This window comes from Triticum aestivum, chromosome 6A (assembly GCF_018294505.1).
Source record: "Triticum aestivum cultivar Chinese Spring chromosome 6A, IWGSC CS RefSeq v2.1, whole genome shotgun sequence".
Taxonomy (NCBI): domain Eukaryota; kingdom Viridiplantae; phylum Streptophyta; class Magnoliopsida; order Poales; family Poaceae; genus Triticum; species Triticum aestivum.
In genome coordinates, this window is record NC_057809.1 from 165,530,027 (window position 1) to 165,602,115 (window position 72,089).

Genomic DNA, 72,089 nt, shown 5'->3' on the forward strand with positions numbered 1-72,089 from the left:
TTTTCCTCTCGCCCTCTCTTTTCCCGTTCCCTTTCTCCTTTTTGTATTTGACTTTTTGCTTGTTTCTTCTTTGCTTGTGTGTTGGATTGCTTACTTGTCACAATGGCTCAAGATAATACTAAATTGTGTGACTTTACCAATACCAACAACAATGATTTTCTTAGCACTCCGATTGCTCATCTTACCGATGCTGAATCTTGTGAAATTAATGCTGCTTTGTTGAATCTTGTCATGAAAGATCAATTCGCCAACCTTCCTAGTGAAGATGTCGCTACCCATCTAAATAGCTTTGTTTATTCGTGTGATATGCAAAAGAAGAAAGATGTGGACAATGATATTGTTAAATTGAAGCTATTTCCTTTTTCCCTTAGAGATCGTACTAAAACTTGGTTTTCGTCTTTGCCTAAAAATAGTGTTGATTCATGGAATAAGTGCAAAGATGCTTTTATCTCTAAGTATTTTCCTCCCGCTAAAATCATCTCTCTTAGAAACGATATTATGAATTTTAAGCAACTTGATCATGAACATGTTGCACAAGCTTGGGAGAGGATGAAATTAATGATACGTAATTGTCGTACACATGGTTTGAATCTTTGGATGATTATACAAATTTTTTATGTCAGATTGAATTTTGCTTCTAGAAATCTTTTAGATTCGGCCACGGGAGGCAATTTTATGTAAATCACTTTAGGATAAGCTACTAAACTCCTAGATAATATTATGGTTAATTATTCTCAATGGCACACCGAATGATCTACTAATAAAAAGTGCATGCGATAGAAGAAATTAATGTTTTGAGTGGAAAGATGGATGAACTTATGAAATTGTTTGCTAATAAGAGTGCTCCTACTGATCATAATGATATGCCTTTGTCTACTTTGATTGGGAATAATAATGAATCTATGGATGTGAATTTTGTTGGTAGGAATAATTTTAGTAACAACACGTATAGAGGTAATTTTAATTCTAGGCCGTTTCCTAGTAGTCCCTCTAATAATTATGGTAATTCCTACAACAATTCTTATGAAAATTATAATAAGATACCCTCTGATTTTGAATCTAATATTAACGAATTTATTAGTTCTCAAAAGAATTTCAATGCTTTGATTGAAGAAAAATTGCTTAAGATTGATGAATTGATTAGGAACGTTGATAGAATTTCTCTTGATGTTGATTCTTTGAAACTTAGATCTATTCAACCTAAGCATGGTATCAGTGAGTCTCTCAAAGCCATGAGAATTTCCATTGACGAGTGCAAATAAAGAACCGCTAGGATGCGTGCTAAGAAAGATTGCTTTGTGAAGGCGTGTTCTTCTAGTTTTCATGATAATAAAGATGAAGATCTAAAAGTTATTGATGTGACCCCTATTAAATCTTTGTTTTGCAATATGAATCTTGATAATGATGGGACTTAATATGAGCCACCTTTACCTAGAAGGTGTCCCAAAAATTCGGAGTTTTTAGATCTTGATGCAAAAATTGTTAAAAGTGGGATTGAAGAGGTTAAAACTTTAAGTAGCAATGAACCCACTATTTTGGATTTTAAGGGATTTAATTATGATAATTTCTCTTTGATAGATTGTATTTCCTTGTTGCAATCCGTGCTAAATTCTCCTCATGCTTATAGTCAAAATAAAGCTTTCACTAAAGATGTCGTTGATGCTTTGATGCAATCTTATGAAGAAAAACTTGAGTTGGAAGTTTCTATCCCTAGAAAGCTTTATGATGAGTGGGAACCTACAATAAAAATTAAAATTAAAGATCATGAGTGTTATGATTTGTGTGATTTGGGTGCTAGTGTTTTCACGATTCCAAAAACTTTGTGTGATTTGCTAGGTTTCCGTGATTTTGATGATTGTTCTTTAAACTTGCACCTTGCAGATTCCACTATTAAGAAACCTATGGGAAGAATTAATGATGTTCTTATTGTTTCAAATAGGAACTATGTGCCCATAGATTTCATTGTTCTTGATATAGATTGCAATCCTTCATGTCCTATTATTCTTGGTAGACCTTTCCTTAGAACGATTGGTGCAATTATTGATATGAAGGAAGGGAATATTAAATTCCAATTTCCATTAAAGAAAGGCATGGAACACTTTCCTAGAAAGAAAATTAAATTACCATATGAATCTATTATCAGAGCCACTTATGGATTGCCTACCAAAGATGGCAATACCTAGATCTATCCTTACTTTTATGCCTAGCTAGGGGCGTTAAACGATAGCGCTTGTTGGGAGGCAATCCAATTTTATTTTTATTCCTTGCTTTTTTCTCCTGTTTAGTAATAAATAATTTATCTAGCCTCTGTTTTGGTTGTGTTTTTTGAGTTTAATTAGTGTTTGTGCCAAGTAGAACCATTGAGAAGACTTGGGGAAAGTCTTTTCGATCTTGCTGTAAAAAACAGAAACTTTAGCGCTCACGCAAATTGCTGCCATTTTTATTTTGAAAATGCTATTTAGTTAATTCTTTTTGAAGAATATTAATAGATAAATTACTCACGTCCAGAAATTTATTTTAGAATTTTTGGGGTTCCAGAGTTTGCGTTAGCTACAGATTACTACAGATTGTTTTGTTTTTGACAGATTCTGTTTTTCTTGCATTGTTTGCTTATTTTGATTAATATATGGCTAGTAAAAGAGTTTATAAACAATAGAGAAGTTGGAATACAGTAGGTTTAACACCAATATAAATAAATAATGAGTTCATTACAGTACCTTGAAGTGGTGTTTTTTTTCGCTAACGGAGCTCACGAGATTTTCTATTTTCAGTTTTGTGTTGTGAAGTTTTAAAGTTTTGGGTAAAGATTTGATGGATTATGGAACAAAGAGTGGCAAGAGACTAAGATTTGGGATGCCCATGGCACCCCAAGGTAAAATTCAAGGACACCAAAAATCTTAAGCTTGGGGATGCCCCGGAAGGCATCCCCTCTTTCGTCTTCGTCTATCGGTAACTTTACTTGGAGCTATATTTTTATTCACCACATGATATGTGTTTTGCTTGGAGCGTCTTGTATGATTTGAGTCTTTGATTTTTAGTTTACCACAATCATCTTTGTTGTACACACCTTTTGAGAGAGACTCACATGATTTGAAATTTATTAGAATACTCTATGGGCTTCACTTATATCTTTTGAGCTATATAGGTTTTGCTCTAGTGCTTTACTTATATGTTTTAGAGCATGGCGGTGGTTTTGTTTTATAGAAACTATTGGTCTCTCATGCTTCACTTATATTATTTTGAGAGTCCTTTAGAACAGCATGAAAATTTGCTATAATATAAAATCCTTCATAGAAGCGCATTGAATAGTATGAGAAGTTTGATACTTGATAATTGTTTTGAGATATGGAGATGGTGATATTAGAGTCATGCTAGTTGAGTAGTTGTGAATTTGAGAAATACTTGTGTTGAAGTTTGTGATTCCCGTAGAATGCACGTATGGTGAACCGTTATGTGATGAAGTCGGAGCATGATTTATTTATTGATTGTCTTCCTTATGAGTGGCGGTCGGGGACGAGCGATGGTCTTTTCCTACCAATCTATCCCCCTAGGAGCATGCGCGTAATACTTTGTTTCGATAACTAATAGATTCTTGCAATAAGTATGTGTTATGATTAATGTTGAGTCCATGGATTATACGCACTCTCACCCTTTCAACATTGCTAGCCTCTCTAGTATCGCGCAACTTTCGCCGGTACCATAAACCCACCATATACCTTCCTCAAAATAGCCACCATACCTACCTATTATGGCATTTCCATAGCCATTCCGAGATATATTGCCATGCAACTTTCCACCATTTCGTTATTATGACACACTTCATCATTGTCATATTGCTTGCATGATAATGTAGTTGACATCGTATTTGTGGCAAAGCCACCATTCATAATTCTTCATACATGTCACTCATACATCATTGCACATTCCGGTACACCGCTGGAGGCATTCACATAGAGTCATATTATTGTTCTAAGTATCAAGTTGTAATTCTTGAGTTGTAAGTAAATAAAGTGTGATGATCACCATTATTAGAGCATTGTCCCAGTGAGGAAAGGATGATGGAGACTATGATTCCCCCACAAGTCGGGATGAGACTCCGGACGAAAAAAAGAGAAAGGCCATAAAAAAAGAAGAAGGCCCCAAAAAATGAGAGAAAAAGAGAGAAGGGACAATGCTATTATCCTTTTTCCACACTTGTGCTTCAAAGTAGCACCATGATCTTCATGATAGAGAGTCTCCTATGTTATCACTTTCATATACTAGTGGGAATTTTTCATTGTAGAACTTGGCTTGTATATTCCAATGATGGGCTTCCTGAAAATGCCCTAGGTCTTCATGAGCAAGCAAGTTGGATGCACACCCACTTAGTTTCTTTTGTTGAGCTTTCATATACTTATAGCTCTAGTGCATCCGTTGCATGGCAATCCCTACTCACTCACATTGATATCTATTGATGGGCATCTCCATAGCCCGTTGATACGCCTAGTTGATGTGAGACTATCTTCTCTTTTTTGTCTTCTCCACAACCACCATTCTATTCCACATATAGTTCTATATCCATGGCTCACGCTCATATATTGCGTGAAGATTGAAAAAGTTTGAGAACATCAAAAGTATGAAACAATTGCTTGGCTTGTCATCGGGGTTGTGCATGATTTAAATATTTTGTGTGGTGAAGATAGAGCATAGCCAGACTATATGATTTTGTAGGGATAACTTTTTTTGGCCATGTTATTTTGAGAAGACATGATTGCTTAGTTAGTATGCTTGAAGTATTATTTTTTTATGTCAATATTAAACTTTTATCTTGAATCTTTCGGATCTGAACATTCAAGCCACAATAAAGAAAAAATTACATTGAGAAACATGTTAGAAAGCATTCCACATCAAAAATTCTTCTTTTATCATTACCTACTCGAGGACGAGCAGGATTAAGCTTGGGGATGCTTGATATGTCTCCAACGTATCTATAATTTTTGATTGCTCCATGCTATTATATTATCTATTTTGGATGTTAATGGGCTTTATTTTACACTTTTATATCATTTTAGGGACTAACCTACTAACCGGAGGCCCAGCCCAAATTGCTGTTTTTTGTCTATTTTAGGGTTTCAAAGAAAAGGAATATCAAACGGAGTCCAAACGGAATGAAACCTTCGGGAACGTGATTTTCTCAACAAACGTGATCCAGGAGACTTGGAGTGTGCATCAAGAAATGATCGAGGAGGGCACGAGGCAGGGGGGCGTGCCTACCCCCCTGGGCACGCCCTCCACCCTCGTGGGCCCCTCGTTGCTCCACTGACGTACTTCTTCCTCCTATATAAGTCCACGTACCCCCCAAACATTCAGGAGCACCACGAAAACCTAATTCCACCGCCGCAACCTTCTGTACCCGAGAGATCCCATCTCGGGGCCTTTTCTAGAGCTCCGCCGGAGGGGATATTGATCACGGAGGGCCTCTACATCAACTCCATGGCCTCTCCGGTGATGTGTGAGTAGTTTATTTCAGACCTACGGGTCCATAGTTATTAGCTAGATGGCTTCTTCTCTCTCTTTGGATCTCAATACAAAGTTCTCCTCGATCTTCTTGGAGATCAATTCGATGTAATCTTCTTTTGCGGTGTGTATGTCGAGATCTAATGAATTGTGGGTTTATGATCCAGTTTATCTATGAACAATATTTGATTCTCCTCTGAATTCTTTTATGTATGATTGGTTTATCTTTGCAAGTCTCTTCGAATTATCAGTTTGGTTTGGCCTACTAGATTGATTTTTCTTGCAATGGAAGAAGTGCTTAGCTTTGGGTTCAACTTCCGGTGTCCTTTCCCAGTGACAGCAGGGGCAGCAAGGCACGTATTGTATTGTTGCCATCGAGGACAAAAATATCGGGTTTATATCATATTGCATGAGTTTATCCCTCTACATCATGTCATCTTACTTAAAGCATTACTCTGTTCTTATGAACTTAATACTGTAGATGCATGCTGGATAGCGGTCGATGTGTGGAGTAATAGTAGTAGATGCAGAATCGTTTCGGTCTACTTGTCGCGCACGTGATGCCTATATACATGATCATACCTAGATATTCTCATAACTATGCTCAATTCTATCAATTGCTCGACAGTAATTCGTTTACCCACCGTAATACTTATGCTCTTGAGAGAAGCCACTAGTGAAACTTATGGCCCCCGGGTCTATCTTCCATCATATTAATCTTCCAATACTTAGTTATTTCTTTTGCCCTTTATTTTACTTTGCATCTTTATCATAAAAATACCAAAAAAATCATCTTATCATATCTATCAGATCTCACTCTCGTAAAGTGACCGTGAATGGATTGACAACCCATTTATCGCCTTGGTTACGAGGTTCTTATTTGTTTGTGTAGGTGCGTAGGACTTGAGCGTGATCTCCTACTGGATTGATACATTGGTTCTCAAAAACTGAGGAAAATACTTATGCTACTTTGCTGCATCACCCTTTCCTCTTCAAGGGAAAATCAACACAGTGCTCAAAAGGCAGCAATATGATCCATCTTCCACAAAGTCATTAGGCATGAATGGTTCATGGGTAGGATCTGCAGTCTCAAAATATGACACTAACGGAACGTCCTAGTGAGAGACTTTCCGAAGCAAAAAAAACCAAAAAATTACAGAGCTAAAGCATGAACATTACACTACAAAAAAATAGGTAAATCTGGGCATAATTACACTGTAAATCTGGGCATACTAGACAGTGATTCTAGTGCATAATGCACTGTAAATCTAGGCATATAGACTGTAAAATACATGAGTAGTTGGGCTAAATTACTTTGTAACTGCTAGGACAAATTACACAGTGATTCCATGGCATAAATACACTGAAGAAACTTGCATATCTCAGCACACTGTAATCAGGATTTACACTGGAATTAGAGGGAAAATTACACAACACTGATACGACAAATTACACTGTAATTGGATGATAAATTACACAGTAATTCTAGGAGGAAAGTTTACATTGTAATTCTGGCAGTATTTGGAAGTACTACACTGTAAATTACACAGTACTACTAGGACAGATTACACGGTAATTACAAACATGGGAGAATTTTGAGAATTACACTGTAAATATGGGAGTATAACACTGTAAATTACACAGTCATACTACTAGAACATATTACACAGTAATTACAAAAAATATGGAAGAATTACATTATAAAATGGGAGTATTACACTGTGAAAGCAGGGACAGTAAAGTTCTGGAAACATATTACAGTAGTTACACTGAAATTGGTAAGATCCACAGTAATTTTGAGCTACAATACAGAGAGATCCACTTACATGACTAACTAACCACATGCTGAAATCACTAGGATTGCAGAGTAAAATTAACCTGAAATTACACTGGGATTTACAGTGTAAGTACACTGATACTATAGTGTAATTACGTAGTTAGTATACTGATATTACAGTGCAAGTAATAAAGTAAATGCACTGATATTAGACTGTAAATACACTGATATTACCGAGTAATTACATAGTTACAAGGTAAGTATATTGATAATACATACAAAATACACTAAAAATACAAAGAAAGGAAAGTGAAATTCGATTGGAAATTTCAGTGGAAAACGGGAGGGGGGGGGGGTCCTGAAACACACACATTCAGACACACCTCAACTGCGGGGGGGGGGGGGGGGGGTCATGACCAGCCACCTACAACTATCATCTAACAGCAAGGGGACATACACCACTGCAACTACCAGGAAAATCAACCGCTGCAACTACCAGTACGTGTACCTCCACCACAACACAAAATAAAACAAAACTAAAGCCTAACACACCTACAACCAGGGGAGAAAAACAACCACAAAGCTCCTAGAACCCGCAACTACAAGCCCCTACACAACTATAGACCTAGAACCCGCAACTACAAGCTCCTACACAACTCAGGCGAGCAAAATGGAGTGGGGAAATTGGGCGGACTAGAACAACATGCAACACCTACCACAGATCCACGAACAACAGCAAACAGACGATCCACGAACCACGACCACGAAACTCACCTAGATTTGGAACTACAGGACGGGGAACGCGAGAGACAAGGGGGACCAACCTCGGCAGCTGAGTAACGAAGAGAAAAGGGAGGAGAGATCAAAATCCAACAGTGGAATAGCTCGGGATCACCATGAATCGTCTCCTCTCCGCCGCCGCTCGAGCTATTCCTCGCCTCCTCTCCGCCGCCGCTCGAGTTTTCTCCTCAGCCTTATCGAAACAGAATGACCAAACGAAAGGGGAACGACATCCACTCCGAATTCAAACATGACAAAAACCAATAGGACGGGTGCGGTTACGGGTTGAGACAAAGAAAAACCGAACCCGTTAAAAGAAAACAAACCGGAGCAAACAGGGCACCAACACGAAGAAAAATAGAAAACCAGCGCGAATCTCCGCGCGAGAACGGACGGACACAAATTTGAATGTTGACGAATTGAAAAACACTTGACTGTTAAATAGCAAACCCGTATATTTAACATTGCACTTCAAATCACACATTATTTCTCTTACATACCATTACTCCAGGTACAAATACAAGTAGTACTTACTACATGTAACGTGTGTAAATTAACAACACAACTCCACAAGGCAGAAACGCATATTTCTTGCAGGCACAAACATCAAAACAACACACGAGTAGGAAATTTACCACGATGCAGGCGACAGAATGACGAGTTGAGGACAGATGATCAGCACGCCCTTTTCGAAAAAAAAGATGATCAGCACGCACATTTTCGAATCAAAAGGCCAGCTCTTTTCTGGCCAACTCTTCAATCTTCTCAAGCGCGCTCGCCTCCATCTTGGTGGAGAAGCTGCATGGCGGGCTGACCAGCGGCACCGCGCCCCGTGCGTGCGCGTCTCCGTTCTGCGGCCCACTGAGCTGCGCGTCGACGGCCTTACGGGCGACGATGACAGAGTTGATCACCTCACCTTCGGGGTGGTGCACGGCCAGCACCTCGAACCCGCCCCGCCTAATGTCCTCCGGGTCAACGATGGGATACAGGAAGCCGCGCGCGCCGTGCGCGCTCCGCACGACCAGGGACGCCCCCTCCACCATGTGCGCGCCCAGGTGGGCTATCACCTTGGCTTTCTCCTCGGCCGCCATGCCGACGAGCGCGGCGAGGAAGACCACGTCGTACGCCCCGAGCTCCTGCGTGAGGTCGGCGACGTCCGCCGTGTGGAACTTCATGCGCGCGCCCACGCCGTCCTCGCTCGCGCCGAACAGCTTCCTGGCGCGCTCGTTCGCCGCGCCGCACAGGTCGTAGTTGTCGAACTGCGCGTCGGGCAGGTGGTGCGCGGCGAGGACGAACGAGCTGAACGGCAGCGGGCCGGAGCCGACGAAGGCGACGCGCGCCGGCGCGATGCCCGGCACGTGGCGCGCCAGGAGCTCGTACTCCAGCCTACTGAGGTTGACGTAGTTGCTGTAGTAGGGGAAGCGGGCGAGGTGGTCGAGCGGGTTGTCGAAGGTGGCGAGCAGGTCGGCGTAGTGCGCCTCCAGCTTCCCCTCGGCGGCGGAGCAGAGGCGGATGAGCGCCTCCCGCATCCTCTGGTGCTCCGGGCTGAGCTTCTCCACGTCGACGGGGCTCGGCGGGACGCAGGCCGTGACGAGGGCGGTGAAGAGCCTGTCGACCTCAGGGGACGGGCTCAGCGACGGCAGCTCGGCGATGGCGGCCTGGAGACCGGCGATCTTCTCGATCAGAGCAGCGACCTCCTTGTTCTGGGCATCCATGTTACAATTGCTTCTTGGTGACCGGAAGAACTCTGGAAGCAGGAGAAGATGTGTGGCTCTGAACGCTTGAGCTGCTCGATGCGTTTTGAAATGGATACATGGGCGTATATATAGCAGTGGCGAGACTTGTTGTGTTGTGCGCGATTTCACGCCGGCCTGCTGTTTAGGAAAAAGACGCTTTTGATTGTGCACGCTTCACGCATCCATGGCCAGGCGGGTTTCATGCCTCTCGTCACACTTTTACGCTTTGAAAGTACTCCCTCCGTTCGGAATTACTTGTCTCGAAAATGGATGTATCTAGAACTAAAATACATCTAAATACATCCATTTCTGCGACAAGAAATTCCGAACGGAGGGAGTACGTAGTATATAATCTTAGGTGCTCATGTCGCTACGCTGAAGTTGACAGCATTTTATAGTGTTCATAAAGATTGCGTTCGTCCAGTTTGGGTCCCTCGTGGGGTCTCCAAACATGATTGCGGACGGCAAGATTTAAAATACCGATATTATATAAATTTCTGAACTCACTCGAATACCCGAAAAATTGGAAAAGTTGAAAATTCTTTGGGAATGCGGTATAACAAAATTCACTTAATTTGAAGAGATTTTGACTGAGACTGAATTTGGATTGAAATTAGTTTGAATATAGGCCAAAATTTTGAGGTCGTAACTATTTTGATACCCGCTAAACTTTCAGAAATTTTGTTGATTTTTTTTTGTTGGATGGCTCCATTGAGAATACACTACTGCCCATGCTAGAAAACCTTCATAGGAGATAGCTCACCAGTGGTGTGCTCGAGTGGCACACATCACTGGTAATATGTGAAGATACCCGTGGTGTGTGTCAGGTAGGACACGTCACTAATACCCACGAAGAGTTGGAGTGGTAGGTAGCTTCGGAGTTGTCTCTGATTAGTAAGTAGCTTCGGAGTTGTCTCGGACTGACGCGTCACTGATACCCACGAAGAGTTGGAATAGTATGTAGCTTCGAAGTTGTCTCGGATTTTATTCTCCATAGCGGTGGAGCCTAGGACTTCGATCGAGGTCGCTCTTTCGGACTTAGGGCACCTTGCGTTTCGCCGACCTTTTGGTCCCCCTGATCTCGTTGCTTGGAAGAGATGCTGGAATGCATCGCCCTCCACACTCCCGACGTCGACAATACTACGGATCGCATGTCTTGGCGCCTGGAACCCTCCGGCCGGTTTTCCACCAGATCCCTATACCAGGCCATTGCCACGTCGACGGCTCCTGATGCCCTCACCCATGTGTGGGCCATTAGGCTGCCGCTCAAGATCAGAATTTTCTTATGGCAATGGATTAGGGGTCGGGTACCTTCAGGGGTGGAGGTCTCAAGCACAATGGCCCTGGGGACGGGATCTGCCCCCTATGCGGCACGGTGGAAGACTCAAAACACATCTTTTTCACGTGTGTATCGGCTCAATTCCTCTGGAGTTGCTTTCACGAAGCTGTAGGTGGTCAATGGTGCCATACCAACGTCCCCGACCTCTTCGTAGAGATCCAGTCCGTCCCTTCGTTGGCCCGCCACATTAGGTGGTTGACCATTGGGGTGCTCGCTGGACTCTCTGGACTGTCTCCAATAAACTTGTGATTCAGCGTGTTCCTCTCCGACGTGCCACTGACGCAGTTTTCAAAATGTGTGGTTTCCTGCAACACTGGAGGCCGCTTAGCCGCCCCTCCGGCCGAGATGCCATCAACACCATTGAGGGAGTCCTGAATTAGGGGGTCTCCGGACAGCCGGACTATATCCTTTGGTCGGACTGTTGGACTATGAAGATACAAGATTGAATACTTCGTCCCGTGTCCGGATGGGACTCTACTTGGCGTGGAAGGCAAGCTAGGCAGTACGAATATGGATATCTCCTCCTTTGTAACTGACCTTGTGTAACCCTAACCCTCTCCGGTGTCTATATAAACCGGAGGGTTTTAGTCCGTAGGACAATAACATACAATCATACAATAGGCTAGCTTCTAGGGTTTAGCCTCTCCGATCTCATGGTAGATCAACTCTTGTAATACCCATATCATCAAGAATAAATCAAGCAGGACGTAGGGTTTTACCTCCATCAAGAGGGCCCAAACCTGGGTAAAACATCGTGTCCCCTGCCTCCTGTTACCATCCGCCTTAGACGCACAGTTCAGGACCCCTACCCGAGATCCGCCGGTTTTGACACCCGACATTGGTGCTTTCATTGAGAGTTCCTCTGTGTCGTCGCCGTTAGGCTTGATGGCTCCTTCTATCATCGATAGCGATGCAGTTCAAGGTGATACTTTTCTCCCCGGACATATCTTTGTGTTCGGCAGCTTCACACTGCGGGCCAACTCGCTTGGCCATCTGGAGTAAATCGAAAGCTATGCCCCTGGCCATCAGGTCAGGTTTGGAAGCTTAAATTACACGGCCGATATCCGCGGAGACTTGATCTTCGACGGATTCGAGCCCCTGCCTTGTGCGCCATGCGGTCATGATGAGTACGATTTAGCTCTACCATCGGACCGTATTCAGGAGATCGCACCGGCAGCCGCTCCGAGCCTCAATTCGGAGCCAGTTGCGCCATCCATGGACGGGTGGATAGACCCCGTCACGGAGGCCGTATCCTCAGCGGCGATCGAGCCGAATATCGACCTTACCCTTCACGAGAGCCGTGTTGCCAAACTACCAGATCCTGCCCCGGCCACGGACTCCGAACCGCCTGCGCCCGTGCCTATCAAATCCGACTGGGCGCCAATCATGGAGTTCACCTCCGCGGATATCTTTCAGCACTCGCCCTTCGGCGACATACTGAATTCATTAAAGTCTCTCTCCTTGTCAGGAGAGTCCTGGCCGAACTATGTCCGGCAGGATTGGGATGCGGATGACGAAGAAATTCGCCGCCCACCCACCACCCACTTAGTAGCCACTGTCGATGACTTAACCGACATGCTCGACTTCGACTCCGAAGACATCGACGGTATGGACGACGATGCAGGAGACGAACAGGAACCACTGCCCACAGGGCACTGGACGCCCACTTCATCACATGACGTATACATGGTGGACACACCAAAAGAAAACGACGACGAGGAACGGAAGGACACAACGAAGGGTTGTCCCCTCGAGAAGCAGTCAAAGCGGCGGCGTAAGCGCCGCTCCAAATCCCGCCTCGGTAGAAACAACGATCATATAGACCCATCGTTAGAGCAGGGTGAACCATTGCCAGACCACGCCAACACGGAGAGTCAAACCGAACAACCCGACTCTGTCAAAGATAATAGTCCGGACGACATCACACCGGACAGACACCCGGAGCAACAGAATGCCCATCAAAGGCTTGTTGCCACCGCGAGGAGTCTAAAAAAGCAGAAGCAAAGGCTCAAGGCTACGCAAGACACACTCAGAATCAGATGGAGTAAAGTACTCAACACAACAACGAAGTATGGTGGTAATCGCCCCACCAAGAGCTACCCGAAGCGGAAGTTGCTACCTGAATTCGATGAGAAGGCCTTAGATCAACGGCCATCTGGCCGGATAAACGACCTCACGGCCAACATAGAGCGGCAAACAACGCCGCACATAAGCCAATACGCGATCCACGCGAGGGCTCGCATCAAAAGGATGGCGCAACCAGATCCATCTATGGACCACGCAAGCGCGCTCCAGCATACGATGCAACACAACAAACATCTGAACAACGCGGTACACCCAGATACAGGGGTGCCACACACCCCCTATGTTTCACCGACGAGGTGCTGGACCATGAATTTCTAGAGGGATTCAAACCCGTAAACATAGAGGCATACGACGGAACAACAGACCCTGGGGTCTGGATTGAGGACTATATCCTCCATATCCATATGGCTCGAGGAGATGATCTCCACGCCATTAAGTATTTACCCCTCAAACTCAAAGGGACAGCTCGGCACTGGCTTAAAAGCCTCCCCGAAAGCTCCATTAGAAGCTGGGAAGAGCTCGAAGACGCTTTTCGGGCAAATTTTCAAGGGACTTATGTCCAACCTCCGGATGCGGACGATTTAAGTCATATAACTCAACAGCCTGGAGAGTCAGCCCGAAAGCTTTGGAACAGGTTTCTTACTAAAAAGAACCAAATAGTCGACTGCCCGGACGCCGAAGCCTTGGCGGCTTTTAAACACAGCGTCCGAGACGAATGGCTTGCCAGACACCTCGGCCAAGAAAAGCTGAGAACAATGGCAGCATTAACAAGCCTCATGACCCGCTTTTGCGCGGGCGAGGACAGCTGGCTAGCCCGATGCAGCACCAGCGACCCAAGTACATCCGAACTTAGAGATGGAAACGGGAAATCACGATGCAGTAAAAATAATAAGCGTCGGAATAAAGAAGACAGCCCGAAGAGCACGGCGGTAAACGCCGGATTCAGAAGCTCTCGGCCAGGTCAGCAAAAGCTGCTCTCTAAAGGCGCCAGAGATGAACTGTCCAGCCTAAACAAAATTCTGGACCAAATATGTCAGATCCATAGCACCCCCGATAAACCTGCAAATCATACCCACAGAGAATGTTGGGTCTTCAACCAGTCCGGCAAGCTCAACGCCGTACACAAGGGGGAGGATACACCAAGCGAAGACGAGGACGAGCCTCTCAAGCAAGACACTGGGGAACAAAAGAAATTTCCACCAGAAGTCAAAACAGTAAACGTGTTACACGTGATCAAGGGGAGAAACAAAGCGACACTCCCAGAGAAATATGCCCAAGGGCCTATCACCGCGGAGTCCTGCCACTGGTCGTCTCAACCGATCACTTTCGACCATCGGGATTACTCATCAAGTATCCGGCGTGCAGGATGGGCTGCCTTGGTATTAGACCCAATAATTGATGGATACCTCTTCACACGAGTCATGATGGATGGTGGCAGCAGTCTAAACCTGATATATCATGACACAGTCCGCAAAATGGGGATAGACCCAACAAAAATTTGCCACAGCAATACTACCTTTCAAGGAGTAATGCCAGGCCCAGGGGCTCATTGCACGGGCTCCCTGCTACTAGAGGTTATATTCGGCTTCCCCGATAACTTCCGTAGTGAAAATTTAACCTTCCACATTGCTCCGTTCCAAAGTGGCTATCAAGCACTACTTGGACGCGAAGCTTTCGCTCGCTTTAATGCAATACTACGCTTCCCTCATGCTTAAGATGTCCGGTCCACGTAGCATCATTATAGTAAATGGAAATATTGAGCGATCCCTGCGCGTCGAAGAGAGTGCGGCTGCCTTGGCAGCCGCACACTAACACCGCCTCACCAACTAAAGCATTCGATAGGTCGTCAAGACTACGGACATGGTTAGACGAGTCCGACGCAGCTATATGTAATTCATACAGGTTTGACGGCCACACCCCTATACAAATACAAGGGGCTCAACGCGCGCAGACAAGTGGCAATTTTTACTCATCTTGAATTGTACATGGTTTCCTTAAACCTAGCTTTTTGCACGACAACTTTTCACCTAAGTTCCTCTCTTTTACAGATGAGCATCATGCTACACCCGTCCAGGATACAGCACAACGGAGACACAGGCGCAGACGTCCAGCAGGGACCCGTTCCAAGGATTCTTTTTAGATTAAGACCCTATGTAAACCTTTCTTACTGTCTCTTGTTGATACACATCCCTCGGATTCTCAGTACTATTGAGAAGGATGCTGACGTCTTGGCATGTGGCCACATCAGAATAATGCACGTACCTGGACACCAGGGGCTTCTTACAAAGGGCACTGTTTAGCCCCGGTTTACACCATAAAGACCGAATACCTTAGGGAGTGTTCGGCGTCGCGAGTTTGGCCTTATATGCATCAGCTCTGAATCATGTCTTTGGTCAAATGTTGGGTTTGCCCGGCTCCTGTGTTTTGCTGCCTTACGTTCCGCTCTATCGGCTAAGGCGGCACCAGCAGAACTACTGCGATTGTGCCCTGGTTCATCCGGACAAGCACCTCAGTAGAGAAAGCCGAAAACTGATTGTCATGATATAGCGTGAGACTGGTCAACCACTCGATGACCTATCGGAATGTTAGAATTCCTCCGCCTTAACGAAGGGTCGTTTCCCGGCCAGGCATGTACGCACCCCGAATTCGGATGAGTGCGGAGCCACTAGGGGGCTATATAGTAGCCCCACTGTCAAACTCCTATGGCTAAGTGAAAGTGTTAAAGCATTGTAGTCTAGTTGCCTAGTTCGCTGCGCCATCACCTCCTTACTAGGACCAAGACGTTGGATTAAGTGTGAATACGCGTCTTCTGCGAACACCCCCGCATTATATGCATGGGGGATGAAGCCGACGACTGCAATCTTTCAGGTTATACACATGTATACATAAACGGCCGCACAGGAGGCATCATATTACTTTCGGGAAAAAGTATAAATAAAGCCTTGATAAATTTAATAAAAACATTGTTTTTACAATGGGAATACATGTCACTCAAACATAATATTCTTCGAGCATTGGGCTCTATCAAACGAGCACCCTCAAGAACTTCTTCAAAATAGTGCTCGGCAGCCACTCGATCTATGGCCGAATCCTGCGCCGCAACAGTGGTAGCATCCATCTCCGCCTAGTATGCTTTGACACGGGCAAGGGTCATCCGCGAGCCTTCTATGCACGCCGACCTCTTCATCGCATTGATGCGCGGCACCGCACCAAGGAACTGATGCACTAAGCTGAAATAGCTGTCCGGCTTCGGCTTTTCCGGCCACAGATGATCTACGACGGACCTCATGGCAAGTACGGACAATCTATTGAGTTCGGCCCATTCGGAAAGCTGATCAGTTAGTGGAAGCGGACGCTCTGGAACGTTAAACTGTGACCATAATAGCTTGTACACTTCACGATCTGTTTGATCTCGGAAGTATTCGGCCGCATCGACAGCACTCGCCATCAAATCCAGATATGCGTCTGCCGAACTCCACAGCCGATCCAGAGGGGCATACCGCGGATCTCCGAACTTCCTCCGCATCAAAAAGGGCTTCCCAGCCACAATATCACCAGCTTCATGCAGCTCTTCCTTCTTTGCCCTCATGGCAGAGCGGGTGTCTTTGGACGCCATCGTGGCCTTTTCGAGGTCCGTCGCCTTCGCTCGGTTCTCTTCTTCAAGGAACTGACAACGGTCGGTAGTGTCTTTTAACTTTACAGCCATCTTGGCCATTTTGTCTTTGCTCTCGCAATGTGCAGCCTTTTCGGCTCTTAACTCTTCGGCCGCCTTTAAAGTGGCCGCATTACTAATTCTTGCTTGTTCCTTAGCTCGAGCAAGTTCCGCCTGAAGGGTCTCCACGGTGGCAGCTCCATCTGCAGTCACAACATATTAAAGATACCGGCGTTACGCTGCTCTTCCTATGTGACATTCACCAGAAAAACATCACTTACCCTGTGCCTCGTCAAGCCGCTTGTTAACAAGCTCGATGTCGGCATCTGCCGCATCCAGTTGCCGCTTTAGTTCGGCAAACTCATTAGTCCGGCTAGCCACCGGAGCTTCAACCACCTGCACATGAAGGCGGTTTGGTTATTACTTGGGACTACGATCCTCTGTTTGCCGCCGTTCTCGACGCCAACTAGAGTCTTAGGGGCTACTATCTACACAGGGCACACCTAAAAATGTGCAGTACTATCAAAAAGTATATCATTTCACGTACCTCAAAGCCCATCAGTAGACTCATAAAGGCTTCATGCAACCCGCTTTCGGCGGACGAAATTCTTTTCATCACCATACCCATCAACATACGGTGTTCTTCTGAGATGGCCGCTCGCTCCAACAGCTCCCTCAGTACGTCCGACCGCATACCAGACGGTGTCGGACTCTTCTGTTTGCTCTCTTCAAGAGCCGGATACTGGGGACTTCGGGTGACTATAGGATTATTTTCTGGCCTCACTTGATCCGGCGAGGCCCTCCGTGACGACACTTCAAGGTAGCCCGCTTCTTGAGCGGGGGAGTCCGGGGGAGGCGTTTTGCTCTCCATCATCTCCGGAAGAAGATCCCCCGAAGACGAGCTCTGCTGAGAAAGGCTAAGATCCGAACTGCAAGATAAATGCTTCGGTTATTTTCCTCAGAGATAAGGTAGTATATTTTCACTATTAAAGTACTTTTTGATTACTTACAGCTTGTTAGAGGGCTGATCCCTGCGTGGACTTTGTGCGGCAAGAGCACCCTCCAAGGCAGGACCCTCTGGTGGAGATTTCTTCTCTCGTTTGGAAACCTTGGTTTCCGGATCTTCAGAGGCAGTCCACTTCCTTCCCCGAAGCGAGAGAAGGTCAGATTCTTCCCCTTGGTTATCCTCCTTCACGGAGGCGCTCATTCCCTCGATTGGAATTGGTAGCGATGGAGGCCCGCTTTCGCCCTCATTATTCCCCCCTTTATCTTCCTTTGAGGGCTCTGGGAAAGGTGCTAGCTCGAGCATCTTTTCCAGTACCGGATTGTCCAAACCCTCAGGAAGGGGGGCCGAACACCGAATCATCTTCGCCTTTGTTAGCCAGTCCTGGTCAAAGAGCGATTTCTCAGAATGACGTCATGATAAATGAAAGACGGTGTGTTTGGCTAGAGGATTACTTACTTGGTCGGCGGTGCGGTTGCTGCTCAGGCCCACGTCCTCGATAGTATCCGGACACTCTATTTGGGGTCCGAAGAATGATTTATACATCTCCTCGTACATCAGGCCGAGGAAATTCTGAATAGTGCGCGGTCCTTCTGGGTTGAACTCCCACATGCGTAGGGGCCGGCGTTTGCAAGGCTGGACTCGACGAACCAGCATGACTTGCACCACTGTAACCAGACTGAAATCTCCTTCGAAGAGATCTTGAATACGGCTTTGCAATATGGGCACGTCCTTGGCTGGACCCCAGCTCAGCCCTCTGTTGATCCATGACATCAGTTGTGGTGGAGGGCCCGAGCGGAAAGCAGGGGCAGCCACCCACTTGGCACTTCTGGGAGCTGTGATGTAAAACCACTCCCGTTGCCATAATCCGGACACCTCTGGAAAGGAACCCTTTGGCCATGGAGCTCCAGTGATCTTGCTTATTAATGCGCCTCCGCACGCCACATGCTGCCCCTCGACCATCTTCGGCTTCACGTCAAAGGTCTTAAGCCACAGGCCGAAGTAAGGGGTAATGCGGAGGAAGGCCTCACATACGACAATAAATGCCGATATGTGGAGAAAGGAGTCCGAGGCTAGATCATGGAAATCTAGCCTATAATAGAACATCAAACCCCTAACGAAGGGATCTAGAGCGAGGCCTAGACCTCGGAGGAAGTGGGAGATGAACACAACGTTCTCGTTGGGTTCGGGAGTAGGGACGACCTGCCCTCGGGCAGGCAGCCGATGCGAAACCTCGGCGGTCAGGTATCTGGCCTCCCTCAACTTCTTGATATCCTCTTCCGTAACAGAGGAGGGCATCCATCGGCCTTGAAGGCTAGACCCGGACATGATTGAAGGTCCGAAGCACCTGACCTGGGCTTTGGGTGTTAGAACTCGAGGCGGGGGAAGGATTCGATTGAGCACGGGAGGGAAAAAAGTAAAAGTCTTGTCCCTTTATAAAGAGGGTGAATATCAAGCGTCCTCCTAGTAGCCGTTTGGGACTTGCCTAAAATCTAGGAGTCCTAGGCACGGTTGGATTACCCGCGACCGTATTGATGAGAATCCCGTAATTAGGGGAACACGATCTCTGCTTTGACAAGACGTGTCAAGAAACCGCCTTGCATTATGTGTGGAGCTGGTTGAAGAAAAACGGTTCGAATAATCACTAAGCCATGGCCTGATGTCATGTTGCAAAAGCGTGTCAGCAGATTAAGATTTGTGGAAATATTATTCTCTCTACGGTGGTATGTGGAATTTATTTTGCGGGGTCGGACACTATCCTGGTATTCAAACTCTTCTGTGATGTGCTCGGAGGAGGAACCTGCCTTGCAATGCCGAAGACAACACTGCGTGCCGGACTCATCCTCATTGAAGCCTGGTTCAGGGGCTATTGAGGGAGTCCTGGATTAGGGGGTCTCCGGACAGCCGGACTATATCCTTTGGCCGGACTGTTGGACCATGAAGATACAAGATTGAAGACTTCGTCCCGTGTCTGGATGGGACTCTACTTGGCGTGGAAGGCAAGCTAGGCAGTACGGATATGGATATCTCCTCCTTTGTAACCGACCTTGTGTAACCCTAACCCTCTTCGGTGTCTATATAAACCGGAGGGTTTTAGTCTGTAGGACAATAACATACAATCATACCATAGGCTAGCTTCTAGGGTTTAGCCTCTCCGATCTCGTGGTAGATCAACTCTTTTAATACCCATATCATCAAGAATAAATCAAGCAGGACGTAGTGTTTTACCTCCATCAAGAGGGCCCGAACCTGGGTAAAACATCGTGTCTCCTGCCTCCTGTTACCATCCGCCTTAGACGCACAGTTCGGGACCCCTACCCGAGATCCCCCGGTTTTGACATCGACAACCATCATCGCCGACCTTCGCTCGATGGCTCTCCGCTTGGTGCCCCCGCTTCCTCCTTCACCTTGGAGCCAGATTAGCCTGCTGAGGCCGTGTCACTCATTGTTGGGTTTCGGTGTGTGTGTTTCTTAGGGCTTGTTGAGTTGTGCCCTCACCAGAACCCATTTGTGTTGTCTTGTGCTACTTCTGTGTGTGCGTGTGTGTGGTGAACTTGTGTCGGATTTTGTGCTCTGGTGGTTTGCTTATATATAAAGTGGGGCGAAAGCCTTTTTCGGTAAAAAGTTGTCTCGGATTTTGAGCTGGATACCCACTCACCAATGTTTGTGTGTGATCTTTTATTGGAGCATCTCTTGGTGTACTTGTATTTCTTTTGTGTATCATTATGTCTCTCATGCCTTCATTCCTTTTTGTCATCCTTATTTATTCTTTATTTTCAAGGAGACTGGTTTCTTCTTTTGGAAGGTTCTGAACAATCGGAGGCTAAATGTTAGGGTTTTCACAATTGTAGTAATACCTCTCATAATTGCTAGATCTTGAATCATCGTTTCTTGACCTTTAGTGGCTTTGATCTTTGCGCTTGAACTTGTTCTTGGAGTAGAACTTATTGAAGTTGCTGACCATGATGGTAAGTTCCTCACTAGTGACCTTTACTTTTTCACTCAAAGAGTTGGGAGTGTCAGTAGTGGCCTTGTAAGCACCACTACTAGATGATTGGCAATGGAGTTCATGTTTATGCTTAAGATTTGTCTTATGACCTACAATCCTTCTAATCACTCTAGTAGGCATGAGATCTTTGTAATTTGGCACCATTTGGATAAGATTGCATATGGTGTCATACTTGCCATCTAATGCTCTTATAAGATCTTCTTCATGACAAACTTGTTCGTCATCTCTTCACAACCCCAATCGACAATCTCATTTTATGATGAGTGCAAGCCTACAGTAAACGCCTTCACCATCCTTCATCTTGAACTTATGAAGCTGACCTTCAAGTATGTGAAGTTGCGCCTGTTCTGTGAACAGAGGAGAGGGGAGACTCCAAGTGGGCTCGACCGCACTATAGCTTAGCAGCTTAGCAGGCCTAAGTGCACAATAGGTCTTTGAAAGATCGTGGATGTCGCCTAGAGGGGGGTGAATAGGCGCTTTAAAATAATTACGGTTTAGGCTTGAACAAATGCGGAATAAACCTAGCGGTTATTTTGCCAAGCATAAAACCTAAAACAACTAGGCTCACCTATGTGCACCAACAACTTATGCTAAGCAAGAAGCAACTATGAGATAGCAAGATATATGACACAGAACAATATGGCTATCACAAAGTAAAGTGCATAAGTAACGGGCTCGGGTAAGAGATAACCGAGGCACGCGGAGATGATGATGTATCCCGAAGTTCACACCCTTGCGGATGCTAATCTCCGTTTGGAGCGGTGTGGAGGCACAATGCTCCCCAAGAAGCCACTAGGGCCACCGTAATCTCCTCATACTCTCGCACAATGCAAGATGCCGTGATTCCACTAAGGGACCCTTGAGGGCGGTCACCGAACCCGTACAAATGGCAACCCTTGGGGGCGGTCACCGAACCCTCACACTTTGGCAACCCTTGGGGGCGGTCACCGGTGCCCGTCAAATTGCTCGGGACGATCTCCACAACCTAATTGGAGACCCCGACGCTTGCCCGGAGCTTTGCACCACAATGATTGAGCTCCGAACACCAACAACCGTCTAGGGCGCCCAAGCACCCAAGAGGAACAAGCTCAAGGGTACCAAGCACCCAAGAGTAATAAGCTTCTCAACTTGTAACTTCCACGTATCACGTGGAGAACTCAAACCGATGCACCAAATGCAATGGCAAGGGCACACGAAGTGCCCAAGTCCTTCTCTCTCAAATCCCACCGAAGCAACTAATGCTAGGGAGGAAAATAAGAGAAAGAACAAGAAAGAGAACACCAAGAACTCCAAGATCTAGATCCAAGGGGTTCCCCTCACATAGAGGAGAAAGTGATTGGTGGAAATATGGATCTAGATCTCCTCTCTCTTTTCCCTCAAAAACTAGCAAGAATCCATGGAGGGATTGAGAGTTAGCAAGCTCGAAGAAGGTCAACAATGGGGGAAGAACACGAGCTCAAAGGATAATGTTCAATGGGGAAGAAGACCCCCTTTTATAGGTGGGGAAAATCCAACCGTTACCCACCAACCAGCCCGCGGCTAGCGGTACTACCGTGCCTGGCTAGCAGTACTACCGCAAGGCCGCGCGGTACTACTGCTTGCATCCAAGCGGTACTACCGCACGGCTGTGCGGTACTACCGTACCGACCCACGGTACTGCCGCAACCCCAACACAGAACCGATAAACAGACGCATAGGAGCTGGGGGCGGAACTTCCGCACGCGCGGTACTACCGCGCCCCCCATGCGGTACTACCGCGAGGCAAAAGTCCCAGCCAGGGGAAAAGGGAAACTTCCGTGCTTACTTCCGCAAAGAAACGGAAGTAGTAAAAACCCGACACAGTAGTACTGCCGAGGGGCGGTACTACTGCCTGACCGCATAGCGCGGTACTACCGCACAGCGAAAGCGGTACTACCGCGGTAGGTGCGGATGTAAAAAATTACATCCGCTCCTACTACCGCAAAGGGGCGGCACTAGCCTGGTGGGCAGTGGTAGTGCGGCTCCAGGGGAGCGGTACTACCGTGGACACCTGCGGTACTACCGCTTTCCTGGGAGCAGTACTACCGCAACCAACAACGGCGGCCACACAAGGGAGGCAAGAAAACGGAGGAAGCTCCAAGGAAGAAGGAGGGGAAAAGAAGGAGACGTGTATGTGATGAATCCACCCAAACCTTTCCAATGCAAACCCTGACAAAACCACACTCAAGAGAACAAGAACGGCCATAACTTCTGCATATGAGCTCCGAATTGAGCAAACTCAAGCTTGTTGGAAACAAGACGACGAGTAGCATCAAAACAGCGAGTGAAACCTTCAACCGAGAAGAACCGGCAAAACCTCCAACAACGAAAACATCATAGAGTATGCAAGAGAACTCCGTTTCCGATGAACTCAAGCTTGTCATCAAGATGACCAAAAGCTCTAAGACTCTCAAAGAGAACCAAACAATAACCAAGAAAGCTGATGCAAGGATGCAATGGTTTGAGCTCTCAGCGAATGATACGATCAAGCTACTCATCGAGAGCCCCCCTTGATAGTACGGCAATCGATCCTATAACCCAGTCTCCCAACTACCATCATGAGACCGGTAAAATAGAAAACCTATCCAAGGCAAACCTTTGCCTTGCACATGGTCCACTTGAGCTAGATGAAGACGATCTTGACTCCCTCAAGTTGGACCACCTTTCTGTTGGGGAACGTAGCAGAAATTCAAAATTTTCCTACGTGTCACCAAGATCTATCTATGGAGAGACCAGCAACAAGTAGAAAGAGAGTGCATCTACATACCTTTGTAGATCGCTAAGCGGAAGCGTTCAAGTGAACGGGGTTGATGAAGTCGTACTCGTCGTGATTCAAATCACCGATGATCAAGTGCCGAACGCACGACACCTCCGCGTTCAACACACGTACAGCCCGGTGACGTATCCCACGCCTTGATCCAGCAAGGAGAGAGGGAGAGGTTGAGGAAGACTCCATCCAGCAGCAGCACAACGGCGTGGTGGTGGTGGAGGAGCGTGGCAATCCTGCAGGGCTTCGCCAAGCACCACGGGAGAAGAGGAGTACTTGGGAGAGGGGGAGGGCTGCGCCAGAACTTCGTCTATAGCTCCCATGCGCCTCCCCACTATATATAGGGGTGGAGGGGCTGGTTTCTTGCCCTCCAAGTCCATTGGGGCGTTGGCCAAGGTGGGAGGAAAGAAATCTCATTATTTCCTTCCCCACCGATTGTTATCCCCCCTTTTTAGGGATCTTAATCTTATCCCTTCGGGATATGATCTTATTCCTTCTAAGGGGGGATCTTGGTGCGCCTTGACCAGGGGTGTGGGGCCTTGCCCCCACTACCCACGTCCATGTGGGTCCCCCCATGCAGGTGGGCCCCACTCCGGAACCTTCTAGAACCTTCCCGGTACAATACCGAAAAATCCCGAACATTTTCCGGTGGCCAAAATAGGACTTCCCATATATAAATCTTTACCTCCGGACCATTCCGGAACTCCTCGTGACGTCCGGGATCTCATCCGGGACTCCGAACAACATTCGGTAACCACATACAAACTTCCTTTATAACCCTAGCGTCATCGAACCTTAAGTGTGTAGACCCTACGGGTTCGGGAGACATGTAGACATGACCGAGACGTTCTCCGGTCAATAACCAACAGCGGGATCTGGATACCCATGATGGCTCCCACATGTTCCACGATGATCTCATCGGATGAACCACGATGTAAGGACTTAATCAATCCCGTATTCAATTCCCTTTGTCTATCGGTATGTTACTTGCCCGAGATTCGATCGTCGGTATCCAATACCTTGTTCAATCTCGTTACCGGCAAGTCACTTTACTCATTCTGTAACACATCATCCCGTGATCAACTCCTTGGTCACATTGCGCATATGATGATGTCCTACCGAGTGGGCCCAGAGATACCTCTCCGTTTACACGGAGTGACAAATCCCAGTCTCGATCCGCATAAAACAATAGATACTTTCGGAGATACCTGTAGTGCACCTTTATAGTCACCCAGTTACGTTGTGACGTTTGATACACCCAAAGCACTCCTACGGTATCCAGGAGTTACACGCTCTCATGGTCGAAGGAAGAGATACTTGACATTGGCAAAGCTCTAGCAAATGAACTACACGATCTTTTGTGCTAGTCTTAGGATTGGGTCTTGTCCATCACATCATTCTCCTAATGATGTGATCCCGTTATCAACGACATCCAATGTCCATAGCCAGGAAACCATGACTATCTGTTGATCACAACGAGCTAGTCAACTAGAGGCTCACTAGGGACATATTGTGGTCTATGTATTCACACGTGTATTACGATTTCCGGATAATACAGTTATAGCATGAATAAAAGACAATTATCATGAACAAGGAAATATAATAATAATACTTTTATTATTGCCTCTAGGGCATATTTCCAACACTTTCTTGATTGGGTTAACTTGATGAAGACTAGTTGATTGCTCCCCCATACTCCACTATGGGTGAGCCACTCTTCCGCACATCTTCACAAGTCCATTGTCACCACAAAGGACGGCAAGCTTCAAGCATTTGATCTCTTCGTGATGCTCCACTTGAACTTGCACACCGCAACCTAACCCCACAAAGAATCCTCACGAAGACCATGGGTTAGTACTCAAAGCGTAATTGACAATGCTTACCATACCATGGGATCACTTGATCCCTCTCGGTACATCTTCTACGCTTTGTGGGTTGATCAACTTGATTCACTCTTTAACTTAGTCTTGATCGACCTCTCACAAGACCAATCTTTAGGTAATTCCTTGAATAGCACCTTGGTCGACACAAACTCTCCTTGAAACCAACACATGTACTCCAAGAAAAGCCTATGGACAAAACCTTCAAATATAACTCAAGGCAACCATTAGTCCATAGAGATTGTCATCAATTACCAAAACCAAACATGGGGGCATCGCATGTTCTTTCAGTCTCCCATATTTTCCCTTTTATTTCCTGTAATATTTCCACCACTCTTTTGCATTTAGATTATGCAGCAAACGATTTTTGCTATAACTAAAACTTGGCACATAAATCAAGCACAAATTTTTGGGGTGGCACAAAATGTTTGGGGCCACATTGAAATCATTTAAATTATAATTGCATTTAAAAGGGCTAAATGGGTGCCTCTGGTCCACTGTTTAATATCCATGTGCATTTTAAACATTTCAAAAAAAGTTTGTTAATGTATGACGATTATGTAGTGAATAATTTCAACCTAAGGGACATTTTTAATTTACTGCTTTATAAAATTATAACTCGACTTGACATTCCAATTTGAATTTGAGTTTGGTTTGAAACAAAATGAGGATTAGTAAAATAATTATGATGACATAGCATCATTAGGCATGAGACTGTAGCATGACATCGGGGGTGTTACAACACCCTAAAACAACCGGAAAAACGAAGACATCCGAAGCCATGTGCTGTCATCTTGAGAAGACCCCTGCAACACAAATCTATAGCCATGCATACCCAAACATGTCAACATATTCAACCACGGCATAATCGCGGCCACACTGCCTCCTCCCTTTCTTCACTTCAGCCTTGAAAATACAAGGACACAATTGTGCATCCAACACGTGTGCACCAACCTTTGCCATTTGTGGCTTTTGAGTATCGCTATATGTGCCCCTTTGAGATGGAAGAGCAACTCAAACGGAGAGACCCAAAAGGACACGAATTTTGTCCGTTTGGGTCGTTCGTCCGCCTAGCAGACATGAGGCGTACACGCGATGAAACCAACGCACAAGATGCAAAAACGGACACTCGACGGCGAGTTGGGCTAGCAGGCGCGCGGCGAGCGGCGACGCACGCGGGCGGGGCGAGCGGCGGGGCGCGCGGCGGGCGGAGCTGGGCGAGCGGCCACGGCGGGCGGAGGCGGCCAGACGGGCCGCTCGATGCAGTGCAGCGGAGGGACGTGGTTGTTGGAGGCGGTAGACCTGACCTCGACGGCGCTGACCTCCGCGCCCCACCCTCCTCCGCCCCCGAGCAGCGCTGGGCCTCTTCGTTCTAGCCGGAATCGGCCGACGTAGCGGCGATAACAGAGGGGACCGAGAGAGAGTTGTACGAGAGAGACAGAGATGTGTGCGGTCGCTGTTAGGTAGGACCAGGGCGGACACGAGCGGGCGGTAGCGAGCGACGAGAGCGTCCGCTTCTGTCTGCTTCGTACCCATTTGTTCCCAGATTTGGGTTAAGTTTGGGTCGGGGACGGACAGCAGGCGGACACGGACGTCCATTTGGGTCACCCCGTTGGGCCAAATTTTATGTCCGGATGACCCAAATGGACAAAATGGGTCGCCCCATTGGAGTTGCTCGAAGAGAACTAGGATCCAATTTCGATGTCGCGGCCGGGCCAACCACGCAAGCAAAGCATGATATCCGTCCAGCAACACAGCAGCACGGAGAAAGAGTATGAACAACAACAGAAATCATACCAACAAGGAGGAAGAGGAATCTCCATCTCTGCAAAACCACCACCCACCTGAGGACCAGCCCGGCCAGTGCCGGTTGACCTGCAGACACCATAGCCCGACCCCAACAAGATTCAGGGATCCCCACCCAGCTGGCTCCTAGATGAAGGCAAGAGGCCCCGACCGAAGCTCGGGGAAACTTATTTAGACGCAACAACCTCAACACCATCTTCCTCAACCCTAACCCTACCGAGTACACACCTGATGCACAGATCTGAGGTTCCCCCCTCCCGTCGCTGTAGCGGCCAGCGGAGGGAGAGGAAATTAGCTACGGCGCCAGCTGAATGCAAAGGTACCCAATCACCTTGCTAACCCTAACTGCTCTTTCCGGAGGCTCTGTGTGGATTTGGAGTTATAATGTACTCCTAGGGAACAGAGAAGGCAACACGTTTTATTGTAAAAAAAAAGAGAAGACAACACTTCTGTCACTGTAAAAACATACTGCCTGATCGTAATGACGTGCAATCCAATTCGACCGACGCAGGACTCCAACCGACATAGCGGCCCGCCAGCCTGGCTCAGACAACCCAATCTGTGTTCGGGTCGGGTCGGGCCGGGTCGAAAACCCTAAACCCAGATCGATCGAGACCGTCTTCTCGCAACCCTGGAATCGAAGCCTGCCAAGCGGGGAAATGCTACACTTACGGACGGTTTTGACACGGAAGGGGTTACGGGCTGAAGTGTAAATCTATGGTTTGCTAGTGGTGGGGCCCTCAACGAAATTCAAGGGGATCGAGAATATACATGGCCATAGGAAGCTCAGTTCGGCCCGAAAAAGCCCGACCCGGCCCGGCCCGACGCTGCTCCCGGGCCGGGCTCGGGCCTAGATTTTAAGCCCGATGGCCGGGCCGGGCCGGGCCTAGGCCCGTCGTTTTTGCGTTTTTCTGAAGGTTGGGCCGGACCGGCCCGGAGCCCGACGGGCTTTTACATGTTCGGGCCGGGCTCGGGCCCAAAAAACAGGCCCGATGGCCAGGCCAAGCCGGGCCCGGGCCTGGGTTTTTTGCGTCATGCTTGGCTAGGCCCGGCGCGAAGCCCGGCCCGGCCCGAGGTATGGCCAAGTATAATCGAGAATAAGGAGTAGACACGGTAGCCTGTAGCCTCTCTCCCGTGGTCTATGCTATAGCTGGCTAAACAGGCCGGCCCGCGAGCACGCCGGCACGGCCCGCCATGGGCCAGGCACGGCACGGGCTAAACGGGCCGTGCCCGGCACGCGGCACGCCTTGGGCCGTGCCTGGGCCTGGAGCCTGGGCACGCGGGGCGGCACGGCACGGCCCGTTTAATTTTTTTATATATTTTTTAGATTTATATATATGTATATATACCTAAAATACAGCCCAATAGGCCTAAAAACCAGCCCAGCAGGCTGAAAATGTGCAGCCCAGCGTGCTAAACGGGCCATCGGGCCGACCCGTTTACTAATCAGGCCGTGCCTGGGCCAAGGAGCAGCGCCCGTGGGCCGGCACGGCACGGCCCGGCTATTAAACGTGCCATGGCGGGCCGTGCCGGGCCAGGCACGATTAGCACGGGCCGGGCCGTGCCGTGCCGGGCCGGCCCGTTTGGCCAGGTCTGGTCTATGCCCCGTAAATGTAGGATTATTGCTGCCAAGCCCCCCTCCCCTGCTTTGCCCTCCGCTCCCGCGAAATCGACCTCCCTCTCCCGCGAAATCGACCTCCTGGTCCCGCCAAATCCAATATGCCGCGACACCGCCGCTGCAGCCGGCTGCGCCGCGTCGTCGTCGGAGCTCTCCTGCTGTTAGCCGGAGGCCACAACGCCTACTCGGGCCGCCCGGTCTTCTCGCTGCCCCTCGGCCTCGGCGCCCGCCCCCGCCCTTCCCGTTCGCTGCCGACTTTTCGCCATCGCCGTCGCCGTCGCCGCGATCCTTCCGCCTCAGCGATGACAGCCTCGCGCGGCGCCTTCTGCCCCTCCGCCTCCGCGCCGGCCACGCGCAGCCGCCGCAGGACGCGGATGTGGATGCGGTCCTCCTTCCCGACCAGGAGGTCCTGATCCTGGACGACGCTGAGCCTACCGGCGACGCCATCTGCGCCTTCAAGGGTGGGGCGTCCTCCCCGGCGAGACCGCTCGGGAGGCTGCCGGCGTCCGGGCTTCACGCATACGTCTGCCGCCTTCCCGAGCCAGCGCAGAGCTTCCAGCAGCTCCAAGCGCCGCTCTTACTCCACTCCTCCACCTCCTCGGCCGCCGCAGCTGCTCCAGATTCCCCTTCTCCTTCCCCGGGCCGCGCATTGCTTAACTGGAGCAGCGACCCGATAGTGTTCGACTCGGCTCTTCTGGACGGAGGCGATGTGCTCGTCTTTGCAAAGGGAGTCAGCCGCCGCCAAGGTCTTCAGTGCCTGTATCGCTACAGCGACGACGCCGTTACCATGCTGGCATCTTCACCAGCAATCGCCTCAGTACAACAAGTTACTCGCTGCCCCTCGCCACCGACGCCTATCAAGTCAGGAGGAAGCACCAAGGTTCTTGTCACACTAGGGGTCACCGGCGAGGATCCCATGCCCTCCCTTGCAACCTTTCGCCGACAGCAAGCTGAATCTTCTTCAGTGACTCTTCAAAAGAGTTCAATTTGCGCCTGCACAATGGGACGCAACATCTCCAAGTTTCTCAGGAAGTGGGCACTGTACCATAGTGCGATTGGGGTGGACAAGTTCTTTATCTACGATAATGGCAGCGAGGACAACTTGGCAGGCCTAGTGGCGCAGCTCATATCCGCAGGTTCTTGCCAATGGATGGCTGTCATGGACGTCGATGAGTTCATCTTCTCAACAAACTGGATAGGATTAGAGAAGCCATCAAAATCTTTGCTAGAGCCCGTCATTTCTGTTGATGATAGCGTTGGCCAAATATACCTTCCGTGTTATGATTTTGCGGTCGTCGGCATCAGCAATAGGGGAAGACGGATCTGTTCTGGTGGGAGGTGACTGAAATTGATGCTCGGTGTGGATCCCGCCCCCGCAATGGTTTTCGCCCTCTGTCGAATCTGTCACACCCTCATCCTCTTCTTCTTCTTGCTGGGTCCAACTGAGCTTTGGATCTTGGGAAGGGATGGAGGAGAAGCTGCCGCCGGCAGGTATGTGAGATGAATCCTTGAAGAACAACGATTTGAATGGATTGCAAATGGGTTTGAGCATACCTTAGAAGGAGTTGGGTGAACGATTCCGTCGCGGGGTACATCCCTGTCGGCGGCCGCTCCATCGCCGGACGGCAGATCTTGCGGTTTTCTCGCCGAGGTCTCGGAGTTGCGGTCAGGAAGGAAATGGGAGGCGATTCAAATTTCGAATGGCTTCTCCTCCCACAAGGTGGGGTCGTGACAGCAGTACAGGTATGGGCCGCCGCTCGTCTCTGAATACGTATGCGAGGGTTGGACTCTGTATTCATCGCGTGCTGGTTTGGAAAAGGATGCGAGGTGGGGTCGGAGTGAAATGCCACCTGGGCTGCGGGTCCGGCTGGTGTGGATCCACACGCGCTCGCTAGCGGTTGGGATAGCCGCTGTGAACGGAACGCGAAAGTAAAAGACTTTTTCGTGATTTTGCCCCCTCGGGCCAAACAGCACATCCACCAGAGGGGGTCTGCCAGGGCTACACGTGCCGGTTGAAGAACCCGCAGCGGCACAAATCCTTGGTCCGTCTCAACGCTGTGGAACCATCCCTCATGAATGTGGTCCATCATTTTAAGCTCAAGCCTGATTTCAAAAGCATCTGGACCGCGTTCGCACGTATTAACCACTACAAATACCAAGCTTGGTCGGAGTTCAAAATCAAGTTCAAGAGGCGCGTGTCTGCTTATGTTGCTGATTGGAAAGATCCGATCAACCTCGACTCAAAGGACCGGGCTCCCGGCTTAGGAGTTGATGACACCGAACCAGATGGCTGGGCCCAAAAATACTGCGAGGTTAAAGACAATATCCTTCAGCTGTTAACTGCAAGATGGTTTGGTGTCGGATTTGGGAACCCTCATTAGCTCCAATCAGGCCAGGTAACACACTGGTAAGATCTATCGCCCCTCCCCCTCTTTTACATAGTAATTTCTGTTTATTTATAGTAGTAAGACACTAACAGAACGTAAATCAAAACCACCAAATTTTCCAGAATTAAAAATTATCTCTTAAATTGGATGGTGTACACCTTTTAAATAGGCTTTAGATTGATGGGGAAGCACCACAGTACGCATCTACTGCTCAATGATGAACATACTCCCTCTAGTCTAGTTCTGAAGAAGTCCCCAAAGTGCAACCTTTACTGCTTATTTTTTTTAACTATAAAACTCTTCGAAATTATACTTTTTAAAAATACTTTATGAGAGATAACCTTTATTTTTATTATACATTACTGTGGAACTCTTCAAACCAATAGTTTTTTTAAGATACTTCAAGATTACCTACACATGGTTTTCACATATCCAATCCAAAAATATTATGAAATATAGTCAGTCAAAGTTTCCAAAATGTTAATTGAACCTATGCCTCAACCAAGAACTTTTCGAGAACTAGCGGAGGGAGTATAATAACCTGAGAGCATTTCTCCTATCCAAGTTAGCAGTTTGTTTTCGCTATTCAAGTTCTTGCTGTCCTTCTTTTTCCATGTTGAACTGTTAAGAATAGAATTATGTTAATTTTGCCTTGATACTCAGCATGTGACACGGTGCTTTAATATTGGTTCTTTTGCTAAAATTGGATGACTTCTTTTGCTTGAATGATTTTGGCTTAACAGTTGGGGTTAGATCAGTTGAATTTGTAATGCTTAGCTGGAGCACGACATGAAGCCTCTTAATTTTATTTTATATTTGGGCCTGGGTGGGCTGGATTACTAATCCATGAAAGCTTCACCCAAATGATTTCAAATCTTGTTTGTTGCGGTCCATTTCTTAAATATCTACCGGTTGAGCCTTATGGTTGTTTGGCTTCTGTTCTGAAACTAGTTCATTGAGATGCTGGTATACACTTTGTTGGCTTTTCTTTAAAACAAATCTTGGTTTTGACTTGTTTTAATTAGCTGGAAATATCTGTGGAAAAAGTCTTTCTTGAAATGGAACTCATACATCAAAATGCATCTCCAATGGAGAATGCGACATTGTCAGACTGAACTTGCAAGGTGAACGAGTGAACCAGTGTATTGAAAATTACCTTTGCTGTGTGGTTTCTACTGATATGAAGAAATGGGTTCAGCATTTACCCATGGCTGAATATTGGTAAAACAGTTCCTTTTATACGTCTCTGCAAAAGACTCCTTTCGAGGCCTTATATGGATATCCACAGCCACAAATCAGTGAGTTCTCAATGGTAGGCACTACCGACAGTGAGGCACAGGGTTCCTTATCTGGCACACAACAACTGCTGTCAGCACTGAAAGCACAATCTCTTAATTGCTCAGCAGCGCATGAAGAAATATGCAGATTGCAAGCGAGTGGAAAGGACACTTGTAGTAAGTGACATGGTTTACTTGAAGCTTCAGCCATATCGTCTGAGTGCTTTCGGCCTTCGCTCTCATATCAAGCTGCAAAGCAAGTTTTATGGACCATTTTGAATACTGTATCGCATGGGCAATGTGGCATATCACCTGCAGCTGCAAATGAGAGCATCCACCCAGTGTTCCATATCAGCCAGCTGAAGAAACACATTGGACCCAATGCAGTTCCCTGTGCTGATTTACCTCTAGTTGATCCTGAAGGGCGTACAAAAACTGAACCTGTTATCATAATTCAGACCCGAAAGATTCCTCGCAACAATCTGCCGGTTGTCCAATGGCTTGTACAGTGGGAGAATTTTCCACTGGATGTCGCAACTTGGGAAGACGCATATTTCATAAAGCATACCTTCCCAGCCTTTTTCAAGACAGTCAAAGCATGGCGTCGTCAACCTTCAGCTTCTTGAGGACAAGTTCATGCTCGCAAGGGGGCATTCTCAGGCTGAACTTTCAAGGTGTTCTAGTCTAAAGTTAACTGTACCGGTTCAGATAATGAATGGCTGGGGATCCATGATGGGGAAGAAGATCGGACGGCTTGCATTCGCTCGTCTACCTCTCTAGCTTATTTGCTTTTCACTGTTGCTTTTCTAACCACTTTATTCTCTTCTAGCCAACCACGGCTGTAGCAGAACAATGTATGCGTTACACGGGATAAGCCCCGATCAATCAATAAAGTACTACGCGGCCTCCCAAGGGAGGTGAGACGCTTCTGAAATTTCACATGGATGACTTCTTTTCCTTGAATGATTTCGACTTAATAGTTGGGCTTATATCAGTTGGAATTGTAATGCTTAGCTGGAGCACTACATGAAGCCTCTTCTATTTTACTTTTGGGTTTGGGTGGGTTGGGCTAATAATTCATGAAAGCTTCACCCAAATGGTTTCAAATCTTATTTGTTAACTGAGGTCCATTTCTTAAATATCTATTGGCTGATCCTTTTTTGTTTGGCTTCTGTTCTAAACTAGTTCATTTCTCGTGAAGTCATGATTTTGGTGAGATGTTGATCTGCACTTTCCTTTAGAAAAACGAATCGTGGTTTTTTATGACTTCACATGAAACTTATCTAATGACACAGTTAAGTCTGGCTTATATGGTTATGTTCCAGTTTTGACTTGTTTAAATTAGTTGGAAACATCTTTGGAAAATGGCTGAACATCTTGTTTTATATAATCTGCGATGATAGTAATGGTTGTATATATATAAGAAAGTTTGTAAGGGGGGCAAAATTTCCTAGCAGATCTGTACTGACATCTCAAGGGTATAGTTTAAATTTTATCTTTGGAATTATATGTGCAATAAGCCTTCCTCTTTTAGCCAAGCTACCATGCAAAATTGTAATGTTTTACATCCATTTCGGTTTATAGGAGTGAGTTTTGCAGGAGTGGGATAGTATGTGCATATGCAGGAGTAATAGATATGTTGAGTTGCCTGAAACATTATTTCCACAGTACAGATGTTACACGCTATAGTCCACAGTTAGCTCAAGATACTCCCCAGCTTCCTCAAATGGTGCTAGTGGCGTGACATTGATTGTTGAGATATTCAGACCATTCGGAGCATCATCACTACATTGCACCAGATTGCTGCTGGATAACCACCACTGTGTGCAGCTGAATTGCAGTCTCTGGTAACTTTGAACCAACTAACAACCTCAGTCTCGAGTTCTGGCAGGAGTCAAGTCCTATCGAATGTATCGAGTTCGGCCGTTTCGACATTTGTGCTGGCAGTGCATCCAACCGGCGAACACATTTTGTCCGGCCGCTTCAATTTTTGCAAAGGAAATGAAAACTAAAATTAGGCACCGCGGCCATAGTTCAGGCCGGGCAGAGTGCCAGTGACCGGCATACATGTCAGCCTACAAAATGAACACCCTTCATAGTTTCACACCGGCCAACTAAGTCAGGGGCCGACACACTTGCCAGCACACAAAAGAGGCCATAGTTCATGTCTCGCGGCCTCCATAGTTCATGCCGGCACACAAGCCGGCTCAATCATCTTGCTCGAGCATCTCCTTTTGCTTCTTCTCGAACCAACTTCTTCTTTTCTAGACATCTCGCTCAAGTCCACGGTCATGAAAGCTAGAGCTACCTCTTTCGCTTTGGTGTTTGCATTGGTGGCCTCGATCTTGAACTTCTTCGGCCTCCTCGATCTCGAGCTTTCTCCTCTTGATGGCCTCCTCCATGTTGAGCTTCTTCGTTTGGAACTCGATATAGGCCTTCATTTGCTCCTCCTTTTCTTGGCACTTTCTCTCGTCCCATGCTTCCTTTTAGGTCATCATGCCTTGCAAAGTTTCTTGCAAGGCGAAAGATGACGCATCATGCTTCTCGTCCACCTTCGAGTTGGTCTTGCCCCTAGGCCTCTTCACTCCATCTTCATGCCCAGCCACGGCCGCCGACCCTCCATGCTTCTTTAGAGCGGCATATTGATCTTTGAACTTGGGGCAATCTTTGATGAGCGTCCTAACAATGGGTGAGGGTGAATGGATTGTTGTTATGCCGGGCCGTGAAGGCTTCCGAAGCTTGGAATGCCTACACAATCAAAGTGAAGGCCACAAATGTAATAGCGAAGGACACAAAATGAAACAAACATGAACATGACATAGGAACGAAGAGAAGAAGTTCATACCAAGTAACCCACACCTAGGCCACTCACGGGACGGGCTTCAACGCTCTCAAGCGCGGCACAAAATTTGTTGTATTCTTGTTGGATAAACAACCACCACTTTTGGATTGAATTGATGCCACGGGTGCTCGCAAACTTGTAGGGCGGAAACTTCCTACGTTCATGAAAGGTCACATGAACTCTCCCCTCACAAAACATCACCTTTTTGCTCAGCGCTGGCCTTGGGATCTTGCCCTATTTCCTTCCAACTCTCGCAAATCAACTTGTCCTCATCTTTGGCGTATGCCCCTGTGCGAATGATTTGATTCCTCTTTTGTGCATTGACTCTTTGGGTGAGCTCATCGATAAACAATGGCTCCTCCTCAATGTCTACGCCCTCTTCTTGCTCTTCGCAATAGATGTCTTCATGCCATGAGTTGCCATGGCCGCCAGCCTCTTCTTCTTGGTTTTCACGGACGCCAATGTGTTCGGCGCCATCATCTTGGCCGCGGCCGTCTTGGCTTTGGCTCGTCGGATCGAAGCCTTGGCCTTGGCCCTTGAGGTGGAAGGCTTGGCCACGACCCTCGTAGATGACATTCTCCATGAAATCGTTGAAGTCGGGGTCGTCTTGCGCCGGAGTCGGGTAGGGCGTTCCATTGAACAGGTTGTTGGCGTTGGGAAGGTTGGCCGTAGGAATCGCCCACGGCTGCTTCCTTTGCATCCCGGTGGCTGACGAGCCGGTGCCACTAGACCAGGCGTGTCGTTGAGGTCGATGACGGCCGCAGGAGCAGGGGTGGCCGTCGTGATCACGCTACCGTCCGACGACGTGGGAGAAGCGGGTCGCAGCATGCTCGTGCGCCGGATGAACACCACTCATTTGCGGTGTTGTGGAGGAGCTTGACGACTGCCCTGTGGAGGGAGAACGACCGACAAGCATGTGCTCGTCGCGGCCATGTCAACGACGAAAAGAGAATGGCATGCGCGAGTCGACTAAACCCTAGCATGAGGAGGGTGGGCATCATCACTGCCTGCATGGCCTTGGTGACGAGGGCCTCATTGTCCTCAATGGTGACATTGTGTTGCATAGCGACGGCCTCAAGGGCGCCCTGGGCTATGGCTTTCCTCTCCGTAGCAGCGACCCTCCGATCTCTCCTCTTGGCCGATTCTCGGGTGTGTTGGTCAAGCTCCACTGGCGAGAGGTCCACCTTTGGTTTGTTCTTCTTCGCCGCGAAATGGGCGGAGGCAGCGGCGGCCGGGTTGCTGCGGGGTGCCGATCATGGAGCGGGAGGGGGGGAGGGCGGGAGGGTTCTCGGGAAAGAAGGGGTGAATGGGAACGTTGTGCCCCCGACGAACGGGTCAGGGGAGGACAAGGGCGCGCGTCCTGCCCATCCGGGCCCTGTCCGTTTTGACGCAAACGCGGATCAATTTTGGGCCAAAAATGGGTCATGGGCGGATAGAAAATGGATGTCGGCCGTTTGTGGGCGCGCGTTGGGCCACGATTTTGTGTCCGTTTTGACCCAGACGTACGCGGCTCGGATGAAATGACCCTCACTAGAATATGGGCCATCTATGTTGGATCCGACGTTCCAGAACGAATTTTTTTATTTTTGTACCACAAGGTTGTTTTCTATTGTAGTTGCTCCCAGTTAAGGTAGAAATAGAAGATATGTTTCTGTTTAAACCTAGTCTATCTCTTCTTATGTTTTATCTTCTCTCTCGTGATGTAATCTCTCTTGATCATCTCTGGAAGAATCCTACCGATATTTCTAAACTTGTAAGCCACCACAAACTTCCCACATATACACATGCGGCCCGAAATAAAGGGTTCAACGCTTCCACAAAACCTTACACACAATTCTTCCCACACAATCGTGTATGAATTATTGCACACGATTTGGCTTGAGTCAACCGTGTGTGGCACTTGCTGAAATTTGAGATGGGCTTTAGGCCCATATAGCAATTTCTGAAAATCTCTAAGGGCCCATGTGGGTTTATTGGCACTAGGTGTAGTGGGAAGTTTAGTTCCACCCTGCTAGTGGAGAAGCAGTTGGACCTCTTTATAAGGGATTGTCTTCCACATGCTATTGGAGCTTGAGAAGAGAAGAGGTCCTCGCACACTCCTCCTCCGCTGCCCGCAGTTGTATAGCAGTATGTGTAGATTTGTTTACTGTTTGCTTAGTACGTGCATGTTTAGATCAGAGTCAGTACATCGTCAATTCAGTCAATGCCATGCTAGTGATTTATTTATGGATTAAATTAGTCGAAAAATTGCCTATTTACTCAGCAATTCAAAAACCTATTATGTGTAGGAATTTTTCGGCTAGTGGCTTTGCCGCTGCACTGAAACTGGATAAGTTTACCGGTACGTATTTTAAGCATTGGTAGACTAAGACCACTTTATGGCTCACGGCTATGAATGTGTTCCGGGTCACCGGTGTCTCCACGGGAACGATTGCTCCTGAACAGGAAAAGGTGTTCAAGGAGGCCGCCATTGTGTTTCTTGGAGCAGTTCTTAGCGTGATCGGAGATAAACTGGTCAACGCATATTTACATGTGCATGTCCCCAAGGACTTGTGGGAGGCGCTCGAATCTATGTTCGGGACCGCCGATGCCGGGAGCGAGATGTATATTATAGAGCAGTTCCACGATTACAATATGGTTGAAAACCGTCCTATGCTGGAGCATGCTCATGAGATAATATGCATTGTTAAGGAGCTTGAGCTTTTTAAGTGCGAGTTACCGAGAAAATTTTTCGCGGGCTGCATAATCGCTAAGCTCCCTAATTCCTGGAGGAACTTTGCCACCACTCTGAAACATCAGAGGCGTGAGTTCTCTGTGGAGGATGTCATTGGTCATCTAAGTGTTGAGCAGAATTCAAGGGAAAAGGACTCACATGGAAAAGGGGTTGAAGGAACTTCTGTTGCCAACATGGTTAACCAGAGGAACCATAATTCCCACAAGCCCAAGGGAAAGAACGGTGTCCAACACAATACCGACTTTAAGAAGAAGGGTAAGAAGACCTTCAAGAAGAACAAGAAGGATGAGGGCTGCTTTACTTGTGGTTCAGTTGAACACTGGGCAAACAAGTGCCCTAACAAGTACAAGAAGTCAGGACAGGACTCCAAGTCTGTCAACATGATTGTGGGCAACAATGAGAATGGTGCATCTGGGTATGGTAATTTATTTACTGTTTTTTCAGTGTTTCAGCCTGCCGATTGGTGGGTGGACACATGTGCAGGCGTTCATGTGTGTGCTGACATTTCATTGCTCACTTCTTACCAGGTGTTGACACCAGATTTTGGCATGGTCACGAATCCGGGTTCGTATGCAAAAGTTAGAGGCAACACTTCGCGGGCCGGCCCTGAGTGAGAAAGTATTCGGCCTTTGCCGGCTGAATGAAACCTTGCCGGGGTAAAACCTTGCCAATGTGAGGGCTTGCCTGCGTAGAAAGCTTGCCGGCGGAGAAGCTTGCCAGCGTGGAAAGCTTGCCGGCGGAGAAGCTTGCCGGTGTGAAATCTTGCCGAGGGAGAAACCTTGCCGAGGAGGAACTCTTGCCGGGGTAGAAACCTTGCCGAGCTAAGGAAGAACCCTTGCCAGTGTAAAAACCTTTCCGGGGTGAAACCTTGTCGGTGCGGAAAGCTTACCCGGGTGGAAGGCCTGCCGGGGTAGAGGTTGTGATAGTCAAGCCGTCGAGAAGTTGAAGATGGGCTCAGAAGCTAATTCAAATGATCTTGGATGGATAAATGTCCTACATAGAAGTTGTGCGTCTCGTCAAAACGATCGATTTTGATATAAAGATCGTCCAAATCCGAGTTCGTATGCAAAAGTTAGAGCAATCGGAATGCAGCCCGGTCACGAGGTGAGATGTGGCGCGCTCCACCAGACACATGTCTGATGGGTAGCGCGAGAGAATAGCCTGTTTTGCGCGACCGATTTAACCCTCAAGATGACCTCTGATCAAAAAACCTTCAACGTGAAAGTTGTTCGTCTCGTCAAGATTGCTTTTGGGCTCGTTTTCATCCGAGATGGTTTACCACCACAAAAAGGACCCACAAGATGCAGCCAGTTTAAACCGAACGGTTTTGGAAAGTTCAGATAAAATCAGTCCAAATTTGACTAGGGTTTTGAACGTGAATTGATGTAATTTTCTTGTAAGGAAAGCCTAGATAAATCCTTTGCTTGTACGGGAGGTCCAGCCGCCTCTTATATATGTTGGGGGTGACGGCCGATTGAAACAACACACAATCGAACAAATTAATATACTACTTTTTCATCTACGTTTTATCTCTCCATCGTTTTTCTCTCTCATTCTTCGCTGTTCTTCGTGTCTGAGAGCTGCGAATTCCGAGGCTCTAGGGGTGAGCAAATCGACCTAGGGTAGCCCATAGCCGCCGCATTCCCTGACGGGGTCCCTCCCGGGGGTGTGGGGTTTTCGGGTCTGCAAAAGCGCCCGCCGACTGTCTTGCGTATCGTGCTGTCGGTCGGGTCTCCTTCGACGTGGGCTGCGGTGCATCACCCCCGGCGTCGAGGGTACACGTGACGTGTTCGTGTGTCAACACACTTTTTGGCGACTCCGCTGGGGACAGAAGATCAATCATCATCATCCGCCATGTCCGATCTTCCCAAGCCATCTGAGGTAGACGCCGATAACATCATTAAGCCCAGTATTGATGAGATATCGGCTGATCATCGCCAAGTCTATGAGGAGTACAAGAAGGCGCGCGAAGAGAAGGATTTGCAGGAGTTCCTTGCAAAATTTAAGAAGGATCGCCAAGGCAACATCACTCCGATTGAAGAAATCAAGTTCCCTCCTCTTCAAGCCGAGCAGGTTAAACCCGCTGTGAGTACTACCTTTTCTCCTGAGCAGTGGGCTAAGATTGAGAGTCGTATTGCTGATGGTAACAATCTGGTCTATCAAACTTTCATAGAAAATACTAATGCTCAGAAAAATATATCTCAATCATCTAGTGGTAATGATGGTGTAGCTGCTAGTGTGCAAAACCCTAATCTGGCTTTACCTATCTCATCGGCGCCTCCCATGCCGATGACTTATTATCCTACTCAAACAAATCAGATTGTGACTGCACCCATCAATCCTATTATGAGCATGCCAGGTTCGGTGGCAACGCCGAACCAAACCCTACCTACAGCTACAACCACTCGGCCATTACCGAACTATAGTTCGGCATACGTGCCACAGTTCATACCTACTGCTAGTAGTCCTACTCCTATGCCGCTGCCACAAGTTGCATCGTCCACTGTGGATGATGGTCTAGCTAATCTTAGAGAGGAGATGGCTAAGATGCTTCGAGAGAATTTTGGAGCTGAGTTACCTCGGAATCGGATTTACCAAAAGTCGTACCCCGAGTACTTTGATGCCATCCAGTGCCCTCCGGGATATAAAATTCCAGATTTTGTTAAGTGCAATGGAGAGGGCACAAAAACCACATGGGAGCATGTTAGTCAATACTTGGCACAATTAGGTGAAGCAGGTTCACTAAATGAGTTGAAAGTGCGGTTATTTCCTCTATCATTAACTGGTACCACATTTTCATGGTTTTCTTCTTTACCCCATGGTTCCATTCGGGTTTGGTCGCAGCTAGAGCAGAAGTTTCATGATCACTTTTATAGCGGCGACAATGAACTCAAGTTGTCACATGTAACATCAGTTAAACAAAAGCATGATGAATCGGTCTCCGATTACGTCAAGAGATTCGGAGAAACAAAAAACTGGTGTTTTAGTTTGGTGACAACCGAGAGGGACTTGGCAGACCTAGTGCTGAGTGGTTTGAGAACTCCCATTAGAGAAAAGCTAGAAGGCTACGAGTTCTTAAATATCAACCAAGTCTTACAAAGGGCTTTGGCTCAGGAAAGTCGAAGCAAAGATCTCAGAGAAGTGCATAGATACAAAGCCGATTGTCCAAAGATGAATATGGTGGAATATGATATTGATCACTCGGACGATGAGGGTGATGTTTTTTCTACTGAATTTGTTTGGCCATCTAAAGACAAACCCTTTACTTGCAATGATTTGAAACCGATTCATAAGAATCGTGATGAAGAGATGAAGTTTACTTTTAACATTGCTAAGTGTGATAAAATATTTGATGCTTTGCTACAGGCTAAGATTATTAGAATATCTCATACTTTACCGCCGTTTGAAGAGCTGAAATGGCGCGCTTATTGCAAATATCATAATTCTTTTTCTCATGCTACTAACATTGCAATGTTTTTCGACGGCAGATACAATCGACCATTAATGACGGACGATTGAACTTTTCTGAGATGCAAGTTTATAAACAGCCTTTTCCAATGAATACCATGGATTTGGAGGGAAAGAAGCTACTCATTCGGCCGGAGGTTGCCGAATCTGCTAATAAAGCTAATGTCATTGTTGGTGAGCCCAGGAAAGACAAGGAGGGCGACAAGGTCTTGGGAAGACAGGTTGTGCTTGACAAGCAACCCTGTGGCAAGGAGACAATCAAAATCGCCATCAAGAATCCTACACTCGGGAGGCAACCGCAAGCGCAAGAAAATACTCGTGTTAAATTTGTCAAACCCAAGAGTCCAGAAGTTGGCAAGTGAAAGAGTAATGAGGCAAAAGTGCAGCGCAAGAAAATGAAGCCAACTTTTGATATGTTGTTGTCCAAGTATGCCAATCATGCGGCCGGTTCTAGCTCTAACCGGTCATCAAATTGGAAGCGCTCAAGGTCACCTCCTCGGGGAGAATTTTAGCATCATGCAAGGCCATATGGGTCGTGGGCGCCAGGACCATGGATGTCACCACCCCCCTATGTGCCATACTACGTGGGGGACTTCAATGGAGGATGGAGGCAGCCCCCAATGGCCCCTTATGCTTTTCATCCGGGTTGGGCAGAACCAAGGAGGTCCGTTCATGAGAGACTTTCTTATCCCACACGAGGCCGTTTGAACAATAGTGTCAATCGGCCAGTGCAAGATAATCAAAAAAGGGTCGGCAAGCAAGAATGGCGTGTTAAGTCGCCAAGTGCTGTAATGGTCGAGTCGAGCAAAGGCAAGGAAAAAACCAATGTCGACTCACTCATCTTGGGCACCGAAACATTCGCCATACAACAGCCGATTATGCATAGCAATCCGACTGAGCCGATACTTGCTATCGCGCTAAAGTACTCGGCTAATGACCTTGAAGGAAACACCAGCCAAGTAAAGATGAGAGATCCTAAATACACTCAGCCAAAGTGGTGTCCTCCAGGGCTGACAAAAACACAAAAGAGGAAACTACAGAGATTAAGGAGTCAAGAGATGACAAAACAAGAAGCCGAGAAGCAAAGGGATAAGTTGTTCAATGACACTCGGCCCATGGTGCCTACAAAACAAGTGTAGAGGCCTAAGAAAATACAAGATGTAGTTGCTTCTACACCTATCACAGCAGTGCCTGCGCCACCAAAGGAGGACGATGCGACAGCTATTACATCGTCTGCGACACTTCTTACTTCTCCTTCGCTTGGACAAATTTCAGAATCGGTGGATGCACTTGAAGAAGAGGATGATATGTTAGACTATGAGTCTACGCCAGTTCATGAAGGTATGGATATCAATATGGTGTATTACTTACCTGCTGAGTTTCAAGCTGTAGATGAGGAAGGGGAGGTGGCTCAGCTGGATTTTGGCCCTAAAAATGCAATATTCGAGAAGCGAAAAGACCCAGTAACGCATCTGAAACCGTTGTATCTCAGAGGTCATATCAATGGATCATCGATCACTCGGATGCTTGTTGATGGTGGTGCTGTGGTGAATCTTATGCCGTATTCGGTCTTCAAAAAATTGGGGCTGCATGATGAAGAGTTGATAAAGACCAACATGATGCTCAATGGATTTGAAGGCAAAGAGAAAACTGAAGCCAAAGGTGTGATGTATGTGGAGCTCACGGTGGGAAGTAAAACTTTGGCTACCGCATTCTTTGTCGCTGAGGTGCAAGGTAACTACAATGTCATACTAGGCTGTGATTGGGTTCATGCAAACCAGTGCGTGTTGGGGATCGTAGCAGAAATTTAAAATTTTCTACGCATCACCAAGATCAATCTATGGAGTAATCTAGCAACGAGGGGAAGGAGAGTGCATCTACATACCCTTGTAGATCGCTAAGCGGAAGTGTTCAAGTGAACGGGGTTGATGGAGTCGTACTCGTCGTGATCCAAATCACCATGATCCTAGCGCCGAACGGACGACACCTCCGCGTTCAACACACGTACGGTTGGGAGACGTCTCCTCCTTCTTGATCCAGCAAGGTGAGAGGAGAAGTTGAGGGAAAACTCCGACAGCACGATGGCGTGGTGGTGATGGAGCTCGTGGTTCTTCGGCAGGGCTTCGCCAAGCACTACGGAGGAGGATGAGGTGTTGGAGGAGGAAGAGGGCTGCGCCAGGGGAAGAGTGTGGCTGCCCTCTCTCTCCCTCACTATATATAGGGGGAAGGGAGGAGGGGGAGGCTCCCTAGGGTTCCCTAGGGGAGGGGCGGTGGCCACAGGGGAAACCCTAGATGGGTTTGAGCGCCCCCACCCCCTAGGAAACTTGCCCCCCAAGCCGGGAGGGGCGGCTGCCCTAGGGGTGGCGTCCCCACCTCTCCTGGTTACGTGAGATGGGGTGGGAGGGGCGCTTAGCCCCTTAGCGGGCTGATGTGCCCTCTCCCCTTGGCCCATAAGGCCCCCCAACGCTTGCCAGGGCCTCCGAAACCCCTTTCGGACACGCTGGTCATCACCTGGTACCCCCGAAACAATTCCGGACTCGAATACCCTTCGTCCAATATACCGATCTTCACCTCCGGACCATTCCGGAGCTCCTCGTCATGTCCGGGATCTCATCCGGGACTCCGAACAACCTTCGGTAACCACATACTATTTCCCATAACAACTCTAGCGTCACCGAACCTTAAGTGTGTAGACCCTACGGGTTTTGGAACCATGCAAACATGACCGAGACAACTCTCCGGCCAATAACCAACAGCGGGATCTGGATACCCATGTTGGATCCCACATGTTCCACGATGATCTCATCGGATGAACCACGATGTCGAGGATTCAATCAATCCCGTATACAATTCCCTTTGTCCAGCGGTATTGTACTTGCCCGAGATTCGATTGTCGGTATCCCGATACCTTGTTCAATCTCGTTACCGGCAAGTCTCTTTACTCGTTCCATAACACATCATCCCATGATCAACTCCTTGGTCACATTGTGCACATTATGATGATGTCCTACCGAGTGGGCCCACAGATACCTCTCCGTTTACACGGAGTGACAAATCCCAGTCTCGATTCGTGCCAACCCAACGGACACTTTCGGAGATACCTGTAGTGTACCTTTATAGCCACCCAGTTACGTTGTGACGTTTGGCACACCCAAAGCACTCCTACGGTATCCGGGAGTTTCACAATCTCATGGTCTATGGAAATGATACTTGACATTAGAAAAGCTTTAGCATACGAACTACACGATCTTTGTGCTAGGCTTAGGATTGGGTCTTGTCCATCACATCATTCTCCTAATGATGTGATCGCGTTATCAACGACATCCAATGTCCATGGTCAGGAAACTGTAACCATCTATTGATCAACGAGCTAGTCAACTAGAGGCTTACTAGGGACATGGTGTTGTCTATGTATCCACACATGTATCTGAGTTTCCTATCAATACAATTCTAGCATGGATAATAAACGATTATCATGAACAATGAAATATAATATAATAATAACTAATTTATTATTGCCTCTAGGGCCTATTTCCAACAGTCTCCCACTTGCACTAGAGTCAATAATCTAGTTCACATCGCCATGTGATTAACACTCACAGGTCACATCGCCATGTGACTAACATCCAAGAGTCTACTAGACTCAATGATCTAGCTCACATCACTATGTGATAAACACTCAAAGAGTTCTGGGTTTGATCATGTTATGCTTGTGAGAGAGGTTGTAGTCAACGGGTCTTGCCATATTCAGATCCCTATGTATTTCGCAAAACTTTATGTCATATCGTAGATGCTGCTACCACGTTCCACTTGGAGCTATTCCAAATTGTTGCTCCATTATACGTATCCGGTATCTCTACTCAGAGCTATCCGGATAGGTGTTAAGCTTGCATCGACATAACTCTTTACGTCGAACTCTTTATCACCTCCATAACCGAGAAACATTTCCTTATTCCTCTAAGGATAATTTTGACTGCTATCTGGTGATCCAATCCTAGATCACCTTTGTACCCTCTTGCCAGACATGTGGCAAGGCACACATCTGGTGCGGTACTCAGCATGGCATACCATATAGAGCCTATGACAAAAGCATAGGGGACGACCTTCGTCCTTCCTCTTTCTTCTACCGTGGTCAATCTTTGAGTCTTACTCAACTTCACACCTTACAACTCAGGTAAGAACCCCTTCTTTGACTGATCTATTTTGAACTCCTTCAAAAACATGTAAAGGTGTGTGTTCTTTGAAAGTATCATCAGGCGTCTTGATCTATTTCTATAGATCCTGATGCCCAATATGTAAGCAGCTTTATCCAGGTCTTCCTTTGAAAAACACTCTTCAAACAACCGTTTATGCTTTCCAGAAATTCTAAATCATTTAGAATCAACAATATGTCATCCACATATACTTATCAGAAATGTTGTAGTGCTCCCACTCACTTTCTTGTAAATACAAGTTTCTTGCAAACATTGTACAAACCTAAAAGCTTTGATCACTCCATCAAAACATATATTCCGATTCCGAGATGCTTGCTCTAGTCCATAGAAGGATTGCTCGAGCTAGCATACCTTTTAGCATCCTTAGGATCGACAAAACCTTTTATTGTATCACATACAACTTTTCTTACGAAAACTGGTAAGAAAACTTGTTTTTACATCCATCTGTAAGATTTCATAATCGAAAAATACAACTAATGCTAACATGATTCCGACAAACTTAAGCATCGCTAAGGTGAGAAATTCTCATCGTAGTCAACTCCTTGAACTTGTGAAAAGACTCTTTCCCACAAGTCGAGCTTCATAGACGGTAACATTACCGCCCACGTCCATCTTCTTCTTAAAGATCCATTTATCTCAATGGCTTGCCGATCATCAGGCAAGTCCACCAAAGTCCATACTTTGTTCTGATATATGGATCCTATCTCGGATTTCATGGCTTCTAACCATTTGTCGGAATACGGGCCCACCATCGCTTCTCCATAGCTCGTAGGTTCATTGTTGTCTAACAACATGATATCTAAGACAGGATTACCGTACCACTCAGGAGTAGTACATATCCTTGTCGACCTACGAGGTTCGATAGCAACTTGATCCGAAGCTTCATGATCACTATCATTAACTTCCTCTTCAACAGACGTAGGCGCCACAGAAAACATCTTTCTGTGTTGCATCACTCTCTGGTTGAAGTAAAGGTTCGACAACCTCATCAAGTTCTATCTACCTCCCACCCAATTCTTTCGAGAGAAACTCCTTCTCGAGAAAGGACCCGTTCTTAGCGACAAACAATTTGCCTTCGGATCTGAGATAGAAGGTATATCCAACTGTCACCCTTGGGTATCCTATGAATATGTGTTTGTCCGCTTTGGGTTCGAGCTTCTCCGGCTGAAGCCCTAAGCATCGCATCCCCAAACATTAAGAAACGACAACTTTGGTTTCTTGCCAAACCAATGTTCATATGACGTCGTCTCAACGGACTTAGATGGTGTCCTATCTAAAGTGAATGTAGCTGTCTCTAACGCATAACCTCAAAATGAAAATGGTAGATTGGTAAGAGACATCATAGATCGCACCATATCTCATAGGGTTCGTTAACGACGTCCGGACACACCATTACCTTGTGGTGTTCCAGGTGGCTTAAACTGTGAAACAATTCCACAATGTCTTAAGTGATTTCCAAACTCATAACTCAGAAAATCCCCTTTTGATCAGATCGTAGGAACATGATCTTATTGTTATGATGATTCTTAACTTCACTCTGAAATCGCTTGAACTTTTCAAACGTTTTAGACTTGTGCTCCATTAAGTAGAGATACCTATATCTACTCAAATCGTCAGTGAAGATGAGAAAATAGCGATATCCACCGCACGCTTCAATTCTCATTGGATCACACGCATCAGCATGTATGATTTCCAACAATTCACTTGCCCATTTCATTGTACCTGAAAACGGAGTCTTAGTCATCCTGCCCATGAGGCATGGCTCGCATGTGTCAAGCAATTCAAAATCAAGTGACTCCAAACATCCATCGACATGGAGTTTCTTCATGCATCTTACGCCAATATGACTTAAGTGGCAGTGCCACAAGAAAGTGGTACTATCTACATTTTTTGGCGTGAACATGTGTATTACTACGACCGAGATTCACTGAACCATTCACATAGGGTGCATGACCATGGAAGGTATTATTCTCTAACTTAAATGAATAACCGTATTGCAATGAACATGATCTAATCATATTCATGCTCAACGTAGACACCTGATAACATTTATCTAGGTTCAATACTAATCTCGAAGGTAGATGGAGCGTGCGATGGTGATCTCATCAACTTTGGAAACACTTCCAACACACATCGTCACCTCGCCCTTAGCCAGTCTCAGTCCGTAGCTTTTGCTTCAAGTCACCAATAATAGTAACTGAACCGGTATCCAATACCCAGGTGCTACCAGGAGTACTAGTGAGGTACACATTAATAACACGTATATACTTTGTTGAAGTTGCCAGCCTTCTTATCTACCATGCATTTGGGGTAATTCCGCTACCAGTGACCGTTCCCCTTACAATAGAAGCACTTAGTCTCGGGTTTGGGTTCAACCTTGGGTTCCTTCACTAGAGCGGCAACTGGTTTGCCATCCATGAAGTTTCCCTTCTAGCCCTTGCCCTTCTTGAAACCAGTGGTCTTGTTAAACCATCAACACGTGATGCTCCTTCTTGATTTCTACCTTTTGCGGTCTTAAGCACTGCGAACAGCTCCGGGATCAACTCCATCCCTTGCATGTCATAGTTCATCACGAAGATCTAGTAGCTTAGTGATAGTGTCTAGAGAACTCCATCAATCACTATCTTATCTGGAAGTTTAACTCCCACTTCATTTAAGTGATTGTAGCACCCAGACATTCTGAGGACATGCTCACTAGCTGAGCTATTCTCCTCCATCTTGTTGGCAAAAGAACTTGTCAGAGGTCTCACACCTCTCAACACGGGCATGAGCCTGAAATCCCAATTTCAGCTCTTGGAACATCTCATATGTTTTATGGCGCTCAAAACGTCATTGGAATCCCGATTCTAAGTCGTAAAGTATGGTGCACTAAACTATCAAGTAGTCATCAGGATGTGTCTGTCAGGTGTTCACAACATCCACAGACGATGTTGTAGGGGTTTGCACATCGAGCGGTGTATCAAAGACGTAAGCCTTCTGTGTAGCAGTGAGGACACTCCTCAGACTACGGACCTAGTCCGCATCATTGCTTACAATATCTTTCAACTTAATCTTTCTCTAGGAACGTATTGAAACAGGGAGCTACAACATGAGCTATTTATCCACAACATATTTGCAAAGACAATTTAGACTATGTTCATGATAATTGAGTTCATCTAATCAAATTATTTAATGAACTCCCACTCAGATAGACATCCCTCTAGTCATCTAAGTGAAACATGATCCGAATCGACTAGGCCGTGTCCGATCATCACGTGAGACAGACTAGTCATCAACGGTGAACATCTCATGTTGATCGTATCTTCTATACGAATCATGTTCGACCTTTTAGTCTTCCATGTTCCGAGGTCATGCCTGTACATGCTAGGCTCGTCAAGTCAACCTAAGTGTATTGCGTGTGTAAATCTGGCTTACACCTGTTGTATTCGAACGTTAGAATCTATCACACCCGATCATCACATGGTGCTTCGAAACGACGAACCTTCGCAACGGTGCACAGTTAGGGGGAACACTTTCTTGAAATTATTGCGAGGGATCATCTTATTTAAGCTACCGTTGTTCTAAGCAAATAAGATGTAAAACATGATAAACATCACATGCAATCAAATAGTGACATGATATGGCCAATATCATTTTGCTCCTTTTGATCTCCATCTTCGGGGCTCCATGATCATCGTTGTCACCGGCATGACACCATGATCTCCATCATCATGATCTCCATCATCGTGTCTTCTTGAAGTTGTCTCGTCATCTATTACTTCTACTACTATGGCTAACGCTTTAGCAATAAAGTAAAGTAATTACATGACGTTTATGTTGACACACAGGTCATAAATAAATTAAGACAACTCCTATGGCTCCTGCCGGTTGTCATACTCATCGACATGCAAGTCGTGATTCCTATTACAAGAACATGATCAATCTCATACATCACATATATCATTCATCACATCCTTTTGGCCATATCACATCACAAGGCATATGCTGCAAAAACAAGTTAGACGTCCTCTAATTGTTGTTGCAAGTTTTTACATGGCTGCTATAGGTTTCTAGCAAGAACGTTTCTTACCTACGTGAAAACCACAACATGATATGCCAATTTCTGTTTACCCTTCATAAGGACCCTTTTCATCGAATCCAATCCGACTAAAGTGGGAGAGACAAACACCCGCTAGCCACCTTATGCAACTAGTGCATGTCAGTCGGTGGAACCAGTCTCACGTAAGAGTACGTGTAAGGTCGGTCCGGGCCGCTTCATCCCACGATGCCGCCGAATCAAGATAAGACTAGTAACGGCAAGCAAATTGACAAAATCGACGCCCACAACAACTTGTGTTCTACTCGTGCATAGAAACTACGCATAGACCTAGCTCATGATGCCACTGTTGGGGATCGTAGCAGAAATTTAAAATTTTCTACGCATCACCAAGATCAATATATGGAGTAATCTAGCAACGAGGGGAAGGACAATGCATCTACATACCCTTGTAGATCACTAAGCGGAAGCGTTCAAGTGAACGGGGTTGATGGAGTCGTACTCGTCGTGATCCAAATCACCGATGATCCTAGCGCCGAACGGACGACACCTCCGCGTTCAACACACGTACGGTTGAGAGACGTATCCTCCTTCTTGATCCAGCAAGGTGAGAGGAGAAGTTGAGGGAAAACTCCGACAGCATGACGGCGTGGTGGTGATGGAGCTTGTGGTTCTCCGGCAGGGCTTCGCCAAGCACTACGGAGGAGGATGAGGTGTTGGAGGAGGAAGAGGGCTGCGCCAGGGGGAGAGTGTGGCTGCCCTCTCTCTCCCTCACTATATATAGGGGGAAGGGAGGAGGGGGAGGCTCCCTAGGGTTCCCTAGGGGAGGGGCGACGGCCACAGGGGAAACCCTAGATGGGTTTGAGCGCCCCCACCCCCTAGGAAACTTGCCCCCCAAGCCGGGAGGGGCGGCTGCCCTAGGGGTGGCGCCCCCACCTCTTCTGGTTACGTGAGATGGGGTGGGAGGGGCGCTCAGCCCCTTAGTGGGCTGATGTGCCCTCTCCCCTTGGCCCATAAGGCCCCCCAACGCTTGTCGGGGCCTCCGAAACCTCTTTCGGACACGCTGGTCATCACCTGGTACCCCTGGAACAATTCCGGACTCCAATACCCTTCGTCCAATATACCGATCTTCACCTCCGGACCATTCCGGAGCTCCTCGTCATGTCCGGGATCTCATCCGGGACTCCGAACAACCTTCGGTAACCACATACTATTTCCCATAACAACTCTAGCGTCACCGAACCTTAAGTGTGTAGACCCTACGGGTTCGGGAACCATGCAGACATGACCGAGACAACTCTCCGGCCAATAACCAACAGCGGGATCTGGATACCCATGTTGGCTCCCACATGTTCCACGATGATCTCATCGGATGAACCACGATGTCGAGGATTCAATCAATCCCGTATACAATTCCCTTTGTCCAGCGATATTGTACTTGCCCGAGATTCGATCGTCGGTATCCCGATACCTTGTTCAATATCGTTACCGGCAAGTCTCTTTACTCGTTCCGTAACACATCATCCCATGATCAACTCCTTGGTCACATTGTGCACATTATGATGATGTCCTACCAAGTGGGCCCAGAGATACCTCTCCGTTTACACGGAGTGACAAATCCCAGTCTCGATTCGTGCCAACCCAACAGACACTTTCGGAGATACCTGTAGTGTACCTTTATAGCCACCCAGTTACGGTGTGACGTTTGGCACACCCAAAGCACTCCTACGGTATCCGGGAGTTGCACAATCTCATGGTCTAAGGAAATGATACTTGACATTAGAAAAGCTTTAGCATACGAACTACACGATCTTTGTGCTAGGCTTAGGATTGTGTCTTGTCCATCACATCATTCTCCTAATGATGTGATCCCATTATCAATGGCATCCAATGTCCATGGTCAGGAAACTGTAACCATCTATTGATCAACGAGCTAGTCAACTAGAGGCTTACTAGGGACATGGTGTTGTCTATGTATCCACACATGTATCTGAGTTTCCTATCAATACAATTCTAGCATGGATAATAAACGATTATCATGAACAATGAAATATAATATAATAATAACTAATTTATTATTGCCTCTAGGGCATATTTCCAACAGTGCATGCCATCCACTATGCACCAGTTTTTGATCCAGTGGGTTGATGATGAAGTGGAAGTCATTCATGCGGATAACTCAGCCTGTGTTGCTTTGGCCGAGGCATCGGTGGATTGGCAACACCCAAATGCTTCTTGCTTGACGGGACGTGACTTGTCGGAATTTGATTTTCTCAGCGCAACCAAGAATGGTTTCGTGCCCGTCTCTTTAAAGCCGACTGAATGCAATCAGCTCCAATGTATGATATGTTTAAATGGATCCTAACTCAGAGTGGTTACAAAAGCGACTTGTAGAATATCGGTCCAATGAGAACGATATGTATGAGTCCATAGAAGAGTTAGATGATATGGATAAATTAGGACAAGGTTTTACATCGGCCGATCCATTAGAAGAGATAGATATAGGAGAGGGTTCAACTCCTAGGCCGACATTTGTAAATGCAAATTTAAGAGCCGATCATAAAGCTAATATGATCGAGTTGTTGAAAGAATATGTTTGTTGCTTTGCGTGGGAATATCATGAGATGCCAGGTTTAAGTCGAGAGCTAGTGGAGCATCGATTACCTATAAAGGCTGGTTTTAGACCATATAAACAATCGGCCAGAAAGTTTAATCCAAAAACATATGACCGAATCAAGGAAGAGATCGGTCGTTTGCTTAAAGCTAATTTTATTAGACCTTGCAGGTATGCCGAGTGGATTTCTAACATTGTCCCAGTGGAAAAGAAAGGATCCGACAAGTTGAGGGTGTGCATTGACTTCAGAGATCTGAATAGGGCTACACCCAAAGATGAGTATCCCATGCCAATAGCCGATATGCTTATTAATGATGCTTCTGGACATAAAGTTATTAGCTTCCTAGATGGTAATGCCGGATACAATCAGATTTTTATGGCCGAAGAGGACATGTCCAAGACAGCTTTTCGTTGCCCTGGTTTTCTTGGTTTATTCGAGTGGACAGCGATGACATTCGGATTAAAAAATGCTAGCGCCACATATCAAAGGGCTATGAATTTGATTTTTCATGATTTACTCGGTGTCATACTTGAAGTCTATATTGATGATATTGTTGTCAAATCAGACGCTTTTGAATCTCACTTGGCCGATTTGCGTTTGGCTTTTGAAAGAATGAAAAACTATGGACTAAAGATGAATCCTTTGAAGTATGCATTCGGTGTGTCAGTTGGTAAATTTTTGGGCTTCATTATCCATGAAGATGGCATAGAGATTGATCCCAAAAAGATAGAGGCCATACAGAAAGTGGAAGATCCACCATGCAAGAGAGATATGCAAAAGTTCCTTGGCAAGTTCAATTACTTGAGGAGGTTCATAGCTAATCTGTCAGGGAAGGTTGATGCGTTTACTCCTATCCTTCGGTTAAAGAATGATGTTGATTTCACTTGGGGGGCAAAACAACAAGAAGCATTTGATATGATCAAGAATTATTTGTGCACTCCTCCGGTGATGAAAGCACCCAAGCATAGGGAACCCTTCAGGCTTTACATTGCAGCAGAAGAAGGAGTTATTGGTGCTGTTTTGACTCAAGAAACCGAAAGAAAAGAGCATGTTATTACATATTTGAGCAGGCGCTTATTGGACGCCGAGACAAGGTATACATTTATTGAAAAATTATGTCTATGCTTATATTATGCTTGCACAAAATTGAGACATTATTTAGTGCCGAGTGCTTGCATAGTATCTTGTCAGACCGATGTCATTAAATACATGTTGCATAGGCCAATTCTTAGTGGTAGAATTGGCAAGTGGGCTTATGCTTTGATTGAATATGATTTGGCATATGAATCTCTAAAATCCATGAAAGGCCAAATTATTGCTAATTTCATTGTTGAACATCGGATTAATGACATGCATGATATTGATATGAACCTTGTTTCAGTAGTACCATGGAGATTATACTTTGATGGTTCAGTTTGTAGCAATGGCCAAGGTGTCGGTATTGTTTATATATCTCCTCATGGTGCTGTTTTTGAAGCCTCGTGCCGCCTAGAATATTTTTGCACAAACAATCAAGCCGAATATGAAGCATTGTTATTCGGCCTAGAGATGTTACTTGCTATAGGTGTTACACATATTGAGGCTTACGGTGATTCGTTACTAGTAGTGCAGCAAGTATCCAAAGTCTTTCAGTGTTTGGATGAATCACTTAATTTTATCTTGATAAATGTCTGGATATAATTTCTACATTGGATTGTTTTAGCATTACTCATATATCTAGGCATGACAATTGGAGAGCAAATGAGTTAGCACAACAAGCATCCGGCTATCATGTTGATCATGGCATGTTTCATATTTCTCAAAGACTGATGTCTTGTCTTGCCAATTTAGGAGACGCCGAACCAGAACCCACTGATTCGGCCCTTAACAAAAAATCTAGTGCAGGTGACAATACCGAGTGGAGAAAGCCCATTGTTGATTACTTGTGCAATCCGAGTGAAAGGGTGGACAAGTCTGTTTGGCATATGGCTTTCAAGTATACAGTGAGAGATGACGGTCTTTATCGCCGAACATTCGATGATGTTCTTCTAAAGTGCTTGGACGAAGACCAGGCAAGAGTTGCTATGGGAGAGGTACATGAAGGCATTTGTGGCACTCATCAGTCGGCTCCCAAGATGAAATGGTTATTGCGACGTGCTGGGTTTTATTGGCCGACTATGATTAATGATTGCTTCAGATATTATAAGGGGTGTGAAGCTTGTCAAAAATTTGGTGACATTCAATTGGCTCCTGCTGCTATGTTACATCCTATTATCAAGCCGTGGCCTAGGTTGGAGTTTAGACTTCATTGGACAAATCCATCCATCTTCCTCAAAAGGGCATCGGTTCGTATTAGTGGCAACTGATTATTTCACTAAATGGTCTGAAGCAGTACCTCTCAAGAACATGACACATACGGAGGTAATTCAATTCATAACTGAGCACATTATTCATAGATTCGGTATTCCTCAAACGTTAACTACAAATCAAGGTTCATCTTTTATGTCACACCAAGTCAGAGAGTTTGCCGAATCTTATAATATAAAGTTGCTCAATTCCTCTCCGTATTATGCCCAAGCTAATGGACAAGCCGAGTCTAGCAATAAAATTTTAATCAAGCTCATCAAGAAGAAGATTGAGGATAATCTGAGGAGATGGCATGAGTTGTTGTTTGAAGCTTTGTGGGCACATAGAATTTCAAGGCATGGTGCTACAAAGGTGACTCCATATGAGCTAGTATATGGTCAAGAGGCTATTTTACCGATGGAAGTAAATTTGAATGTTTTGAGAATAGCCAAACAAAATGATTTATCGGTAGTAGACTTTTATAACTTGATGATGGACAATATTGATGAGGTTGCCAATAAACGTTTGGCTGCTTTGAAGGCCATAGAGAAGGACAAGTTGAGGATAGTAAGGGCTTACAATACGAAATTTAAGTTGAAGAATTTTCAAGTTGACGATCTCGTCTGGAAAGTAATTCTCCCGATTGGTTCAAGAGACAAAAAATTCGGGAAATGGTCTCCAAGTTGGGAGGGTCCTTTTAGAATTGCAAGAATAGTTCCCGGAAACTCTTATTTGGTGGAATCCGTACAAGGGGCACTGTTACCTCGAGCTCTCAATGGCAAGTACTTGAAGAAATACCACCCAAGTGTGTGGCAAGAAGCCTGAGTGGGCAATGGCCGATATATGATTATCGCCCTTAGCACAAACATGGCCGATACCTGATTATCGTCCTGAGGAAAATAAATGGCCGATGGAGTGTTGACATCGTCCTTAGAACAAACACAATACAAGTTATTTTTTGGCACACAAGCTTTGCCGAAAAATAGGGGGGCATGTGTTGACACTAGATTTTGGCATGGTCACGAATCCGGGTTCGTATGCAAAAGTTAGAGGCAACACTTTGTGGGCCAGCCCTGAGTGAGAAAGTATTCGGCCTTTGCTGGCTGAATGAAACCTTGCCGGGGTAAAACCTTGCCGATGTGAGGGCTTGCCGGCGGAGAAGCTTGCCGGCGTGGAAAGCTTGCCGGCGGAGAAGCTTGCCGGTGTGAAATCTTGTCGAGGGAGAAACCTTGCCGAGGAGGAACTCTTGCCGGGGTAGAAACCTTGCCGAGCTAGGGAGGAACCCTTGCCGGGGTGAAACCTTGTCGGTGCGGAAAGCTTACCCGGGTGGAAGGCCTGCCGGGGTGGAGGTTGTGATAGTCAAGCCAACGAGAAGTTGAAGATGGGCTCAGAAGATAATTCAAATGATCTTGGATGGAGAAATGTCCTACACGGAAGTTGTGCGTCTCGTCGAAACGATCAATTTTGATATAAAGATCGTCCAAATCAGAGTTCGTATGCAAAAGTTAGAGCAATCAGAATGCAGCCCTGTCACGAGGTGAGATGTGGCGCACTCCACCAGACACATGTCTGATGGGTAGCGCGAGAGAATAGCCTGTTTTGCGCGACCGATTTAACCCTCAAGATGACCTCTGATAAAAAAAACCTTCAACGTGAAAGTTGTTCGTCTCGTCAAGATTGCTTTTGGGCTCGTTTTCATCCGAGATGGTTTACCACCACAAAAAGGACCCGCAAGATACAGCCAGTTTAAACCGAACGGTTTTGGGAAGTTCGGATAAAATCAGTCTGAATTTGACTAGGTTTTTGAATGTGAATTGATGTAATTTTCTTGTAAGGAAAGCCTAGATAAATCTTTGCTTGTACGAGAAGTCCAGCCGCCTCTTATATATGTTGGTGGTGACGGCCGATTGAAACAACACACAATCGAACAAATCAATATACTACTTTTTCATCTACGTTTTATCTCTCCATCGTTTTTCTCTCTTGTTCTTCGCTGTTCTTCGTGTTTGAGAGCTGCGAATTCTGAGGTTCTAGGGGCGAGCGAATCGACCTAGGGAAGCCCATAGCCACCGCATTCCCTGACGGGGTCCCTCCCGGGGGTGTGGGGTTTTCGGGTCTGCAAAAGCGCCTGCCGACTGTCTTGCGTATCACGCTGTCGGTCGGGTCTCCTTCGACGTGAGCTGCGGTGCATCACCCCCGGCGTCGAGGGTACACATGACGTGTTCGTGTGTCAACACCAGGTCACATGCCACGGGTCCGTATTGATGGGGAATGGCACGAGTGCTTTTGTTCATGGTGTTGGCTCGGTCGATCTGAAGTTTACTTCGGGAAGGATCGTGCAACTGAAGAACGTGCAGCATGTCCCCGCCATTAAGAAGAACCTCGTTAGTGGCTCCCTTCTATGTAGAGAAGGGTTTAAGTTGGTTTTCGAGTATAATAAATTAGTTGTTACGAAATATGGACTCTTTGTTGGAAAAGGTTATGAGAGCGGAGGGATGTTCCGCCTTTCCCTCGCAGATTTTTGTAATAAAGTCATGAACCATATTCATTCAAATGTTAATGAATCTGAAGTTTTGCATTCACGTCTTTGTCACATTAGTTTCGGTGTTATGACATGGCTAGCCAAGTTGGATTTAATCCCGAGTTTCACCCTAGCCAAAGGTTCTAAGTGCCTTTCATGTGTGCAAGCTAAGCAACCTCGCAAGCCTCACAAGGCCGCGGAGGAGAGACACTTGGCACCATTAGAACTCATACATTCTAATCTTTGTGAGATGAATGGTGTGTTGACTAAAGGTGGAAAGAAATACTTCATGACATTGATAGATGATTCCACTAGATATTGCTATATGTATCTGTTAAATACTAAAGATGAGGCTCTAGACTACTTTAAAATCTATAAGGCAGAAGTTGAGAATCAACTTGAAAAGAAAATTAAACGAGTCCGGTCAGATCGTGGTGGAGAGTACTTCTCGAGTGAGTTTGATTCCTTTTGTGCGAAACACGACATTATTCATGAGAGGAAGCCTCCCTATTCACCCCAGTCAAACGGGGTTGCGGAGCGGAAAAACCGTACTCTAACTGATTTGGTTAATGCCATGTTAGATACACCGGGTTTATCCAAGGCATGATGGGGGGAGGCTATATTGACGGCATGTCATGTCCTGAATAAAGTTTCGACAAAGGATAATGAGATCACTCCCTATGAGAAATGGCGAAGCTAAGGACAACACTCTCGTACTTGCGTACTTGTGGCTGTTTGGTGAAAGTTAATGTGCCAATCCTCAAAAAGCGTAAGCTTGGACCCAAGACTGTAGACTGTGTTAATTTGGGCTATGCTAAGAACAACGTTGGCTATAGATTTCTAGTAGTGAAATCTGAGGTACCTGACCAGAAGGTCGGTACAATTATGGAGTCTAAGGATGCTACATTCTTTGAGGATATTTTTCCTATGAGAGATATGCAAAGCACTTCTACACAGGAATCTGAGGAGACTCCTGAGCCTGCCATTCCTATGGATTATTATGAACAAACACATGATGAAAATCCTGAGGAGGACGACGAGGAAACCCTTGGCAGGGGCAAGAGACAAAGGACTGCAAAGACCTTTGGTGATGATTTCTTCGAGTACCTCGTGGATGATACTCCCACTTCTATTTTAGAAGCGTATGCCTCTCTAGAAGCTGACTACTGAAAGGATGCGGTCCATAGCGAGATGGATTCCATCATGGCTAACGGGACATGGAAGATCACTGAGCGTCCCTATGGTTGCAAACCATTAGGATGTAAGTGGGTGTTCAAAAAGAAGCTTAGGCCCGATGGTACGATTGAAAAGTACAAGGCTAGGCTTGTGGCCAAGGGCTATGACCAGAAAGAAGAGGAAGATTTCTTCGACACTTATTCACTTGTGGCTAGACTGACCACCATTCGAGTATTACTCTCGTTGGCGGCCTCGCATGGTCTTCTCGTCCACCGAATGGACGTTAAGACGGCTTTTCTGAATGGAGAGCTAAACGAGGAAATCTACATGCAACAACCAGATGGCTTTGTGATAGATGGTCAGGAAAGAAAGGTGTGTAGGTTGCTGAAATCTTTATATGGCCTGAAGCAAGCACCTAAGCAATGGCATGATAAGTTCAATACAACTCTGACATCTGTTGGTTTCGTTGTTAATGAGGCTGACAAATGTGTATACTATCGCCATTGTGTGGGCGAAGGAGTTATATTGTGCTTGTATGTTGATGACATACTGATATTCGGAACCAACCTCAGAGTCATTGAGGAGGTCAAGTCGTTCATGTCTCAGAACTTTGAGATGAAAGACCTTGGTGTGGCTGATGTTATCTTGAACATCAAGCTACTGAGAGATAATGAGGGTGGGATTACACTTCTGCAATCCCACTATGTTGAGAAGGTGTTGAGTCGTTTTGGATATTTGGACTGCACATCATCTCAAACACCATATGATCCTAGCGTGTTGATTCGAAAGTCCAAAGGCATGTCTATAGATCAATTGAGATACTCTCAAATCATTGGTTCACTGATGTACCTAGCGAGCGCAACGAGGCCTGACATTGCGTTTGCTGTGAGCAAACTGAGCCAGTTTGTTTCCAAACCGGGTGATATACATTGACATGCTATTGAACGAGTTATGCGCTATCTGAAAGGTACCATAAACTATGGACTTCACTATACCAGAGACCCATCGGTACTTGAACGGTATAGTGATGCGAATTGGATCTCTGATGCTGATGAGATGAATGCCACAACTGGGTATATGTTTACTCTTGGAGGTGGCGCTATTTCCTGGAAGTCTTGCAGGCAAACGATTTTAACAAGATCGACAATGAAAGCAGAATTAACAGCATTAGAACATCTGGTGTTGAAGCAGGATGGCTTCGAGATCTTTTAATGGACTTGCCATTCGTTTATAAACCTGTTTCGGCTATCTTTATGAACTGTGACAATCAGACTGTCATCACCAAGGTGAAGAGTTCAAAGGACAATATGAAGTCCAACAAACACATAAGAATGAGACTAAAATCTGTCAAAAAATTAAGAAATTCCGGAGTGATAGCGTTGGACTATGTCCATACGGCTAAGAATCTAGCAGATCCCTTTACGAAAGGGCTATCACGTGTTGTGATAGATAATGCATCAAGGGAGATGGGTATGAGATCCACATGAGTTGCCATGGTGGTAACCCAACCTATGTGATCAAAGATCCCGTGAAGTAGGACCTGGGAAAACAAGCCAGTGGTGAACTGAGGAGAGTAACAATACTAACCGTTCGAGATGCAATACTCTCAATACTGTATGGTAGGATTGTTGGGTTTCGTAGTAATTTCAAAAATTTTCCTACGCACACGCAAGATCATGTGATGCATAGCAACGAGGGGGAGAGTATTGTCTACGTACCCAACGCAGACCGACTGCGGAAGCGATGACACGACGTAGAGGAAGTAGTCGTACGTCTTCACGATCCAACCGATCAAGCACCGAAACTACGGCACCTCCGAGTTCGAGCACACGTTCAGCTCGATGACGATCCCCGGACTCTGATCCAGCAAAGTGTCGGGGAAGAGTTCCGTTAGCACGACGGCGTGGTGACGATCTTGATGAACTACAGCAGCAGGGCTTCGCCTAAACTCCGCTACACTATTATCGAGGAATATGGTGGCAGGGGGCACCGCACACGGCTAAGGAACAGATCACGTGGATCAACTTGTGTCAACTTGTGTGTCTTGGGGTGCCTCTACCTCAGTATATAAAGGAGCCAAGGGGGGAGGGTGCGCCGGCCAAGAGAGAGAGGCGCAGGAGGAGTCCTACTCCTACCGGGAGTAGGACTCCCCCCCCCCCCCAATCCTATTCCAAGTAGGATTCCCAACGGGGAAAGAGGGAGAGGGGTGGCCGGCCACCTATCCTAGTCCTAATAGGACTAGGGGAAGGGGGGAGGCGCGCAGCCCCCTTGGGCTGCCCCTTTCTCCTTTCCACTAAGGCCCATGAAGGCCCATATGGCTCCCGGGGGGTTTCGGTAACCTCCCGGTAACCCGGTAAAATCCCGATTTCACCCGGAACACTTCCGATGTCCAAACATAGGCTTCCAATATATCAATCTTTATGTCTCGACCATTTCAAGACTCCTCGTCATGTCCGTGATCACATCCGGGACTCCGAACAACCTTCGGTATATCAAAATGCATAAACTCATAATATAACTGTCATCGTAACCTTAAGCGTGCGGACCCTACGGGTTCGAGAACAATGTAGACATGACCGAGACACATCTCTGGTCAATAACCAACAGCGGGACCTGGATGCCCATATTGGCTCCTACATATTCTACGAAGATCTTTATCGGTCAGACCGCATAACAACATACGTTGTTCCCTTTGTCATCGGTATGTTACTTGCCCGAGATTCGATCGTCGGTATCCAATACCTAGTTCAATCTCGTTACCGGCAAGTCTCTTTACTCGTTCCGTAATACATCATCTCACAACTAACATATTAGTTGTAATGCTTGCAAGGCTTATGTGATGTGTATTACCGAGAGGGCCCAGAGATACCTCTCCGACAATCGGAGTGACAAATCCTAATCTCGAAATACGCCAACCCAACATCGACCATTGGAGACACCTGTAGTACTCCTTTATAATCACCCAGTTACGTTGTGACGTTTGGTAGTACCCAAAGTGTTCCTCCGGTAAACGGGAGTTGCATAATCTCATAGTCATAGGAACATGTATAAGTCATGAAGAAAGCAATAGCAACATACTAAACGATCGGGTGCTAAGCTAATGGAATGGGTCATGTCAATCAGATCATTCTACTAATGATGTGACCTCGTTAATCAAATAACAACTCATTGTTCATGGTTAGGAAACATAACCATCTTTGATTAACGAGCTAGTCAAGTAGAGGCATACTAGTGACACTCTATTTGTTTATGTATTCACACATGTATTATGTTTCCGGTTAATACAATTCTAGCATGAATAATAAACATTTATCATAAAATAAGGAAATAAATAATAACTTTATTATTGCCTCTAGGGCATATTTCCTTCAGTCTCCCACTTGCACTAGAGTCAATAATCTAGATCACATCACCATGTGATTAACATCGATAGTTCACATCATCATGTGACCAACACCCAAAAGGGTTTACTAGATTCAGTAATCTAGTTCACATCACTATGTGATTGACACCCAAAGAGTGATCATGTTTTGCTTGTGAGAAAAATTTAGTCAACGGGCCTGCCAAATTCAGATCCGTATGTATTTTGCAAAATTCTATGTCTGCAATGCTCTGTACGGAGCTACTCTAGCTAATTGCTCCCACTTTCAATATGTATCCAGATTGAGACTTAGAATCATCTGGATCAGTGTCAAAAACTTGCATCGACGTAATCCTTTTACGACGAACCTTTTGTCACGTCCATAATCGAGAAACATATCCTTATTTCACTAAGGATAATTCTGACCGCTGTCCAGTGACCTACTCCTAGATCACTATTGTACTCCCTTGCCAAATCAGTGCAGGGTGTACAATAGATCTGGTACACAGCATGACATACTTTATAGAACCTATGGCCAAGGCATAGGGAATGACTTTCATTCTCTTTCTATCTTCTGCCGTGGTCGGGCTTTGAGTCTTACTCAACTTCACACCTTGTAATACAGGCAAGAACTCTTTCTTTGACTGCTCCATTTTGAACTACTTCAAAATCTTGTCAAGGTATGTACTCATTGAAAAAACTTATCAAGCGTCTTGATCTATCTCTATAGATCTTGAAGCTCAATATGTAAGCAGCTTCACTGAAGCCTTTCTTTGAAAAACTCCTTTCAAACACTCCTTTATGCTTTATAGAATAATTCTACATTATTTCCGATCAACAATATGTCATTCACATATACTTGTCAGAAATGTTGTAGTGCTCCCACTCACTTTCTCGTAAATACAGGCTTCACCGCAAGTCTGTATAAAACTATATGCTTTGATCAACTCATCAAAGTGTATATTCCAACTCTGAGATGCTTGCACCAGTCCACAAATGGATCGCTGGAGTTTGCACATTTTGTTAGCTCCCTTTGGATCGACAAAACCTTCCGGTTGCATCATATACAACTCTTCTTCCAGAAATCCATTCAGGAATGCAGTTTTGACATCCATTTGCCAAATTTCGTAATCATAAAATGCGGCAATTGCTAACATGATTCGGACGGACTTAAGCATCGTTACGGGTGAGAAGGTCTCATCGTAGTCAATCCCTTGAACTTGCCGAAAACCTTTTGCGACAAGTCGAGCTTTGTAGACAGTAACATTACCATCAGCGTCAGTCTTCTTCTTAAAGATCCATTTATTCTCAATTGCTTGCCGATCATCGGGCAAGTCAACCAAAGTCCATACTTTGTTCTCATACATGGATCATATCTCAGATTTCATGGCCTCAAACCATTTCGCGGAATGTGGGCTCATCATCGCTTTCTCATAGTTCGTAGGTTCGTCATAGTCAAGTAACATGACCTCCAGAACAGGATTACCGTACCACTCTGGTGCGGATCTCACTCTGGTTTACCTACGAGATTCGGTAGTAACTTGATCTGAAGTTACATGATCATCATCATTAGCTTCCTCACTAATTGGTGTAGTAGTCACAAGAACAAATTTTTGTGATGAACTACTTTCCAATAAGGGAGAAGGTACAATTACCTTTTCAAGTTTTCTACTTTCCTCCCACTCACTTCTTTCGGGAGAAACTCCTTCTCTGGAAAGGATCCATTCTTGGCGACGAATTTGCCTTCGGATCTGTGATAGAAGGTGCACCCAACAGTTTCCTTTGGGTATCCTATGAAGACGCACTTCTCCGATTTGAGTTTGAGCTTATCAGGTTGAAACTTTTTCACATAAGCATTGCAACCTCAAACTTTAAGAAACGACAGCTTAGGTTTCTTGCCAAACCATAGTTCATACGGTGTCGTCTCAACGGATTTAGATGGTGCCCTATTTAACGTGAATGCAGCTGTCTCCAATGCATAATCCCAAAACGATAGTGGTAGATCGGTAAGAGACATCATAGATCGCACTATATCTAATAAAGTACGGTTATGACGTTTGGTCACACCATTACACTATGGTGTTCCAGGTGGCGTGAGTAGTGAAACTATTTCACATTGTTTTAATTGAAGGCCAAACTCGTAACTCAAATATTTTACCTCTGCGATCATATCGTAGAAACTTTTTATTTTCTTGTCACGATGATTTTCTACTTCACTCTGAAATTCTTTGAACTTTTCAAATGTTTCAGACTTATGTTTCATCAAGTAGATATACCCATATCTGCTCAAATCATCTGTGAAGTTCAGAAAATAACGATACTTGCCGTGAGCCTTAACACTCATCGGACCGCATACATCAGTATGTATTATTTCCAATAAGTCAGTTGCTCGCTCCGGAGAACGGAGTCTTAGTCATCTTGCCCATGAGGCATGGTTCGCAAGCATCAAGTGATTCATAATCAAGTGATTCCAAAATCCCATCAGCATGGAGTTTCTTCATGCGCTTTACACCAATATGACCTAAACGGCAGTGCCACAAATAAGTTGCACTATCATTATTAACTTTGCATCTTTTGGTTTCAATATTATGATTATGTGTATCACTACGATCGAGATCCAACGAACTATTTTCATTGGGTGTATGACCATATAAGGTTTTATTCACGTAAACAGAACAACAATTTATTCTCTTACTTAAATGAATAACCGTATTACAATAAATATGATCAAATCATATTCATGCTCAACGCAAACACAAAATAACACTTATTTAGGTTCAACACTAATCCCAAAATTATAGGGAGTGTGCGATGATGATCATATCAATCTTGGAACCACTTCCAACACACATCGTCACTACACCCTTAACTAGTCTCTGTTTATTCTGCAACTCCCGTTTCAAGTTACTAATCTTAGCAACTGAACTAGTATCAAATACTTAGGGGTTGCTATAAACACTAGTAAAGTACACATCAATAACATGTATATCAAATATACTTATGTTCACTTTGCCATCCTTCTTATCCGCCAATTACTTGGGGTAGTTCCGCTTCCAGTGACCAGTCCCTTTGCAGTAGAAGCACTTAGTCTCAGGCTTAGGACCAGACTTGGGCTTCTTCACTGAGTAGCAACTTGCTTGCCGTTCTTCTTGAAGTTCCCTTCTATCCCTTTGCCCTTTTCTTGAAACTAGTGGTCTTGTTAACCATCAACACTTGATGCTCTTTCTTGATTTCTACCTTCGTCGATTTCAACATCACGAAGAGCTCGGGAATCATTTTCGTCATCCCTTGCATACTATAGTTCATCACGAAGTTCTACTAACTTGGTGATGGTGACTAGAGAACTCTGTCAATCACTATCTTATCTGGAAGATTAACTCCCACTTGATTCACGCGATTGTAGTACCCAGACAATCTGAGCACTTGCTCACTAGTTGAGCGATTCTCCTCCATTTTTAAGCTATAGAACTTGATGAAGACTTCATATCTCTCAACTCGGGTATTTGCTTGAAATATTAACTTCAATTCCTGGAACATCTCATATGGTCCATGACGTTCAAAACGTCTTTGAAGTCCCGATTCTAAGCCGTTAAGCATGGTGCACTAAACTATCAAGTAGTCATCATATTGAGCTAGCCAAACGTTCATAACGTCTGCATCTGCTCCTGCAATAGGTCTGTCACCTAGCGGTGCATCAAGGACATAATTCTTCTGTGCAGCAATGAGGATTAACCTCAGATCACGGATCAAATCCGCGACATTGCTACTAACATTTTTCAACACAGTTTTCTCTAGGAACATATCAAAATAAACATATGAAAGCAACAACGCGAGCTATTGATCTACAACATAATTTGCAAAATACTACCAGGACTAAGTTCATGATAAATTTAAGTTCAATTAATCATATTACTTTAGAACTCCCACTTAGACAGACATCTCTCTAGTCATCTAAGTGATCACGTGATCCAAATCAACTAAACCATGTCCGATCATCACGTGAGATGGAGTAGTTTCAATGGTGAACATCGCTATGTTGATCATATCTACTATATGATTCACGCTCGACCTTTCGGTCTCCGTGTTCCGAGGCCATATCTGTATATGCTAGGCTCGTCAAGTATAACCTGAGTATTCTGCGTGTGCAAAACTGGCTTGCACCCGTTGTAGATGGACGTAGAGCTTATCACACCCGATCATCACGTGGTGTCTGGGCACGACGAACTTTGGCAACGGTGCATACTCAGGGAGAACACTTCTTGATAATTTTAGTGAGAGATCATCTTATAATGCTACCGTCAATCAAAGCAAGATAAGATGCATAAAAAGATAAACATCACATGCAATCAATATAAGTGATATGATATGGCCATCATCATCTTGTGCTTGTGATCTCCATCTCCGAAGCACCGTCATGATCACCATCGTCACCGGCGCGACACCTTGATCTCCATCGTAGCATCGTTGTCGTCTCGCCAATCTTATGCTTCCACGACTATCACTACCGTTTAGTAATAAAGTAAAGCATTACATCGCGATTGCATTGCATACAATAAAGCGACAACCATATGGCTCCTGCCAGTTGCCGATAACTCGGTTACAAAACATGATCATCTCATACAATAAAATTCAGCATCATGCCTTGACCATATCACATCACAACATGCCCTGCAAAAACAAGTTAGACGTCCTCTACTTTGTTGTTGCATGTTTTACGTGGCTGCTACGGGCTTAAGTAAGAACCAATCTCACCTACGCATCAAAACCACAACGATAGTTTGTCAAATAGACTCCGTTTTAACCTTCGCAAGGACCGGGCGTAGCCATACTTGGTTCAACTAAAGTTGGAGAGGCAGTCGCCCGCAAGCCATCTCTGTGCAAAGCACGTCGAGGGAACCGGTCTCGCGTAAGCGTACGCGTAAGGTTGGTCCGGGTCGTCTCGTCCAACAATACCGCCGAACCAAAGTATGACATGCTGGTAGGCAGTATGACTTGTATCGTCCACAACTCACTTGTGTTCTACTCGTGCATATAACATCAACATCAATAACCTAGGCTCGGATGCCACTGTTGGGTTTCGTAGTAATTTCAAAAAATTTCCTACGCACACGCACGATCATGTGATGCATAGCAACGAGGGGGAGAGTATTGTCTACGTACCCAACGCAGACCGACTGCGGAAGCGATGACACGACGTAGAGGAAGTAGTCGTACGTCTTCACGATCCAACCGATCAAGCACCGAAACTACGGCACCTCCGAGTTCGAGCACACGTTCAGCTCGATGACGATCCCCGGACTCCGATCCAGCAAAGTGTCGGGGAAGAGTTCCGTCAGCACGACGGCGTGGTGACGATCTTGATGAACTACAGCAGCAGGGCTTCGCCTAAACTCCGCTACAGTATTATCGAGGAATATGGTGGCAGGGGGCACCGCACACGGCTAAGGAACAGATCACGTGGATCAACTTGTGTCAACTTGTGTGTCTTTGGGGTGCCTCTACCTCAGTATATAAAGGAGCCAAGGGGGGAGGGTGCGCCGGCCAAGAGAGAGAGGCGCAGGAGGAGTCCTACTCCTACCGGGAGTAGGACTCCCCCCCCCCCCAATCCTATTCCAACTAGGATTCCCAAGGGGGAAAGAGGGAGAGGGGTGGCCGGCCACCTCTCCTAGTCCTAATAGGACTAGGGGAAGGGGGGAGGCGCGCAGCCCCCTTGGGCTGCCCCTTTCTCCTTTCCACTAAGGCCCATGAAGGCCCATATGGCTCCCGGGGGGTTCCGGTAACCTCCCGGTAACCCGGTAAAATCCCGATTTCACCCGGAACACTTCCGATGTCCAAACATAGGCTTCCAATATATCAATCTTTATGTCTCGACCATTTCGAGACTCCTCGTCATGTCCGTGATCACATCCGGGACTCCGAACAACCTTCGGTACATCAAAATGCATAAACTCATAATATAACTGTCATCGTAACCTTAAGCGTGCGGACCCTACGGGTTCGAGAACAATGTAGACATGACCGAGACACGTCTCTGGTCAATAACCAACAGCGGGACCTGGATGCCCATATTGGCTCCTACATATTCTACGAAGATCTTTATCGGTCAGACCGCATAACAACATACGTTGTTCCCTTTGTCATCGGTATGTTACTTGCCCGAGATTCGATCGTCGGTATCCAATACCTAGTTCAATCTCGTTACCGGCAAGTCTCTTTACTCGTTCCGTAATACATCATCTCACAACTAACATATTAGTTGTAATGCTTGCAAGGCTTATGTGATGTGTATTACCGAGAGGGCCCAGAGATACCTCTCCGACAATCGGAGTGACAAATCCTAATCTCGAAATACGCCAACCCAACATCGACCATTGGAGACACCTGTAGTACTCCTTTATAATCACCCAGTTACGTTGTGACGTTTGGTAGTACCCAAAGTGTTCCTCCGGTAAACGGGAGTTGCATAATCTCATAGTCATAGGAACATGTATAAGTCATGAAGAAAGCAATAGCAACATACTAAACGATCGGGTGCTAAGCTAATGGAATGGGTCATGTCAATCAGATCATTCTACTAATGATGTGACCTCGTTAATCAAATAACAACTCATTGTTCATGGTTAGGAAACATAACCATCTTTGATTAACGAGCTAGTCAAGTAGAGGCATACTAGTGACACTCTATTTGTTTATGTATTCACACATGTATTATGTTTCCGGTTAATACAATTCTAGCATGAATAATAAACATTTATCATAAAATAAGGAAATAAATAATAACTTTATTATTGCCTCTAGGGCATATTTCCTTCAAGGATGACTATTGTCTTAATGAGTTCCAAAGCTTATGTAAGCAAAATGCTTTCCTACAGAGTGATCTTTGGAGGAACACACCTATGTGAGCTCGACTGCTGGTCACAGTCTATGAGATTGGGGTGATCTCTAGTAAGCTCATGAATAGGTCAGAAGTGTGACTTATATGCTCCACCCGAGGGGCCAGCCTTCGGCAGCCCAGTACTAGTAAGACATGTGGTGAAGCTTCTTTATGCCAAACTGACAATTCAAGGTATAGTCCATTGTTCAGTTGTGAAGGAGTGTAACTACTTGCTCTAGGTGAAGCTCAACCTTAACAGGTCTTTACTGAAACACTGGTATATCGAAACAACAATTGGAACAGAGGACACAATGGGCCCTCGAGATCTGGTGGGAGATTGCTGAAATTTGAGATGGGCTTTATGCCCATATAGCAATTTCTGAAAATCTCTAAGGGCCCATGTGGGTTTATTGGCACTTGGTATAGTGGGAAGTTTAGTCCCACCCCGCTAGTGGAGAAGGAGTTGGACCTCTTTATAAGGGATTGTCTTCCATATGCCATTGGAGTTTGAGAAAAGAAGAGGCCCTCGCGCGCTCCTTCTCGCCTCGCCGCGCCGCGCCGCGGGTTGCGGGATTGAGCCGAGCCGGGCTGTCACGAACTCGGACGTGGGTCGAGCCCATGTCTCTCCACGCGGCTGCGCATATATAAGTGCAGGGTGTCTCCCAACCCTAGCCGCCACGATCTGATGGCATTTGCTCACGCGCACGCCCACCACCGTCGTTCTTTTGCTGTTGCTGCCGTCGTTGACTCCACCCCGTCGACCGTGTACTGTACGGGAGGGACGAATAGGTTTTTGGGAAGCGACTACGCGACTGCTCACTGTTTGTCTACTTCCTCTACGTCCGCGTCGCCCTCGTCATCACCATGCCCACCGACGTTGAACGTGCCGCCGCCGAGAAACTCGAGGCCGACAAGAAGGCTGCCGAGGACACACCGCTGCTGCCGTCACCGTCGCGGCGGCTTCTGCCTGGCCTATTGGAGGGTATAACACGTTTATCCCGCTCCTGTTTATTTTTGTATTAGCAGTACTAGCAGTATGTGTAGATTTGTCTATTGTTTGCTTAGTACGTGCATGTTTAGATCAGAGTCAGTACGTCGTCAATTCAGTCAATGTCATGCTAGTGATTTATTTATGAATTAAATTAGTCAAAAAATTGCCTATTTACTCAGCAGCACTCAGCACCACGGTGGTCGTGTTTGTAATGTGTTATGTGTGCAATGTTTTCACTCGTCGCACATAATTTGTTTATTTCAAACGTGTGGCATGAAGCATATATGATTATCATGATATAATCGTGTGCGTTGTTATCAGTTATCGCACACGAGATGGACAGCCAAACTGTGTGCCCGTTATGGCACGCAACTCTCGTTTCAAAACCGTTCCTGATGCGCCAGCCATCGCACACGTTTTCCAATCAGGTATACGGTTTTATACGCCTTCATCGCATACGGTTCGACACTAAGGTGCGATGAACCTGCAGACAACTATGCACGGCCTAGCTTCATGTTTATAACTTTATATACGATCCGTTGCTTACGTGCCCACAGTTTATATGCTGTCTGATATGGATCAATGCTCTGGTGGTGACTGGTGCTGCTGCAGCTTGTAAATGGGGCAATAAACCCCGTGTCGGATAAAGGATCAAAGGGAACGAAAGCTTATAACTTCCCCGAGTGTGTTATCTGTGGTACGCATATCCTCTACAGTCCTGGAATAAATGTGCAGCAGTACGATCGAAACAAGATGAACATAGTATATTGCAATCTTGGGCGGCTTGCGTTCTAGTACAATACACCCACGAAACAGTACTACTGTACCAGCTGCTAGTTCACCATATTTAATCTAACAATCAATCAACAAAGTGCTTAAGCCGTTGAAGAATAATTGTAGCACAACAAGGTACTAGTAATAGCTATAGTGGCTTGATTTGTAGCATTCCTGTATGCATGGATACAACAGCCCCTTCAGAAAGATATCACCTTTTGTCCACAGGGAAGGGCTGGAAGTCTGGAACTAACCTTTTCTCATGGAGATCATCATTCTGGTAATTGCCATTTGGGCAAAAAGTCAACATGAACAATCGTATAGTTAGGGGAGTTCAACCAAGCTTATCCGATGCAGGGGAAAGTTCAAGGGAGAAATTGTCATAGACTCGTGGCTATCAAAGGGAGAAAAGAAAACATACTAGTACGTAGCATTTCCTTGGATGCTTACACATGCATTTAATTAGATCGGCAAGTGGCCCTCCCTTTTTAAACACATGCAGAAGCTTTGTCACATTTTTACGGAGGAGCTTTTGGAATATTTACAACATCATGTACGGCGCAAAACAAAACAATCTTGCGGCTTGGTGTAACTCAAATGCTTTGCTCCAGTTACCCGTGAAAAAAAAAATGCTTTGCTCCAGTGAAACTCCATTACATCCATAGTTTTAAATAGTCGGCTATAGCGGCCTGCTATAGCCTTTTTCAGCAGGGTGATGCTAAATAGTCACCTTTACAAATAGCCCGCTATAACTGATTTGAAGGTCCATCGCTATTTTTCATAGCTCGCTATTTAAAACATTGTACACCACTTCTTGCTTGCTATTTTCGAAGATGGTGGGCGGCGAGGAAAGATGATTATGGATTACTCTAGCATTTCTTTCATTCAAATCTCCCAACAAACTAACATCACCGAGGAGGGCATGGCTTTACTTCCGTTATCATTGATTGTCCAGAAAATATCTTTCAACATCTAAAGAATCAAAATAGTAAGAGAAAGTGATCTCAGATATGAATCTAATAGCATCGATCATCTTGACAACTCAATTAATGCCTTTTTTCCAGCCAGGCTGATTCGGTTATCTTTTCTTTCAATCATATAGGACAACCATTGAGTTGCACATAATAAATTGATATTTTTTCTGTTAAATTAAAGCAATGGTCTGTTACAACACCTTTTAAACACTGATTACATACATATATGCATGGCTTCCTACATGCACAGTTTCCATAAATAAACCACATTTTAGGTAAGTGCATCACAAACATAGAATATATCTGCGTTGTGATTCGTAATTAGAGATTGTGATTATGAAGAACCTAGACAAGACATTACCTACATATTACACATTGTAAACATTATGACCATAAAAAGCGACAACTGAAAGTAAGATTATCCTAGAAAGAAAACGAAGAGAACATAAACAAAAGGCAAAAGATTTTTTTAATCGAAACAGAACACACCATCCAGAACACCCATGACCCCCCCCCCCCCCCCTTCGCCAGCCAAGTTCTCTTCCTTCTCTTC

At 46.0% G+C, this 72,089-nt stretch overlaps 2 protein-coding genes across 2 annotated transcripts; one reads left to right on the forward strand and one right to left on the reverse strand.

Moving 5' to 3' along the window:
* Positions 1–8,490: 8,490 nt before the first annotated feature.
* On the reverse strand, positions 8,491–9,846 carry LOC123130517 (nicotianamine synthase 1). Its single transcript, XM_044550397.1, has one exon. The coding sequence runs from the start codon at positions 9,766–9,768 to the stop codon at positions 8,779–8,781; it is 990 nt and encodes a 329-aa protein (XP_044406332.1). The 5' UTR covers positions 9,769–9,846; the 3' UTR covers positions 8,491–8,778.
* Positions 9,847–28,746: 18,900 nt separating this feature from the next.
* LOC123129554 (glycosyltransferase family 92 protein Os08g0121900-like) lies at positions 28,747–31,870 on the forward strand (the record flags this gene model as incomplete). Its single annotated transcript, XM_044549673.1, has 1 exon — positions 28,747–31,870. A coding segment is annotated over one exon (1,563 nt), but the record flags the coding sequence as incomplete, so codon positions are not given.
* Between the last annotated feature and the right edge of the window lie 40,219 nt (positions 31,871–72,089).

What these genes read in the sequence shown, in the direction of transcription:
- LOC123130517 (XM_044550397.1), bottom strand. Translation starts at nt 9,768, where the DNA reads ATGGATGCCCAGAACAAGGAGGTCGCTGCTCTGATCGAGAAGATCGCC.